The 72,089-nt window shown below is 39.4% G+C and overlaps 1 protein-coding gene and 1 pseudogene across 1 annotated transcript; both read left to right on the top strand.

The window, feature by feature from the left end:
- The first annotated feature begins 28,886 nt into the window (after positions 1 to 28,886).
- Positions 28,887 to 29,957, top strand: LOC149182021 (uncharacterized). The gene has a single exon (XM_089418459.1). It carries the CDS (start codon positions 28,996 to 28,998, stop codon positions 29,749 to 29,751), a length of 756 nt encoding a protein of 251 aa, XP_089274585.1. The 5' UTR covers positions 28,887 to 28,995; the 3' UTR covers positions 29,752 to 29,957.
- Positions 29,958 to 42,238: 12,281 nt separating this feature from the next.
- Positions 42,239 to 49,572, top strand: LOC149182022 (WD repeat-containing protein LWD1 pseudogene; annotated as a pseudogene).
- Positions 49,573 to 72,089: the final 22,517 nt, after the last annotated feature.

Below are 72,089 nucleotides of genomic sequence, written 5' to 3' on the forward strand. Positions count from 1 at the left end.
TTTTCACTATAACTATTTTTCTATGAAGTTTCAAAAGCTAAAACAAAAACCCATTTTAAAATAAATCTCGTTGAACCTCGGGTCTGAATTTCAGAGCTTTTTGTGCTATATTTTTGGAGATATGATCTACAGACATTAGGGTTTTTGCAATCTCCAGAATTTCATCTAAAACAGGTTATCGTGGAATTGTTGCTATAACTCTTTCGCTACAAAGTTTCAGAAGCTCAAAGAAAAAATCATTTGAGAAGAAATCAATCTAAACCTTGGCTCCAAATTTCAGATCTTCGCGCACTATAGTTTCAGAGATATAATTTGAAGAAGTTAGGGTTTTTGCAGACCCCCGAATTACATTCCAAATAGGTGACCGTAGAAAAATCATCATAACTTTCGCTCTGAGCATTAGATTGAATTTTCGTAAAAATTTATAGAAAGGAGATGGATTTCAGTTTTTAGGGTATCATTTTTAGAACCTAAGGTTGAAACAGGGACCCGCGGCACGTCGTACAAGTTTGTTCTACTGAACCAGTCTATACTCAAGTCATTGTGGGAGATTTCACATAACTCTTCATTGGAGAATCCAATATTGATCAGACTTGCGTGGTTGGAAAAATCACTCAGAGGGTTACCGCAAAAATAAATTTTAGAACTTAAAGATTCGAAAGTACAGAGTTACAGTCGTTTCAAGATCGAGCTCCTAAAATCAAGAAAAAGAGAGATGAGGAAGTTTGATGGCAAGGATCCGGTAAATTGGATACTATAGATGGAGAAATATTTCGATCTACATGGTGTACCACTATTACAAAAGGTATGTATTGCATATAATTATTTAGAACCGAATCATATTTTATGGTATAAAGGGCTTTGTTCTCGTAAACCACTTCTCACGTGGTCAATTTTCATGGAGGAAATGATAGCACATTATGAGGATACAAAGAGAAACACCTTCTTTAGCTAATTGATAAATCTCAAACAAAAGTGTTCAATGGACAAGCACATTGAGGACTTTCAAAAATTGAATATAAGGGAAAATGATATTCTAGAGAAGTAGAGGATTGATGTCTCCATAGGGACTTTAAAGGATAACATTCAACATGAGGTTCGTTTTTGGGAACCTGATTCATTGGAGAAGGCATTCAGGTTGGCAAGAAAAGTGGAAAGCAAAATTATGGAAACAAGGAATTCTACCCCTCACAACTATAAACATGGAAGTGTTGTTTCTCCTAGCCTTCCACAACCTACAAGAGTTACACCACAACAATTGGAAGAAAAAGGAGAAAAAGGACTTTGTTACAATTGTGATAAAAAATACATTAAAGGTCATAAGTGTGCTGAGAAGAAATTATTTTACATTGATTGTGAAGAGGAGGAAGAAAAGGATCAAGAAACATCAAAAGAAGAGGATATACACCAGGAACCAACCACAGAGAAAGAAGAAATGAATCCGACCATATCTTGTAAAGCATTGGCAAGAATTACCACTCCTCAAACTCTCACGATAGAAGGACATATCAACAAGAAAAAGGTTCAAGAAGTGAAAGATCACATCGATAAAGAAGAAATGGATCCAACCATATCTTGTAATGCATTGGCCGGAATTACCACGCCTCAAATTATCAAGATAGAAGGACATATCAAGAAGGAAAAAGTTCAAGAAGTGAAAGATCACATCGAACATCAAGAAATGAATTCGACCATATCTTGTAATGCATTGGAAGAAATTACCACTCCTCAAAATCTCAAGATAGAAGGACATATGAAGAAGAAAAATATTCAAGAAGTGAAAGATCACATCGAGCATCAACAACAAGTTCTCCAACTATTAAAGGATAGCACCACTTTGGTGCAGAATCAAATGAAACAATAGGCAAATCACAATTGCAGTGAAAGAAGTTTTGATGTAGGTGATTGGGTATTTTTACGGCTACATCTCAAGCAAGATATTTATGAGAAGGGAATGTTGGCAATACTACATGAACTTAAGAAATGGCGACCTTACCTAATGGGAAGACACTTCAAGGTAAAAATGGATCATGATAGTCTTAAATAATTTTTAGAACAAAGATTATCTTTAGAAGAACAGAAAAAATGGGTCACAAATATGTTGGGTTATGACTTTGAAATCATCTACAAAAAAGGGAAGAAAAATGTTGTTGCATATTCACTCTCAAGAAAGGATGACGATGTGGAAGCATTGTTTTGTGCTATTTATTTTATCCAACCAGATTGGATAAACGAAGCAAAGGATGAATGGAAGAAGGACAAAGAAGTGTGGCCACTCGTTCAAAAGTTGCAGAAGATACCAATTCAAACAATATTGCTAGAACTTGAAAAGGAAGGAAAAATCATATTGGAACCCAGAGTAGTCACAGAAACAAGAACTCGACAACTATGAAATCAATCAATTTCAAAGTATCTCATCAAGTGGAACAACTTACCCGCTGAAGATTTCACATGCAAGGACAAGAATTTTATACAGAAGCATCAAGAACTACTCAAGTGTTGAGGACAACACTTTTTGAAGGAGAGGGGCATGTTAGGCGCCTATTCTATTAGTGTAACCCCTTATTGTTATTAGTACAACCTCCATATTATATTGTTGTACCCATGTAGTCCCCATATTGTTATTATTGTGCCCTTACATTATTATTGTTATGTCAGCTTTGATTATATTATGACCCCTTAGACTCCTATATATAGAAAGGAGGACTTGTCATTTTTATCATCCAAGAATTGTTCATTTGTGTAATGTAAAGGAGGTTTCCCCCTCGAAGAGGCTAAATTCTAAGGCATTGATCTACCTTTTCTATCTTTCTGTGAGCTGGTTTCATAACAAAAAGTCATTATTACCTTGGGCTTGCAAATTACAACAAAATCTACCTCATTCTCTTCAATCTACTTCAAGTATTCCTTCCCTCCTAGTAAAGAAGTTTTTGGATCAATATTTTTTCCTGATGCATCTTCTTCTTGTAGAGGCAGCAACATATGATTGACACCATCCTTTCTAAACTTGTAGGTGTTTCTTTTCCCATCATGCATAGCTCCTCTGTCACATTGCCAAGGTCTTCCAAGCAATATGTGACACACATCCATTGGCATCACATCACATACAATTTTATCTTTATACTTGCCCAAATGAAACTCCACTTCACACTATTCATTCACTAACAGTTGATGTCCCTTTTGTAACCATGACACCTTATAAGGTGTTGGATGTTTCATTGTCTTTAGCTTCAATTTCTCCACCACTTTTGTAGAGACCAAACTATTGGTGTTGTCACTATCAATGATCATCTGACAGCATTTCCCTTGAACCTTACACACTGTTCTGAACAAGGTCTTTCTTTGTGATGGTTCAGCTATCTCCTTTGCTGGCTTGAGCAAGACTTTATTGATTACCAAAGATTCTCCTCTCTCTAGTATATTTTCTTCTTCTACCACTGCTGTTGCTGGTGCTTCTCCCTCAACTGGAGCAACAATTGCATTCCTCTGGCTTGTTCCTGCATTCTCTAGGCACTCAAAAGCTCTGTGTCCCAGCTTGTTACATCTGTAACATCTTATTTCTCTTCCTCTTCCTCTGCCTCCTCTTCCTCTAGAAAAACTCCCTCTGCCTCTTGCATCACCTCCTGTGGGTGCATGTTGGGTTGAGCTGTTGCTAGCTCCATCTTTAGGTGTTGTAGATCTTCCTCTACCACCTTGACTTCCCCTTCCTCGAAAAGTACCTCTCCCTCTGGCAGACTGCTTCCTCATGAGCTTTTCTTCAGCTTTCAGTGCCACCTGATAAGCTTCTTCTACTGTTTTAGGAGACAGTATACTTATCTCATCTTGAATGTCCATCCTAAGACCATTCACATATCTAGCCACCTTCTCATATGTATCTTGAGTTTCTCCAGCTCTTATGCTTACCTTATAGAATTCCTCTATGTATTCTTTCATTGTCATAGATCTCTGTCTAAGATTTTGCATCTGTCTGAACAAAGTTTGTTGATAATTACTTGGTAGAAACTTACCTCTTAGCTTTGCTACCATCCTGCTCCAATTCTTGATAGGTTGCTTGCCAAGTCTCTTTCTTTCTGCCTACACACCATCCCACCAAAGCGTTGCATGGCCTTTTAACTTGGTGACAACAAACTTTACTTTCTTCTCATCTTTTGTTTCTTCATAGTCGAAGAATTTCTCCATGCCATTAATCCAGTCTATCAATTCTTCTGGATTCAGTCCTCCTTCATATATTGAAACCTTGGTCTTTGGCCTAATTGTGGATCTCAACGTTGATTGGAAGAATCTCATCTCAGGAGTAACTGCTACAGGTTCCTCCTCTACAGCTTCAACCTCAGGCTCACTAACATCTCCATCATCTATATTTCTTTCTGTTGTTAATGCATCCAATCTAGCTTGCATCTGCTACACAACTTCCATTACTTCAGCATTTGCAATAGGCTATCCTCTTCCACCACATCCTCATCCTCTTCCAACTTTGAAAGCCATATTAACTTCCCTTCTCCTGGTTCTGAGATTCAATTTAGTGTGAATTGGTTGCTCTGATACCACTAATGGTGGCCTGGGTGCAGCTGATATTAATTTCTTCTAACTGTGGCTGAATTTCTCCTTTTGTTTCAACAGGTGTATCAATCATCTATTATTAGCCTGACTGCTTCATGAGTTTTTCCTCTAATCACCCCAACCCTTGTTATTGGCACAAATCATATCATAGGCCTGTTTTCCTCTGTCGGGACTATAATCCCATAGGAATTATAAAGATAGACTATCGTTGCTTTAAAACAAGGGAAAATGCGTTTAAAACACAATATACACAGGTGGAGGGCTTTCGTTCCAAAGGAACGAAAATACACTATCGGCGCTTTAAAACCACTATAGTGTTAATTCCAAAGAATTACACTATTAACGCTTTAATTTCAAGGAAAATACGTTATACGCAATTAACCCTATCGACGGTTTATAATCGGCCCTTCCTACGCTCCTTCCTCCGATGCAATAATACGTAGGATTATTAGAGATCGCAATCGGCGACTCCAATGTTCTAAAGGCTTGCTCCTCCGCTCTGATCTGGCGATGCAATAAACTCACAGACCCGATATGCTATCAAAGCCACCCTATAATATTTTGGGTCCGGTAGTGTCACGCTATCGGATTTCGATGCTCCAAAGGTTTTTCCTTAACCGCTCCAACTCAGCGATGCGATAAAGGTTTTGGACCCAATGGAAGTATAATTCAGAGGTGATAATATTTCAGGTTCGGAACTCTGGTCTGGCTAAGTATTTTCACGATTTCATGTGTAAAACAACGTTTTGCCCACAAAACTTTGTAAGGAAAATAAAGAAGCTAGACTCGCCAATATGAAGGAAACACTGTCTAAAAGCTTCAACTGCCGCGTTAATTGAAAACTTAAGGCCAAATCATTGGTATTCAGACTCAGAAGAAAGGAACCAAAACTGAAACACGCATAGAGAACCATCAATTCAAATGCATAGAGAGAGGTTTTTTTCAATATCACAATGTCTCTGGGCCACCCACACAGAGAGTCCCAGTATTTCCTTTTAAAACATAATAGATAAAGCTTATTCAGTCTTTATCTCTTACAAAAGCATGCCAATTACATAAAACGATTAAAGAAATTATCCATAAAGCTTATTACAACTTATCCATAAGTGATTATTACAACATGGTTTTATTCTTAAATTCTATCCTTATCTTAAACTAGAAAAGCATGGAAATTGATGGCTAAAGAACCCCATTCCTTTGCCTGTAGATTTTTTTGGATTTTTGGAATAAGTTTGAAGATTTTTCCCTCCAAGTCACATGCTCTTGCATCACTTTGGGAGACCTATAATTAAATCCATGGAAACATCCACCTAGACGGAAGTAGGGAGTGGAAATAGTTGTAATATTCCTACTAGCTTCATTTTTTTCCCCTTTGTTGCATTGGCATACATTGTATTCAGCTACAAAAGTAAGAATGTTGTTCTTCATGTCGGTCCAAAGGAAAAGTGGCATGCTTGTGCATAAGTCTTCTGAAACCTTGAATATCCTCCAATCAAGGAGGAGTGAAAGTCTTCCCAGATGTGGGTTTTGAGGGTGGAGGTCGGGGATACCACTACCTGATCCTTGTAGCAAAAAGCCTCATCCTTCCAAGAGTAGTCTTTTGAGGAATTATGATTTGCTCTTAAGTTATTAATGAGATGGGATAGAGAGTGGTGGGAGAGCCATTCATGGTGGGCCTTGTTAGCTTTGCTGTGCAAAAGCATAAAAAATGGATTCAAACACTCTCAATGGCTGCAAACACACTTATAATCATGCCAAAGGAACCATTGATGCTGTCGAAATCCTCAAATTTTGGCTAAAAGTCTTCCACCGATCAAAAAATTTGCAAGAGGAAAGCCCTTTGGAGGGCAGAAATACACTATCAGGAGGCAAAAATACCCCAAAAACCATGTAAAAATCAAATTACAGGCTTAAGGATCCGCATTAATCTCAGCCATTGGATCTGGCCGATCAACAGTCTAGATCGCGTCGGCATATCGCAAGTTGGGGGAGGCAGTGGCAGCGACAAAGGAGACCTTGCCGATGAGCGATCGCCGATATCGCATCGGCGTATCGTATCGACACTTTTAAAAGGAGGCATTGGAGATGGTGATCGGCGATTTTGTGTGGACCGTCGATCGCGTATCCGGATCAACGGTCGAGATCGCGTCGGCATTTCGCTATCGAGGTTGCCAAAGGGACAGGGCCTTACATATGATATGCTTCCGACCCGATAAGCCAAACCCGATGGCGTTATAAGTTGTTTCTGATAGATTATCGGGTCCGCAGCGATTGGGGCACAAGACATCACCAATGAGCGATCGCCGATGGGCCGGACCCGATGGCATTATTAATTCCTTTTGATAAGATGTTCGGGTCTGCAGGAATATCGGCAATATCAAAGAAATCGGGGCTTTTATCGCCAATGGGCCAGACCCGATGGCGTTATGAATGCTTTTTGATAGATTATCGGGTCCGCAGCAATATCGGCGCTTCACCAAAGATTGGGGCACAGGACATCGCCGATGAGCGATCGCCGATATCGCATCGGCGAGTTGCAATGGAGGACTTACCAAAGGGCTTTTATATTTCGCCGATGAGCGATCGCTGATATCGCATCGACGCTTTCAAAGGGGGCAGGACCTTTCGCACATATATGTTTGCGACCTGATGGGTTGGACCCGATCTTTTATGAATCGTTTCCTATAAAATTTCAAATCCACGCTTAAGCCATTTTCGATGGTTTGGGGTGCATTTTCTATGTATAAGGAAATATAAGCAAATATAAAGGAAGCTTGGGCAGGTGCCGATTGCGATGGGTTTTCGGATCCGAAAGGGTTCGAAAGTAAAATATATATATTGTTCAAGTCCGCCAAAGCCATTTTTCATGATTTTGCAGCAGTTTAAAGGAAAAGATAAAGAAATAGATGGCAAAAATGTACCTTTTCCATTGCTCAACAATGACACACAAAACCCTAACAACTAGTGGTCCCTTGCATAACATGGGTTAGCTACTTTATTTATTAACTATGGCCCATTTATCACTAATTGTGGTCCCTTTTATATAATACGAGTCAACCACTTACAATTATTATTAAAGAGGATAATTTCTTACGAACTTTATTGACTCAACTAACTAACTATGACTCTAACTAGGCCCCTTGCGCTTATTACATAAATAAAGGGGTTAGGGTTGGATCCTAACAATTTATTACGAAGCTCAACTACCTACAACCCATAAGGTGAAGATGGAGATCATCCTTTACCAAAATCTCATCAAAAGAACCAAGAACAAAAATTATTATGAGTACTTGGGAAAATGGAAGGGTCTTCGTGTAGAAGAAGAAATTTGGATGAACGAAGAAAAAATTCAGAAACATGGTAGCATTGTTGCAAACATCATGAATAGGAGTACATGAAATCTTCTATTCCAAGGGAGTTTGATGTAGGAGCATCACTTCGCCTTTTATTTTTAAGAAAAAATTCCATGAAAAAATTCCTTTTCTATTTCTATTCGTTTGCCTATGTGTCCCTTGAAGGACAACTACACCTGTATACTATTTTTATGTTTCTTTATGTGTCTCTTTGTTTGGACAGGTGGTTAGGTTGTTAGTAGAAATCTTCTAGAGAAGCCCAAATGTCATTTTTAGGGACGTTGGTATTAGCCAACATCTTTGTGTTCTGTTGAAAGATATTCCTTTTCTTATGTATAAATAGGTATGTTTGAAGACTTTGTGGTGGTGAAGGACGGGGAAAGAAGAACGAAGTACCTTTTTTATGCCTTGTATGGTTTCACTACATGTTATACTATTGTTCAAATTTGTGGTTAAAGATATCTTTTTTATTTTATTTCTTTGAGTTACAAAGCTCTGTACCTAAGGCAATTACTAGTGAAGCGAGTCCATGACAAAAAGCAAGTTCCTTATCAGTTGTTGAATTGATCTAGGTGGATATTGTAGCCACCTACATATTCCACCTAGACCTCTAGTTGGTTTCATATGTTTCCTTGTTTATTGCAACATTTACTATTTTTTAGCAGTTTTTCGAGTCCTGAACTTCTGTAGTAGTTTTGACCCCCTAAACGACGTTTTTTTGAGGTCTGCAACAGGCCTGTAGCTGTGGGCAGGGTCTTGTTGCAAAACCTGTAGTACTCGGAGAGATCTTTCCATCAAGGCATCGTATGTGCCAAACAAAGATAATATGACCAAGTTACAACCCTGGGAAGTTGGCTACCCAATTAACCCCAACAAGGCCCACAAACTCTTGCAATTCCATCTCCTAGGGTTAGGGTTTTGGTTTTTTACGGTTTTCGCTTATTATTCAATAATAAATAGGCCCTCGAACCTCATTGTAACACAATTCAGAGGCATGTAGCTACCACATCTCTTCTTAGAGATAAGCTAGCATCGCCTGAGCTAGTTTTATTTCCATTCTGTTTGTAAGTATATTTCAGTATTTGATATTAATGAAATGAAGTGTTATTTCTGTTGCATATCTCTATTTATGCTTATATCTGTAATTTTTTGCATTACTGTTTAAGTTTAGATCAATGGTATGAGAGAGTTCTTCTTTTTCTTTTTTTTCTTTGCATGTCCCCAACGAGGTCGGGATATAAGGAGTTAAGGCTTGAACTGGTCGAACTTTTGCAAGGCCAGTCTCACAAATCCCAATGAACTCCCATGGCGAAAGAAAATAAGGATGAGGGGGCAAGAGATGCTTTCAAAATCTTGCTCAAAGAAGCCCTCGAGTGATAGAGGAACACGATGATGGAAAACTTTGCCCATATTCTTCAGCGGCTACCCAAGGGCGAAGCATATTCTTCCAGTAGCTACTCTAGAAGTGCCACACCCTTTAAGGTACATGTTAACTTTTACATCCCCATTTTTGAAGGTTATATAGATGTGGACGTTGTAGATAAATGGTTAAATTTGCTAGAAGGATACTTTTCTTTTCATGATTTTTCCATCTAGGAAAATATTACTTTTGCACTTCTCAAAGTTTCCCCCCACGTAAAGGATTGGTGGCAGACCTACTGTGCGAAGAAGGATGAACGTACACCTTCACTATTTTCAGCTGCAGCATCTTGGAATTCATTCTAGGACACCATCAAGGAGCAGTACTACCCTCTTGAGATCTATGAGGATAAATACATAAGGTGGACCACGTTGCGGTAGGGAAGGGACCAAGACGTGCCAAATTTTACCAATGTTTTCCATACCCTTTGCACGAAGTTAGGTATCAAGGATTCTGAGAGACATTTGGCACTCAAGTACCATGACTACCTACATAGATACATCGAGGAGGAGATGTATTTCCTAGACATCTACTCACTCATCACGACGTACTGATACACTGTCAAGATTAAGAAGAATAAGTGATACTTTGGATCTATGAATATGAAGAAAGGGAAAGGTGCCCCCAAATTGCATAGAAAAGGAAAAAGCCAAGGCGGGGTGAGCCAGGAAAATCTGCCAAAGCCACAAACAAAGAAAAACACCATGAGACAAAGAAGGACACAAGAAAATGGTGTGCGTTCCCTAAGACCTCCACTCACAACACAAGTGAGTGTCGGGCCAAGCAATCACTGATGGTCGAGCTAAAGGCTTCCGAATCAGACACATCTTCTGACTCAGAGTCAGAACCCAACAAGGGGAATGATGAAGGGAAGTAGATCATTGATGTGGAGCACAATGCCACCATGGCCACCAACAATATCCAGAAGAATGATCTTGAAGATTTAGAGGAGGGGGAACGCCTCTTCCACTCACAAATGTGGGTGAAGGGTTCCCTGCTGAAGTTCATTGTCGATAGCAGGATACAAAATAACCTCATTTCAGTAAAGGTTGTGAAGCATCTAGGCCTACCGACTATAACACATCTGCAGCTGTACACAATCAGGTGGCTTCACCAAGGATGAGATCTCTGCGTCAGCTAGCAGTGTCGCCTTCCCTACAACAACAAGACCTTCATGGATGAGGTACTGTGTGACATTGTCTCTCTCGAAGTTTGTGATGTATTATTATGGCAACCATACTTGTGGAAGCGACATGTTGTATATGAGTCTAGACCTCTCACTGTGATTATTACCTTGGGCAATAAGTTGTACAAGATAGTGGAGGTAGCCCCGCCTATCACCATCTCTTTGATCACTTCAAAGTAATGGAGTAAGATCATTTCATAGACTAGGAAATTTGTTTTCGTTATGATTATCCCTCAGGGAAAGAAGACTATTGTGGCCATGTCTTCCAGACAATGTTCCTCCGCACATCAGTATCTAATGTACAAGGCCATGGAGGAGTATAGGTACATTTTCTCCTCGCCTATGGGGGTGCCTCTGCACTGTCAGGTCAAGCACACCATCGATCTGAACCTAGGCACACCGATACCCAATGGATCGATCTATCGATGTTCTGTGCTAGAGAACGATGAGATCAAGAGGCAGATTCATAAGTTGTTGCAGAAAGGGCACATTAGGCCAATCTCATCACCCTATGGGAACCCAATTGTATTGGTACAGAAGAAGGATGGGCCTAGAGACTTTGTATTGACTATAGGTCATTGAACAAGATCACTGTACGGAATAGGTACCCAATCCCACAGATTGATGACCTTCTCGACCAGCTCAAGGGGGGGGAATATTTTAGCAAGATTTATTTGATGTCTGGTTGTCACCATTTGCCCATTGAACCCTTTGATGTGTGGAATACTTCCTTCAAATCCAAGGAGGGCCTTTTCGAATGGGAGGTCATGCCTTTCAAGTTGATGAATTCCCCCACAACCTTCATGAGATTGATGAACGACATCTTGCGACCCTTTACCAATGCATTCATGGTGGTGTATTTAGATGACATCTTGATCTTCAACCGGAGTTGGGAAGAGAACCTCCATCATATTCGACAGGTCCTCCAAACCCTGTGAAAACACAAGTAGTGTCTCAGTTTTGAGAAATTCACTTTTAGCATGACCCAGGTTCAATATCTGGGGTACATCATTGATGAGAAGGGTGTGCATGTGGATCCAACCAAGGTACAAGTCATTTGGGATTGGCCAACCCCAACCACTTTAACAAAGCTCTGCAATTTTATGGGTCTTGCCAATTTGTACTGCAGGTTCTTGTTGGGGTTCTCTCATATCACTTAGCCTTTAAGTCAAGTCACCAAGGGAGAAGCGAAAGAAAAGTTATTTTAGTCTGAAACCCAACAGAAGGCATTTTTCGAGTTGAAGCATCGCCTCTTCTTTGCACCGGTTCTCATATTACCAAACCTGCAACAACCATTTGAGATTGAGACAGATGACTCTGACTATGCTATTGGTGTAGTTCTTACTCAGCAGGGGCATCCAATGGCTTACTACAGTGAGACACTTTTAGATATAGTCCAAAAGTGTCCCACCTATGACAAATAAATGTATTTTATTGTGCAAGTCTGCCATCAATGGAAGCATTACATTCTGGGGAAGGAAAAATTCATCCACACAGATCACCGACCCCTGCAGTTGATTCAAACACAAGGGAAGCTGTAGAATGATCACCATCAGAAATGGTCCACATACTTGCAATAGTTCCATTTGAACATTAATTACAAGAAAGGAATAACCAATAATGTTGAAGATTGCCTCTTTCGACCACCAGCCATGGCACTGATCACTGTTCTTGACTCCTGTGGGCATGAGACTTTTGGGTGGCTACATCTTTACAAGAGCGATTTAGAATTCGACAACACATACCACACACTCCTGGAAGGTACGCAAGTTCCAAATTTTCACCTCCACGATGCACTATTATGCCACCTTGGACACATCTGTGTTCCTTTAAGCAAACATGCCAAGATGATTTGGGAGGCGCACTTCAGTTGGGTCGCTAGACATTTCGGAGTAGAGAAAAAAGTGGCAATACTGTAGAAGTATTTTTATTAGCAAAATGTAACACCCTAACATAAAAAAGATTTATTTACTTACATAACAGTAACATCACATGAATATTTTAATGGCAAGTAAAATCGTGGTCGCAATATTTAACATACACGGCAATGCCATACCTAAGTTTTTTTATCCATAGTATCGTAAATACGTGAACAGGGCTGAATGTTAACATTTGGTGTAACCATGCTTTGAAACATTAATAATTCGGTTAATTATTGGGTTTATCCCACACAATGTCTCGAGAAGGATCCATTGGTTCGCTGGAATATGCTTACCCTTTTCGTTTGATTAAATGATTTGGATTTCATTTAATTCTCGTCCAGCGGTCATACAATTTGTCATTATGAATTCCGGCTATCAGTAGTGGTTAGATTGCGCCAACATTTTTCCGGCATATCTAAACTTATGATATCGTTGAAATGTTTGGCTCCAGCGAACGCTTTCTGATCACCGCTCCTTAACACAGCAATTCGTATGCTGCAAACGATGCCCACCTGGCATGGTGCAACATGAGAGCCAGCCAGCTGGCTTGAGCTGTGGCTTACAGGTCTGCTACCCCGTTCCCAACGCCGTAGGTGGTCATTGCGCCTCGTACATGGCACGTATGAGCCATGTGACAGTGGAGTCCGCGCCATTTCACCGACGGTGGGGATGGAGTTTCCCAAATCGACGGTCGATCATAGCCAGGTGTGAAATAAAAATCTTAAGAGTTTCCCTCGTTTGCATTTGGCAACTTACCGCTCATTTCCGCAGAGTTCTGATCCCTGGTGTTCTCGGCGTTTAGCCTTGGCACAGAGCTGGTCCCTGCATATTGTTCATGGTGGGAATGGAGGACCGCCAGCCAGCCTTGGCCACGGTAACCGCGCCTCCTAGCTCACAGCAACGTTTCCTTGAAATATTATATTTTTCTTTTCCTTTTACTTGATAAGAGTTGGATTCTCGTTCTTCGCTCATGGTTTTTCTGGTTTTCCTCCGTTTCAGGTACAGGAAGCAGGTGCTGTGACCAGCGCGTGGTGAAACACTGCCCTTCCATCCCCTTTCCACTTTCCGGGTAAGAGGAACAACGCCTTAATCTTGAATAAGGGAGTTTCTGAAAGGGTTTCATCCGCACTGAACATGCTGCCGAGACAACTCTCGAGCTACTGTATCCGTTATTGTTATTCTGAATTTCTTATCCTAAATGGTTAGTCGGGAACCCGTTCGGGTTTTCCCGTGGTGTTGTTTTTTTACCGCCCAAACCGCTACGGCGACAATGACTTGTCGGGCTGTGCCGCAACATGCATTTCTGTTATGATTGATTTGTAACGGAGCCGAGGGTTTAACCCTGTGGCGAACCTTCATATTAAAGAGGATTGAAGCTGTTGTAATTTAATTTTGGCTGATTAATGATTGTACATGTATATTTCAAAGTGGGTATTATTTTTTGTAATGATTTTCAAAGTTCTTGTTGGGTTATTACCGATAGCAAGACTGTAGCTATTCAATGGAATTTTGTTAAATTTATCCGCTTTACAGTACTCCTGTAAATCACTATTTCGAGTGAGATTATCATTTTCCAAATTTGCATGCTGTGTTTTAAGGTTAAATTCATGGTTGATATTTCCGTTTATATATGTATTTTTTGTTTTAGCGACGAACCGTCGGTTCTCTACCCCGTTCCCTTCCGGCTTCCACCGACCATTTCATAATGGTGCTTCTCTGTGAGGCAGGAGCATAGGCACGGGGTCAGGACTTGAATCGGGTCTGAACCCATTATGCATACTTCAAATTTTACTACTCTCTGTATTTAACGAGTCACTGTTTGGAAAAATTACCCTAATGGTGCACGGTTTATTTACTTCGTCGTTCTGTTATCAATTTCTTTGTTTACATGAGTTCGCTACATGAGTATATAACACAGGGTTCTGTAATATCATTGCTAAGTTTACATACTACGTTAATTGTTTTCCGGGAATAGATCTTTTTCGTTTACAGCTACCCAGAATTCTCTTTTTTCAAAAGAAAGTCAGTGATTAACTCTAGGTTCTGGGTTTTGTTCATTTTCTGTCTGCCTGCTCTTTCTTCTAGCCAACGAGCAGGGGTTTTCGTTCTTTCACAGAGATATGTTTTTAACCTAACTCGGGTTCTTTTACTTGCTTAATAGGAATTACTTTCTCTAATTCATTCGCAGTTTCTGCTCAGTCATAACTTTTACATAATTCGACAGCATACACAAATTACCGAATCATGGTCATACATACCTGTTCCGAGGCAAACCTCGTAATGTGCTTGTCAAACCTCCTGACCGTAGGAGGGTCCTTCTCGACCTTCCACCCCTAAGTAGCCTACAAGATTCTTGCTGTCTTTAGTCTTCTGGCACCGCCAGTGTTACGCTATCTGGTCCTTACCAGACATAGCAGTTTTGAGGGAGCTCTCTGCTTCCCCACATACGCTATCTGATCCTTACCAGACATAGCATTTTCTGCCCAATGGCACTTCTCACAAGCCTTGCTATCTGGTCCTTACCAGACGTAGCAACCTCTTTTCCTCTATGAGACTCAACCACCATCTGAAAGTAGTTAGGGTTTCTACCCTTTCTGACAGATGTCATATTTTGGTTCTAATACCCCTCTGAAGGGGAAACTCTATAATCATTAACAGTTGGTTTATTTCCAAGCCATACTCATTGGTACCAAGCAATTATAACTATATTTAATTAAAACAGTAACCACAACAGTAATTATCCAGTTTTACCAACATAACCATAAACAATAGTTAAATTTACTGTTTTTAATTTAAACACTAGCAATTAACTGGGGCGTTACATCTCCCCCTCCTGAAGCTCAACATCGTCCCGATGTTGTTCACCCATAAACAGTTCGGGGTAATTTACTTTCATGTTCTGTTCATCCTCCCAGGTGGCCTCTTCTGGCCCAAAGTGCTGCCATTGCACTTTAACCTGGGTGATGACTCGCTTCCGCAGCACGACCCTTCTCCGATCTAGTATGCTCACCGGCTCGACTAGAAATTCTCCTTCCGGTTCCACCTGTATGTCCTGCCAGCTAATTATGTGTTTAGGGTCGTAGACATATCTTTTTAAAACTGACACGTGGAATACATTATGGACCCGAATATGGCTGGGTAGGGCTAGCTGATAAGCTACCGGCCCTACTCGAGCTAAAATCTGAAAAGGCCCACAGAAACGGGGTGCCAATTTGGCACACCCATTCCATTGTAAAGCACTTCTCCTCGCTCGAATTCTAACATATACATGTTCCCCCACTTGGTATTCCTTAAAGGTCCTTTTACGATCTGCAAAACTCTTCTGTCTGTCTTGAGCCACTTTTAAGTTAACCCGCACTCTCTTAACCATTGCCTCCATCTCTTTTAACATTTCGGGACCCAACACGAGTCTGTCTTCCGGTCCACTCCAACTGGATGGCGTGCGGCATTTCCTGCCATACAGTACCTCAAAGGGGCTCATCTGTAAAGATGCATGATATCCATTATTATAAGCAAACTCCACTAGATGCAAATACTCTTCCCACCGAGTGGGTTGTTGCATCACATACGATCTCAACATGTCCTCCAACACTTGATTCACCCGTTCAGTTTGTCCATCAGTCTGCGGATGGTATGCGGTGCTAAAATTTAACTGAGTTCCCAGACCTTCAAACAGGGTCCTCCAAAACGCTGATGTAAATTTGACATCGCGATCGGATATTATAGTCTTTGGCAGCCCGTGGAGCTTAAATATGTTCTGCATAAAAACATTTGCGATTTGGGCTGCACGATACGTAGATTGTACCGGTATGAAGTGGGCTGTCTTGCTGAGTTTGTCCACTACAACCATAATAGAGTCATTGCCCTTCTTAGACTTCGGTAACCCTGTAATAAAATCCATGGTAATAACTTCCCATTTCCATTCTGGTATGGGTAATGGTTGTAACAAACCTGCGGGGTGTTGATGTTCAGCTTTAATTAGCTGACATTCTATGCATCGTGCCAGATATTCCGTTACGTCCCTTTTCATGCCTGGCCAATGATATTCCTTTCGAAGCGAAGTGATTAACTTTTGATATCCCGGGTGTCCCGCATAAGGACTTTTATGATTCTCATCCAGAATTTTCCTCTTAATATCACCCTGGTCGGGTACACATATTCTTTTCTTGTAACGTAAAAGGCCTGCCGCGTCCAACTCATAACCTTGTTGCATGATATGGGTGTTTGAATTCTGCACAAGCTGTTTCTTTTGCTGGAGGATTTGATCTTCCTTAGCCGCCTCTATAATTTCTTTGCTAAGGGTAGACCGTCCTTCACTAAAACCAATTTCATAAAGACAATGCGCTTTTCGGCTTAACGCATCTGCCACCCGGTTCTCTTTCCCTTTTAAGTGTTTGATTTCAAAATCAAAACTGCCCAAAAAGTCCACCCACCTAGCTTGTCTAGCATTCAAAGTTGGTTGACTTAAGTAGCTAGTTAAGCTGTGATGATCTGTCATCAATAAAAATTTCCTTCCCACCAAATAATGGCGCCACATTTTCAGCGCATGTACAACAGCAGTGAGTTCCAGATCATAGGCTGAATACTTCTGTTCATGTTCCTTCAATTTTCTGGATTCATACGCGATCACCCTCCCCTCTTGCATCAACACTCCCCCTACACCTTCTTTACTGGCATCCGTGCAGACTACATAATCTTTTTCCGGGTCTGCTATGCTCAGCACGGGTGCAGTAGTGAGCAAGTGTTTAAGTCGCTCAAAGCTCTGCTGACACTCCGCTGTCCACTTGAAGATTTTCCCTTTCTTTTGCAAGGAGGTGATGGGGTATGCAATCCTGGAAAAATTTTCCACGAACCGCCTATAATATCCAGCCAGCCCCATGAAAGACCTGATATCAGCCACGTCTTTTGGTGTTGGCCATTCCATTATGGTTTTAATCTTTTCAGGGTCTACAGCAATGCCTTCCTTGGTGATGATGTGCCCCAGATACTGGATCTGCTTTTTATAAAAGTCGCATTTGCTAAATTTCCCATATAACTGATGTTCCCGTAGAGTCTGCAGCACAAGTCTGAGATGCTCTTCATGCTCTTTTATATTCCAAGAGTATATCAGTATATCATTAATAAAAACTAAAATGAATTTATCCAAATACTGATGGAAAACACTATTCATCAGGCACATAAACGTTGCAGGTGCGTTGGTCAACCCGAAAGGTAGTACCACGAACTCATAGTGTCCATAACGGGTTCGAAAAGCAGTTTTGGCTACATCCTCTTCCTTAATTTTGATTTGATGATAACCAGATCTCAAATCGATCTTTGAAAATATCGTCGCCCCTTTCACCTGATCGAATAGTTCATCGATACGGGGTAATGGATATTTGTTTTTCACTGTCACTTTATTCAGCTGGCGATAATCTATGCACATACGGAGTGTTCCATCCTTCTTCCTAACAAACAGTACTGGGGCTCCCCAGGGACATACACTGGGACGGATGTATTTCTTGTCCAACAGCTCCTGCAGCTGCATCTTTAATTCGGTTAATTCCGGTACACTCATCCGGTATGGTGCTCGAGATACTGGGGCTGCCCCAGGCACCAGTTCTATAGTAAAATCCAAATCTCTTTCAGGGGGCAATCCTAGTATTTCCTCAGGAAACACATCTGTGAATTCCTGTACTACCGGTATGTTTTCCAGTGCATTATCTTTATCCTCAGATTTTGCATGACCCACTTGAACTGCATATACTTGACACTTTTTCCGGATGCATTTAGCCAGTTGTGAGGCAGTAATTGGTCGAATCTGAACTGGCTTCAGAATACCTTGAATTTCTTGTTCATTTACCATTTCATCCCGATAGAAGATTGTCTTGGTTTTGCAGTTTATTATGGACCACCGCCTTTCCAGCCAGTCCATTCCAATTAACACATCATAGGAGCCGAGAGGAAGTACATTTAATTCCGATGTCACTGTCTATCCAGCTATCTTTAATGGACAGTTGCTGACCTTGGCCATCACCCGTCTTTTGGCCCCGGTAGCTAACTGGACCAACCATGGACTCTTAAACTTAACAGATTGTAAATTATAGCTTTCCACTATTTTGGGGCTAACATAACTTAATGTTGCTCCTGGGTCTACTAAAACAAAAACAGTTTGATCAAAAATCTTACCTTCGAACTCTACCATCGTTGGCTGGTAATCAGCTTGACGGTCCTCGAGAGCAGCATTTATTCTTGGTATGGACCGAGCCACATCACCTATTCTAGAAGCTTCATAAACCTGGGACACCTGATCACTACCCTTTCGGTGAGGACAGTTCTTGATATAATGTGGCCCACCACAACCCCAACACTGTACTGGCGGTCTAACTGCCCCCTCATTATCACTTCTGCTCGGTTGCTCGCTATATTTGGGCTCATTAGGTGGTTTCATTCTAAGCTGATTTCTAGTCTGACTCCTACTGTTGGGCCCTTTTGAACCTCCTTTGCTGAAACTTCCACGAGTTCCCTTAATTCCCATGGTGGTTCTGCTGCCTTTTCTATCCACCCAACGCTTTCCAGAGCTATCTCCCCTTTGTTTATTCTGCTGATAGCATATTATAGCTTTCTGAATCGCCTCATCCATGGTCTTCGGGTTATCAAATTCAATCCTTTCCCGCATTGTTTGGGGTAAACTGCTAACAAACCGCTGCACTTTTGCCTTTTCCTCCCGAATATACGGTACGTAGCGGAGCAGGGATGTAAATTTGGTAATGAATTCGTCCATGGTCTACCGCCCGAGTCGCAGATCATGGAATTCCCATGCTTTTTCATCGTAAAAGCGTTCAGTCAAGTATTTCTCCTTGAAGTATTTCTGAAAAATTTCCCAAGTTATATCCTGTTCGCTCACTCCCCGCACCATCTTAACTTCCTCCCACCATAATGTAGCTTTGGCCTGTAGCTGGAAAATAGCCAGTCGTGCCTTAAGATGGTGGTCATATTCGTAAACTTGGAAATATTTGTTCATGTTTATTAGCCAGGCTTCCGTAGCCTCCTCGGACTCCCCATCAAAATGCGGCGGCTTAATCTTCCGAAACTCTCCTTGTAGTTCTATCCGCTGCCTTTTTGAAGTTTGATGCTCAGAAGCATTGTCAGATTTCTCACCTCGAGCCTCCGCCCTGCCCTCTGTTTCGTCCTGATCAGTATGGTACTCTGGTTCTTCTGATACATGCTTTTGCTCCGGACTGGGGTTAGGCTGGTGCTGGTTTTGTTTATCTGATAAACTTTTCAGAATCCTTTCCTGTTCCATGGTCAATCTGGTATTGTCCTCTCGTAAACGAGCCATCTCGTTCTTCAGTTCTTGAACTGTCTCCAGTATGGTCAAGTTGGTGTTGCGTGTCTCCTCCCCTAGCTGCACCCAAATCTCAGGATTTCCCTGAGGGTGGTTGACGCCACCTGGTCTGTCCACATTTCCATGAGGAGCACTGCTCGTTCTCCTCATTTTGCTGTCACCTGTTCAAAAGATTAGTTTTCTTTCCACAGATGTTACATGCAATATATCATGGGATAATCCTTACTTGCTCATTAATTCAATTAATCATATCAGTTTCTCAGTTATGGCTAGCCCGAGGTCACAGAGTTGCAACCTCGCTCTGATACCACTTGTAACACCCTAACATAAAAAAAATTTATTTACTTACATAACAGTAACATCACATGAATATTTTAATGGCAAGTAAAATCGTGGTCGCAATATTTAACATACACGGCAATGTCATACCTAAGTTTTATCCATAGTATCGTAAATACGTGAACAGGGTTGAATGTTAACATTTGGTGTAACCATGCTTTGAAACATTAATAATTCGGTTAATTATTGGGTTTATCCTACACAATGTCTCGAGAAGGATCCATTGGTTCGCTGGAATATGCTTACCCTTTTGGTTTGATTAAATGATTTGGATTTCATTTAATTCTCATCTTGCGGTCATACGATTTGTCATTATGAATTCCGGCTATCAGTAGTGGTTAGATTGCACCAACATTTTTCCGGCATATCTAAACTTATGATATCGTTGAAATGTTTGGCTCCGGCGAACGCTTTCTGATCACCGCTCCTTAACACAGCAATTCGTAGGCTGCAAACGATGCCCACCTGGCATGGTGCAACGTGAGAGCTGGCCAATTGGCTTGAGCTGTGGCTTACAGGTCTGCTACCCCGTTCCCAATGCCGTAGGTGGTCATTGCGCCTCGTACATGGCACGTATGAGCCATGTGACAGTGGAGTCCACGCCATTTCACCGACGGTGGGGATGGAGTTTCCCAAATCGACGGTCGATCATAGCCAGGTGTGAAATAAAAATATTAAGAGTTTCCCTCGTTTGCATTTGGCAACTTACCGCTCATTTCCGCAGAGTTCTGATCCCTGGTGTTCTCGGCGTTTAGCCTTGGCACAGAGCTGGTCCCTGCATATTGTTCATGGTGGGAATGGAGGACCGCCAGCCAGCCTTGGCCACGGTAACCGCGCCTCCTAGCTCACAACAACGTTTCCTTGAAATATTATCTTTTTCTTTTCCTTTTACTTGATAAGAGTTGGATTCTCGTTCTTCGCTCATGGTTTTTCTGGTTTTCCTCCGTTTCAGGTACAGGAAGCAGGTGTCGTGACCAGCGTGTGGTGAAACACTGCCCTTCCATCCCCTTTCCGCTTCCGGGTAAGAGGAACAATGCCTTAATCTTGAATAAGGGAGTTTCTGAAAGGGTTTCATCCGCACTGAACATGCTGCCGAGACAACTCTCGAGCTACTGTATCCATTATTGTTATTCTGAATTTATTATCCTAAATGGTTAGTTGGGAACCCGTTCGGGTTTTCCCATGGTGTTGTTTGTTTACCGCCCAAACCGCTACGGCGACAATGACTTGTCGGGCTGTGCCGCGACATGCATTTCTGTTATGATTGATTTGGAACAGAACCGAGGGTTTAACCCTGCGGCGAACCTTCATATTAAAGAGGATTGAAGCTGTTGTAATTTAATTTTGGCTGATTAACGATTGTACATGTATATTTCAAAGTGGGTATTATTTTTTGTAATGATTTTCAAAGTTCTTGCTGGGTTATTATCGATAGCAAGACTGTAGCTATTCAATGGAATTTTGTTAAATTTATCCGCTTTACAGTACTCCTGTAAATCACTGTTTCGAGTGAGATTATCATTTTCCAAATTTGCATGCTGTGTTTTAAGGTTAAATTCATGGTTGATATTTCCGTTTATATATGTATTTTTTGTTTTAGCGACGAACCGTCGGTTCTCTACCCCGTTCCCTTCCGGCTTCCGCCGACCATTTCATAATGGTGCTCCTCTGTGAGGCAGGAGCGTAGGCACGGGGTCAGGACTTGAATCGGGTCTGAACCCATTATGCATAGTTCAAATTTTACTACTCTCTGTATTTAACGAGTCACTGTTTGGAAAAATTACCCTAATGGTGCACGGTTTATTTACTTCGTCGTTCTGTTATCAATTTCTTTGTTTACATGAGTTCGCTGCATGAGTATATAACACAGGGTTCTGTAATATCATTGCTGAGTTTACATACTACGTTAATTGTTTTCCGGGAATAGATCTTTTCCGTTTACAGCTACCCAGAATTCTCTTTTTCAAAAGAAAGTCAGTGATTAACTCTAGGTTCTGGGTTCTGTTCATTTTTCTGTCTGCCTGCTCTTTCTTCTAGCCAATGAGAAGGGGTTTTCGTTCTTTCACAGAGATATGTTTTTAACCTAACTCAGGTTCTTTTACTTGCTTAATAGGAATTACTTTCTCTAATTCATTCGCAGTTTCTGCTTAGTCATAACTTTTACATAATTCGACAGCATACACAAATTACCAAATCATGGTCATACATACATGTTCCGAGGCAAACCTCGTAATGTGCTTTTCAAACCTCCCGACCGTAGGAGGGTCCTTCTCGACCTTCCACCCCCAAGCAGCCTACAAGATTCTTGCTGTCTTCAGTCTTCTGGCACCGCCAGTGTTACGCTATCTGGTCCTTACCAGACATAGCAGTTTTCAGGGAGCTCTCTGCTTCCCCACATACGCTATCTGATCCTTACCAGACATAGCGTTTTCTGCCCAATGGCACTTCTCACAAGCCTTGCTATCTGGTCCTTACCAGACGTAGCAACCTCTTTTCCTCTATGAGACTCAACCACCATTTGAAAGTAGTTAGGGTTTCTACCCTTTCTGACAGATGTCATATTTTGGTTCTAATACCCCTCTGAAGGGGAAACTCTATAATCATTAACAGTTGGTTTATTTCCAAGCCATACTCGTTGGTACCAAGCAATTATAACTATATTTAATTAAAACAGTAACCGCAACAATAATTATCCAGTTTTACCAACATAACCATAAACAATAGTTAAATTTATTGTTTTTAATTTAAACACTAGCAATTAACTGGGGCGTTACACCAAACCTTCGTCAGGATGTTGGGAAGTACATTTGATCCTGCACTTCCCGCGTCATTGCCAAATCAACCAGCAAGAAGAAATGCCTATATATTCCTCTGCCTACTCCTATTCAACCTTGAGAATCCATCTCCATGGATTACATGTCATGCTTCCCTTCCACTAAGCATGACAACGACTACATTTTCGTGGTCATGGCCATTATGGCAGCCTACAAGAAGAGTATCATAACACAGGCTACTGCTAAGCTCTTCTTTGAGAGTGTGGGTACACTTTGGGATCCCACAATCCATTATCTCAAATTGGGACAACATATTCCTAAGTGCATTTTGGTTAAGTCTTTAGTCAATGCTAGATACCAAACTTACTAAGTCCACGATTTTCCACCCTCAAACTAATAGCCAAATAGAGGTCGTCAACATGATGATCATGCACATTCTGCTCATGTACAACTCAAAGCATCCACGCACATGGGATGAAGGCCTCCCCTATGTCTAGCATAACTACAACAAAGCTCTTCATCACTCAACAGACCACAACCCTTTTCAGGTAGGGTTGGCATTTCATCCATTATGTCCCATTGATGTGGCCATACCATTTGCAACCACTCAGACAGATTCGACTCACATCTAGTTTGAAGTCGATAGGGCTAACAAATTGATTGAGTGTATTCAACACATCTACTAGTAAGTGCATGATATATTGGACAGAGCCAATGCTAAGTACAGGCAGTGCCATGATCAATATTGTTTGCCACAAAAGTTTTAGGTGGGTGGCAAATTTATGGCTACATTTACAGAAGGAGTGCCTCGTTAGACCCCACCACAAGCTTCACTCACTCAGATATGGACCATACACCATCACCAAGGTTGTAGGGGACAATTCCTTCGAGGTCAACATTCCACCCTTCCTTAGCCTGCACCCAATGTTCAATGTAGACCACCTTCTGCCATACTTTCCACCATCACTAGACACATCCGACATTGCAGAACAACTCACACCAACATAGTTAAACCTAGATTGCATGGAACATGCCACAACTGATCATATCATGGACACATAGATCAGGAACACTGTCCAATAGAGGATCCAGCTATATCAAGTTGTCAAAGAAGGCTAACTCCTTCACTAGGGCAACTGGTTCACTAGGGACCAAGTGCAACAAAATTTTCCTCACCCCATGGAGGCTCTGCACATAATGGGAAAATTTCTTCCTAAGGATAGCAGACTGATCCAGGTGGATATTGGTGGCCACCCACCTATTCCACCTAGACCTTTAGTTGATTTCAATTGTTTCCTTGTTTATTGTAGCATTTACTATTTTTAGCCCTTTTTCGAGTTCTGAGCTTCTGGAGCAGTGTTGACCCCCTAAATGATGCTTTTTAGGTTTGCAATAGCCTTGCCACAAATCCTGTAGTACTCAGAGAGATGTTTCCAATAAGACATCATACACGCCAAACGGAGATAATATGACCAAGTTACAACCCTCAGAAGTTAGCTGCCCAACTAACCCCCATGGGGCCCACGAACTCTTGGCATTCCATCTCATGGTGTCAGGGTTTTGGTTGTTTAGGGGTTTCCCTTATTGTTCAATAATAAATAGGTCATTGAGCCTCATTGTAACACAGTTCAGAGGCATGTAGCCACCGCATCTCTTCTCAGAGATAAGCTACCATCGCCCGAGCTAGTTTTATTTTCATTATGTTTGTAAGCATATTTCAATATTTTATATTAATGAAATGAAGTGTTGATTCTGCTGCATATCTGTATTTATTGTTATATCTGTAATTTTTTGCATTCCTATTTAAGTTCGATCACGAATTGTAGTTAGAAATCGAAGTAGTGGGCTAGTAGTTAGAGGTCGTAATTCAACCATCCAAACCTTTTTATTCCACGAACTCTCAAAATAGACGAGTTATGACCTCACACAAAAGCGTCCTGTCAGACAATCAGAGTCTGGTGTAATCGAGGCAACACTATATTTGGTGAATGTTAAAAGCTTTTGACCCTAGCTAACAAAAAAGTCTGATCCTGACTCTGTGTGAGCCTGCCAAGAGTAGTAGGCCTTGGCTCAAGGTGGAAATTGACTATGTTTCCTTTGGATGGTTGATTTAACTCTCGAATTACCTTTAGTGAATGAGAGAGGCACATAATTTAATATTGTTTTAATTGAAACAATTAAAGTGGAATAAGTAGGTTAGAGGAAAACCAAGGAAGAAGAAGGACTTATGCATGGAGGGAGATGAGAGAATAGGAAAAAAAACATTGAGGTAATTTATTTTATATATAGTTTGTGGGTTTCGAAAAGGGATTGCCACATTTTACACTATGTCAAAATTTAAATATGGTAACCCACAATCAATTGAATGCTAAGCATAAGCAACCATCATTAACCAAAGTTAACTAAAGTGAAACGTACTAAACCATGGTTATTTTTAACGAACCATGATCAACCATGGTTAAGCAACTTATTCCATAGGACATACAAAATCCATAGTAAAACATGATCGTCCATGGTCAAACATAACTAAACATGGTCAACCATAATCAACCATGGTAAACAATAGTAAAAGTTAGACAACCATGATCAACAATATTAATATATCATAAAAAATTCTATAATACTCATATGGATATTTAAATTCACAAATCTACCAATCCTCTCCACACACATTGGCCATCAACTAGAACAACCACAAAATTAAAAGTAATTGATATACATCAATTGACAACATTTGTGTTTAGGTAAAAAATTTAGAAGAGTTACTAGAATTGAAAATATTACTTCTTGAGATTGGGCAATTAAGGAACACCAATGATTTTCCATGGGGCCAAGTCTATTTATGCATTCAAAAATACAATTCAAGTAATGAAAATTTAAAATTTTATGTACAATTACATTAACATAAGTTCTAAAAATAGAATATTTAATTTTATTTAGCACTATTAATTACAAAAGGAATAAAATAGGCACCATTAATTACAAAAATACAAAATATTGCTAGTCAATATATATAGCTACCTCACTACCTTTGATTATACCAACATAGATCCATCTTAACCACATATCTATCAAGCTGTAAGAGGAACAAATCTCTTGAGGTGCAAATATATTTTAGAGTACAAAACTTGAAAAAATGTTTTCATCTAAGGAGATTCGAGCCCTCTAAATGGTTCATAGACCTTAGACTATACCAACATAGATCCATCTTAACCACATATTTATCACGCTGTAAGATGAACAAATCTCTTAAGGTGCAAATATATTTTAGAGTACAAAACTTGAAAAAAGGTTTTCACCTAAGGAGATTCGAGCCCTCTAGGCGGTTCATAGATCTCCAATTATACATATATACATACACATCATGTGCAATTTTTCATTGTTTAAATTGCATTTTTGAATAGATAAATAGATTCAATACCTTGAAAATCTTTTTAAACACTACCAAATCTTAAACTTACAACTCCAACAAATTTTTGGCGGATTTTTCATGGATTTTTTAAAATTTAAATATATTATCTTTATCTTAAACTTACAACTCAACAAATCTTCGGTAGATTCTCATAGATTTTTTATTTTATTTTAATTATTTTATCTTTATATTTATTTGAAGCTGATATAAAATTATGTTAAATAACATGGATATCAAAATGTTTTAATTATGGCTACAATGAAATATTTTTGCCACATTTCCTAGATACTAAGTTGTAGTATCAAAACCATAGTGAAAGTAAGATTATTAACATTTTATAGTATTTTTAACCAAAACTAATCAAATATGTATATTCATTTTTGTTTATTTTATTATAGGCAATATAATTTCTCTATTTAGAAAATATTTTAATTTTTATTTTTTAAAAAACACATGTCAATTTAAAATTAAATAAAAAAGAAATTACACATTTCCCTTAAATACACCTATCAACCTAATAATCATACTTAAATATTTTAATTCTAAATTTCATATAAAAATGTTTTCAAATAACATCATTCTTTGAATCAAAGTCACTCACAAAAACCAAGAAGATATGTGCCACGATACCATATGTTCAAGCCTTAGTCTAACTAAGGGGAGGAATTGCCCGGAAAGTTATGGAAATTTGGGTCATATTTAGAGAAAATCCTGCAAGGATTTTTGTAAATCCAACTTATAGTTGTTAAACTTCAAAATTTTAGGTGTCCTAGACGTTTTTGATGGTGTTGAATCCATTTCCACCATCAAAAACACGATTAAAACACTGCCTCTACAAGATTTTTTGATATTTTTTTGCCTGGATTCCGGCCACTTTTGGCTGTCCGGTCAAGCCACTTTGGCTTTCTGGGCAATTCCACCGCCTCTGTAGACGACTCCTATGTTCAATAGGTTTCTTCTCCCCTTTCTTTTTTGTCCTTCCTTTTTTATATACAAAACCAATGATCTCAAAGCCTCTCAATAGTAAGATCAATATTTATAAAACTATAACTCTATTAATACATTGGAGCTTTACATGCCATCCATTAGATTTAACCAAATACAAAATTAAATAAGTAATTTGCACTACCCAATACATTAATAAAACTATAACTCCACAGATATTAGTTACAATATTAGTGGCCATATCTAGATGCCTTCTACTCCTTCCATACCGTTTGATCAATAAAAGAAATTGACCCGTCACTTTGCAACCACTTGTTTTTGTTCATGCCAATTAACTTCCACCCACCAAGTTCCATCAGAGTCAGCGTCCTCAACTTGCCGGCCACCGTGTGACCTAGGGTAACTAGGGCAGCCGTTCCTTCATGTCATAATCGTAAATATGTCGTGGTCCCTCATCCCATTACTCGCGCGAAGTCCTTTCCATTGTTGGTCTTCATGGTCGGCCCAACGGCCTGTGACTGACTGTTGGGAGGGGATACCGACTAGGGATCCCATTTCTATTCTCTTTTCTAACTCGCCATCTCGTCCCGTGTGACCATGCAACCAACGCCAATCACATCTCTGAAACCCTCAATGCTGTGCCCTACAACGCTGAATTCCCTTAATATGATCCAGGATCAGTTATAAGCCAAAAATGCTTCTAATTCACAGTGCATTACACTGTGAATTGATATCGACTACGATGCAAGCGAATAACGGTGAGGCGATTTTATAAAAGAATCCATTGCCCACTTCGAGAATAAGGTCTGAACTAACTTTCTCCCCCCAAAAATTTGATTTTTCCTTATTTATGTATAAGAAATTTTAACTAGATAATCATTTAAAAAAATAGCTTATACTGAGATACGTTAAAGACTTAGAACTCATGATCCTTACGTTGGGGTTGTAATGATGATCCTCTTCATAGCTTTTACCACTTTTTAAAAAATAAACATCATCTACACATTTATAGGATGTTAATTTTTGGTGGTCCCCGTCATTCAGTCTCAACAAACACTTAATCATTAGTCAGCAGATGAACTGTCTTTTCTTCTCTGCAATAGCTACCAACTCAAAAGTCTCTCACTTCAAAGTTCAAGCATTTTCTTCCCGAAGTAGTTGACAGAACATAATGCTCCCTGAAAATTGCAGTGTGCATTAAATTTTACATTATTTGCATTTGTAAAGATATTCCTTTCATTTCTTTTTCTATCATCACAACTATTTAATTATATCTTTGGGCCAAAAAATTACATGAACAACTGGTCATACTTGCAGACAAAAGAGAATAGAATCTACCGTGAGAACCAAAAGATTACATGAACCACCGGTCATACTTGCAGACAAAAGAGAATTAAATCTGCGTTGAGAGCTGCAAATATAACGTTAAAAACACAGCTCAGATATCAGAATACCAAACACAAAAGTAACTAACAACTACTAGTACTTTTATCATTTTATCAACACAGCTCAGATATTAATAAACCAACATAAAGAGGACCCATCAACCACTATCACTTTTTATTAACAGAGGGCCCCGGTGTAACAAATTGCGGATCGAGAAAGACAGTAGCTCAGAGCAGGACATGCTATAAATAATTTTTTCTGCTGAAGCTTCAATTCATGCTCTCAGCGAACAGCCATAGATCGATTTGGGACGTTCAGCGGTGTGTTGAAGCTGCGGTTTTAGCCCTTCTGAAGCAGTTAGTTAAACTCTAATGGCGTCTCTTACAACAAGTATCATATGGTTTTCTCTGTTCACGTTGTGTTTGTTGATGAATCTTGACTGTGCAGTGGAAGCGAGAGAAATCCTGTATTTTAGTAGATTTGAAGGCAATGAGAATAGCCCTAATGGAGGAGAGAGTGGTGTTAAGAATTACAAAGATAACTATGGTGGTGATGGCGTTCGTGATGTAAATAATGGCTTCGGTTCAGAGTCCGGTGACGGTGTCGATGGTGGAGTTGGCTACGGTTCTGGCAGCGGGACTGCATATGAAGAACCCAACAATGCCTACTTTGCTGGCTCTGACGGCGCATACGGTACACAAAGGGTTCGGCAAGAAGGTATCGGTGCTAGCTATAGAGATGATTCGACCAACACCATGCCTAGCTTTCAAAATGCCGAGAATCAGGAAAATCAAGATGCCAGATTCGGGAATAGATACAGTTCACATTCCACGCCCTACCGTGGGGCCGGTGCTCGGGACGAGTCGGGTACATACTACGGATCTGCTTCTCGTTACGAGCAGAACGATGATTTCTCATCAGGGTATGGCGTTCGCTCGGGAAGCAACAACGGCTACGATTCAAGCTACAATGCGGATTCCGGTTACGATCGAAGCTTCGCTCGTAACAGTTACAACCCAGGCTCTCGTGAGTATGATCGTAATGCCTACAACTCAAACATGGGAGGCGGTGGAGGTTATGAACACACTGGATCTGGCCATGGAGAATATGTTCCTGGAAGAAATTAACGCTATGACAATCGAAGGCAAGCAGTTGTAATATTGTAACTGATAATGAAGGTTGTTTGATTATTCTAATTTTATTACCTGAATGTAATGGCTGTACTTGTTCTCCTCGTGGCATAAAATGGCTGCGGTGAACTTGTGGTAAATAATGTTTTGAGGTCATGACGTTGATAATTTGTGTGTAATAAAATTTCCAAATGTTTTGTCCATTGTTCATGTTGTTGTGATCCTTTCATTTTTGCTATGCTCTTTGGACGGATACAGTCTCTCGCTACTTTTACGGGTTAGAGAAAATTCTGGCTCTTATAAATGAGTTCAAAAAATTGGAAAAACTGACTCTCAAGCTACAGAATAGTGTCCAGAAATATATACTTCCACATTTCCATTATAAATTGAGACGAGCTTACAGTTAATGGCTTGAGCGTCTTATCGCAATCTAAAGTTCTAAACTCCAACTTGATTTGCATCCATTTTTCTGGACGGCCACATGGAGTCCATTTTATCCCCACTAGCTACAAGCATGGAAACGGCCAGGTTTAGAATTCATGAGTCTGTCAACGTAAAGGCCAGAATGGGTTTCAGCCAGCATGGCCACAAAGCGTAAGTGAAGGGCATTCTAACAATTACATTTGTTTCCCTGAAATTTGGTAATGAAATTTGGTAATAAAATTTGATCTAAATTATTTTATACTACAGGCATTTTTTATCTAAATTTTTTTATGCTACAGGCATTTGAACTTTGAATTTGGTTCTCCTTATTTACCCAGTTTGATCTAAATTATTTTATACTAAAAGCATTTGAACTTTGAATCTGATCCTCCTTTTTTTTCACTATTTTGAATCTTAAGGTTTACATAATAATTTTTCAGAGTTAAATTTTAAATTTTAGGGCTTACATAATATTTCAGTAATCAATTAAAGCATCTTTAAACATTTCACAAACACTTATTATAAAAAACCAAAATCATTTTTTTTTTTTTAACATTTTACTTTTCTTAACAAAATTTATTAATCAAATTTAATCTAAAATGTAATTTTTTTTTATACATTTTAATTTTTGTTCAAAATAAAATTTATACAATTTTATTATATAGAAAAAGTACTTATAGAGCCACCAAATTAAAGGTTCCAAAACCCATAACTAATGAGAGAAGCTTTTTATCTTCTTATAAATTAGGACAACCATATTAGTAAACGTAAACGTGGTTGATAAGGCAATTATGATTATGATTATTAATTAATATTATTATTATAATTGTTAATTAAATTTAATAACATTATTAACTAATAAATATTAATAATAATTAATTTTTTCATTAATATTTTATTCATTATAAATTAACTCATTAATATATTAAATAATAAATTAAATAATTAAATAATGGTTGACCATGGTTGGTTTTCATATTAAGACAATCATTGTCACAATGTGACATTCGACCATAGTTGGATATGATTGACAATAGTTAACCATGACTGATATTATAAATCCAATGGGAATAATAAACCCAAAGGATTGATATTGTAAACCCAAGGGAATAATAAACCCAAGAGATTAATACTAAAACACTAAGGGATTATGAACCCAAGAGAATAATATTATAAACCCAAGGCATATAAGCCCTAAGATAAATATTATAGACATGGTTGACTATAGTTGACCATGGTTCAGACAATCCTTGGACCATGGCTAACCATGCTTAACTATGGTTCAATTTCATGTCAACATAATCTTTGTGACAATGCGACGTTTGACAATGGTTGACCATGATTAACCATGGATGACCATGTTTGATTTTAGAAAACATGGTTGAGCATGGTTGACCATGAATGACCATTTTTGAGCATGGTTGATGATGATTATCATATTGAGATAATCTTTGTGATAATGCGACGACAAACCATGGTTGAGACAATGATTAATTTTCATATTGAGACAATCTTGGTTAGAATGTGAGGTTGGACCATGGTTGACCATTATTGAACAATATTAAACCCAATGTATATAAACCCTAAGATAAATATGATAAACACTAAAATAAACATGGTTGACCATGGTTTATTTTCATATTGAGGAAATCCTTTTCAAAATGTGACATTGGACCATCGTTAACTATGCTTGACCATGATAGATTTTCAAATCGACATAATATTTATCATAATTTGACATAGGACTATGGTTGACCATGGTTGATTCTCATATTCATACAATATTTGTCACAATGCGACGTCGGACTATTGTTGACCATGATTGAATTTATAAAACATGGTTGACTATCATCGATATTATTGTTGGCTTAGTGGGTCCTCACCCAGGTTCAAAGTTAGTTTTTCCAAACAAATCCCTACACCACTAGCCCTTTCGGCGTCAATCCACGGAGTGCAGACTGAAGTCTCACCCAAAGCAGTATGGAGGGGGATGTTGGAACCAAGTTTCCACACCCAGAGATTAGTGTAATGTCGTTTATGCCCTAAACCTGCCTTCTCACAGATCGATAAGCCTTTAATCAACTTCTATACCTCTGCGAATGTTCACGACTATCTTTGCGGACCTTAAACAGGTGAATCAACCACTTATACGCCTCAATGAATACTCCTAATCCCGTATTTTCCCAGATCGGCCTAAGTGTTGATAACTTTAATATGCAATAAGATATGCTTTGCGTAAACGGTTAATAATAAGTGCGTTCTTATAACAACATCAATTATATAAAGTCACGCATTAATACAATATTACTTCATAAACCCATCATTCATTACAACATAAAAGCGCATTCATTCATAACAAGAGTAAATGGACAAAACACAGAAATTTCTGGAATAATCTCTATATTAATACTTCAGCTCTACTTACAGACTTAAGACTTCCCTGCACACTGAGCTGCAAGGGTCCACGCACTCAGTTGCAGACTCTACTCTAGGCCTCTGTGCACACAGCTGCAGAGCCTCTCTTATACCCTAAGACTTCTTCGCTTTTTTCTCTACTGACCCATTACATTCATCTTCATCATCGATACTACTACCTTAGACATCCTAAGACACACCTTTTTATACAATCCTCTGGTCCTCCAACCCTGGGCAGACCTTCAAAAGCCGACTCAACTTACATAAAAGAAGGCTAAAACCATTTATGACACTTTACTATCTATGCGCTCTGCAATCACAAATTATAGAGACTTTACATTCTATACAACAAAACTTGGGCTTTTTTCCCCAAAACTGACCCTAGGGGACTCTGTCCCAACATGCCCCCAACACAAAGATCGTGACTTGTCCTCGAGTCACTCTGTTGGTGCGGAGATCTTACTGCGAAGACCTCCCAACTCTATTTGTGCCACTGCTACCTCAGCCACGCTCTGTGTGGCTTCCTGTTTGATCTACTCCACCAGCTGCTCTGTTGCTAGTCCCACATTGTCTTCCTTGATTTTTCGCTGCGTGCTCTGTAGGATAATGTAGGCCTCATCCAGCCAAGGCCCCAATCTGGCTTTAAGGACCACCTCTTTCCTCTACGCTTCTTCCCCCTGTTCATGTAGTTGTTTCGCCTTCTTCAGCTTGGCCAATAATTGTGCTATAATGATGGTGTGCGTTGTCGCTCTCACTTCATCATATTGCTGCTACAATTGACAAGCTTTTGTATTTAACCTCTGCAGGTTAGGATCTTCTTGCAGAGCTGTGACTACCTCCATGGATTTCTCGAAGAGCGCGGTGCAATCCACCACTGCGACATCCACTGCTGTGACTCCATCCTTTATAATGGCTTCGCACTGTTCTCTGACCTCTGGTGGAGTTGAAGGCTGTGACTTCAACTCTAACTCTGTGATTTTCAGATTTAGTTCAAACTGAACCTTGGCCACTTCTGTCTTGGCGTCACGCACACCTGCAGCCAACTTCCTGATCTTCGCCTCCAACGGTGCTTCCTCTAGGATATGTAGTTCTGGAACTATTTTGCATGCCTCGGCCACCACGACTGCAAGCTGGTCGGTCTGCACCTAAACTTTCTTCCGGGCCTCCAGCACTGCTCATTTCTCCATGAAACTCTATTCATTATTGACTCTATACTCGCTTATTAGGCTCAGCCTGTGCTACTCCCAGGCCTTAACCTCTGCTATCGCACCTGCTTGCACTGTGTGAAGAAACTCACTGGGGAGTGCGGCTAGGTTAAGGCCAATATTCTTCAAAGAGCTGACAATAGCCTTGTGAGCGGCTGCCTTTGCGCTCAAAGCTCCATCAGGTAGCGCGACTGCCCAAAGATCCAAGGATTGAACCATCTTTGCAGCTTGCATGGTTCCTGGTGCCAAACTTGTTAATGCAGTGTTGCTATGTCCTACACCTACCTGGATTCTATTCATCTAGATCTGTACTCGCACAAATCCTTCTGGATGGTGCTCAGTGCTTGCTTTTGCTGCTGTTGAAACTGTTGCACCAGTTCTGCAGTAGTATCCTTCACCTTGTCTCCAATTTCATCAAGGTCACCATCCGTCAAAGTAATCAGATCTAGCGAATCTTGGTGGCTTTTTTCTTCTTCCGCAATCCTTCCTTTTCCTTCTACTAGTACCGCTTCACTCGGAAGGGAGTGCTCTCCTGCTGCTCACCACCACCCTGCTCTGACCGTTCTTCCTCCTCCATTTGTGGTGAAAGAGACTTCTAACTTCTTTCGAAGCCATGTTCTTCATGATCTACCTGTTTCTTCACAGCGTACTCTACTTCTACCCAAGCCTTCTCATCGGCCTCTTTCTTGTGCTTTTTAGCCAACTATTGAACCTTCTTTTTGTCCGCGTCCTTCTTCATCTTCTCCATAGACTTCCTAGTCCCTGCGGGCATGTCGAGAGTAGAATTCCACGCTGTGGGCTAGCTCTTGATGACTTCTTCAATAGTGTCATATGTAGCAAGGTAGGGTAGGTCAAACCACTTGTTCTCAGGATCCTTTCGTGCTCAGATATATACATGGTGGAAGTCCACTTTGAACTCTATGTACCCTGAGAGTTGTTCAAACATGGTTGGCGACAACTGTGACTTCTGGTTGATGGTCGTGCGAATGTTCGCCTCCATTACTACCCAAAAGAATTTTCTCTTTGTGACCCGCACAACCTCTTTCGTGGCCTAGAGAGATGCAAATTTCGCGGCTTCCGGTAAATCTTTCTCCACTGGAGGAAACTGGCTGTCCTCTAGAAAATCCCACACGACGAGCACTATCAAGAGCAACAACCATGAATAGTGGAATGTCTTACTCTCGTCCCATGCCTCTCTACAGTTTGCGAGGAACTCACTACACAGGTAGCGTGCCCAATTGAACTATACACCCTCCGCACACTGCGCTGCCAACAAAACCACTGGTGTTGGCACCTCGTCCGCGTGGCACTTTCTCATAACCTTGCTAGCTAGAATTTGCATGGCAACCTTTACTGTGGGTTCAGTAATTGAAGTAATCAAGTACTCGCACAACTTATTCACAAGTTTCAACTTGTCTTTCATCTTCTCAGTGAGGTCGCGCTCATTTGTCCTTCTGCCAAATGCCTTAGTCGGGTTTAACTCGGAGTGTGGAAATAGTGTGATCCAATGGATCAGCATATCAGTGATGGGGTTTGACACGTTCAACCACAAGCACCTGTCATGCACCAGGCACAACAACTTCTTAATGATGGTTAGGTTTATATTTTGGCGATGATAGTGGGGTACCCACAACAGGTTCAACAACCTTGACTTGTTTACTCTGTGAATCCATTCCACAGGCTCCAACGTGGTGACACTAGACTCTTTGTAGAATACCCTCAGCATGAAAGTGTTGGTAGAAAGGTGGGGGAATCTCTCGTGGTCCGCCAAATCCAAATCTTCGTGCTTTAAGTGTGGGATCCATGCCAAGCGTGGACCTTCAAAGGTGATGTTCTTCGGTAACAGGGGTGTGTTGAGGAGGAATTGTCCTACATCTGGGTCCTTTGGGACCTTCACTTTTCCCTTGCACGAAGGGATACACTCCAGCAACCTAAATATAGGGTCCACCCCCTCAATGTCTATATCTTCTGCACCCTCCTCAGCCTCTAGATCGAGCACTTTCGCCTTCTCCTTCCCGCTTGACTTTTCTTTCCTCTAGGCTTATGTAGTGGCATGCTTGCTTGGTGAGTCGTGCACTGGCACATGATTCTTTTGTTTATCTTTATTTGGTTTTGGGACCTCCTTCACTAGCGCAGGCTTCGGCCTAGGTGACCTCAGTGGTATAGGCACTGCAATTGGAACCTCCATACTCAAAACCTCTGGAGCAGCTCCCTCGGAGGTGATAGCTTCCCCAGTACCAGCAGTCTCAGCTGCTCTGGACATTGTGCTAAGAATAAACCATTGAGTGTCTTCATATAACTTCTCAAACACAGAAGCAACGACCAAATCCACGTAAAACTGAGGATTCATAAACACTCGACATATCAACACATAAATTCTCAGGATGCAAAGTGTTTTTCGTTGGATGGCCACTCATAATTTATAGGCGAACTCGAATTCAAATTTGACCATTCCCCCCAAAATCCGTCCATAAATGCTAGATGGGCAGTAAATTTTTAAAGCTTTCACTCTTAAATTAAGGCTTAAATGTCACCCCACCGCTCCTCTTAACTGTCTCCTCACTGTCAAATCATGAACAGTGACGGTAATGGTCACTTTCTGGCTATGCTGCATGGTTTCCCCCCCCTATAACGCAACTTCCTTCATGCTTCTTCAGGCACTGTGACACCCTTATGTTTCACGCAAACCCCCTGTCATGCAGCTCTACAAATCAGGCAATGTAGTTTATAGTCCCGCGCCTCCTTGCAGCTTCCTGGAGTGGTAAGGCTATGGTACCATCACGTAGTCATTAGGTCGGATCCCTGCTGTATGGCTTCAATCAGCTTCCATATACCTTTCTAGGAAATGGATCTCCATTCAATTTCATGAGCTCAACTACTCCACCATCGATGATCTCTTTGATGAGATATGGCCCTAGCCAATGCATCTGAAATTTTCCTGGAAACTTATCAAACTTACTGTGATATAATAAAAATATATAATTTACCTTGAAGGTGCGTGGTTTGATGTGCTAATTGTGCCATGCCTTTTTGCGTTCCTTTTGAACTTGGTGATGGAATCTAGAAGAAAATCTATCTTCCTCGAGCTCTGCTTGTTGCTTGAGCCTTTCTTCTAAGGCTTCATGGTCCACCATTCCTGTAAAACCCGCTATGCGTAGACTAGGCACAATGTAATCCATAGGCATCATAGCCTCTATGCCATAGACCAACCTAAAAGGTGTCTGCCCAGTAAGCTTCTTACAAGTAGTTCTATAAATCCATAATAATGTTGGTACGTGCACGTCCAATCATTCCTCTGCGCATTGCAAACCTTTGTTAGTGCACCCTCCAATATTTTATTAAACGCCTCATCCATATTATTGGCCTGAGGATGATGTGATGTACTCTTCTGATGATAAACTTGGAATTCTTCTATCATCGTGCTGATTGTTTCATTAAGGAAATGTGTACTGCGATGAATCATCAAAATATTCAGCAAGCCAAACCTGGTTGATACATATTCAATTAAGAACTTCACTACAGTTGCCCCTATACAATCCTTCACAGGCTGTGCCTCCATCCATCTAGGCAAATACTTGGTCGCGGTGATGATATATTGTGCACCTATCTTCTTTCCTAGAGGTTGAATCAGTCCTACAAAATCAATTGCCCATTTCTCAAATGGCTGCAATGATATCCGTGGATTCAAAGGAAACTCATTCGTTCGCAATGTTCTGTCAATTCTCTGACATGCATCGCATGCCCTACAATATGCTTTGGAATCCTTGTGCAACGTCAGCCACCACAACCCAATGCGTAAAATCTTTTGCGATGTTACTTTTCCTGCATAATGGCCTCCCACACCCCCTACATAAGCTTCAGCTAGGACATTGTTTCATTCAAAATCAGGCACATAGCGTCACAGTATCTTGTCCGACCCCATCCTATACAAGTGGCCTGCAATAACAAAAAATCTTGCTGTTTGCACCACCAATTCCTTCTTCTATTAACTTTTGTATCCTTCTAGAGCCATTCTCGTAGTCAGGAAGTGGATAATGTCTGCAAAGTGATTATCTGTTACGCACACTGCAAAGAGCTGCTGGTCAGGCATCCCCTCCTCCAAATTGGTGGGCTCCTCTCCCGTTTCAATGCACGACAGATGGTCTAGCCCTGCATTCAATCATCCTGGCTTCACAATTAGCTTGAAATCATACTCCTAAAACAACAGTAACCGTCTGCATATTTCCCCCCCAAACAAAGGCTTATTGAGTAGGTACTTTAATGCAGAATGGTCTGTATACATCTTAAAGTGTTCGCCTAGCAGGTAATTTTTGAACTCCTCGACTGTGTACACCATAACCAACCCTTTGTGCTCTGTCGTCGAATAATTCTTTTCAGCCTTAGACAACTTCCTTCTTGCAAATTCTATAGGGTGATCCAATTCCCCTTCACCGGCCTGTGTCGGCACTGCTCCAAGCACAATACACATGCACATGAAATTCCTTCTTCCAATTCGGGAAGACTTTGATCGACGTGGTGACAATTTTCTCCTTCAATGCAACTAGACTCCACTAACATTCTTCATCCCAACACAATGTAACGTCCTTCTTTAGTAGCTTTTCCATTGGCGCGGTAATCTGGGCTTAACTCTTGATGAACTTCCGATAGTATCCAGTATGACCCACTATTGTGCATAGCTATTTAATGCTTCTTGGCACCTCCAAATTAATTATAACCGTGATCTTAGCAGGGTCCACCATTAATCCTTGTTTGCATACCACATGACCCAACAAGATTCTGAAAGGGACGCAAAATAAGAATTTCTTCAAGTTTTGCGCGATGTGGTACCTTCAGCATGTATCCAACATCAAGCGCAAACTAGCTACATGGTGCTTTACCAGTCCAAACACTGTCCAATCATCAAAATATACCTCCAAATTTTTTTGAATGAACTCTTCGAACTTCGTGATAACTATGCGCGAGAAGATCGCCGATGCATTTTTAAGCCCAAAATGCATTACCATATACTGAAAGAATCCCCACTCAATCGCAAAGGTTGTCTTACTCCTGCCTTGTGGCGCGATCTTTATCTGATGGTATCCATAGAACCCATCAGTGAATGAATAGGCCTCCTACCCGCCAACATTATCTAGTGCTTCATTTGTGAACAAAGTTGGAAAAGGATCATGAACGTAGGCATCGTTGAACTTCCTGAGATCTATGCAAATCCTGATTTCATCCTTTTGCTTCTTTTCCTGAACTACTATTAGACTCGCCTAATCAGATTCCTCCACCGGTTCAATAATACCTACTGCAAGCATCTTGTACAACTCTAGACGAACCTTTTCCTTGTATTTGGGATTAAGGTGATATGGCCTCTGCTTAACAGGTTTCACATCCAGTTTTAAAGTTATTTTCATCACTCCCAAATCATCAATGTTGCCTTTCAAGTCCGAAAATTTTATGGGAAACAAATCTTGATATTTGCAGAGCAACTCAGTGACCTTGTCCATCGTAGCATCATCCCAGTAGTCCCTTATCTTTGCAAACTTTGGTTCCGCCTCTGTGCCAACATTTACCTATTGGGTTTTCAATGGCACAGTGATATCTATATTCTCTATATGCGGCCCCTCAACTTTTTGGTGGCCTTCTGCCTCTGGGATGTTAATGTTCCTTAGATCCTCCTCTTCTTCTTTAACAGTCACATTATAGCACTCTAGCGCATGGCATAGCTGGGTGCTCCAATCTGGTTGAATCAAGTCCAAAGGATCTTGTGGTATTTTGAAGATTTCTGCCTTGACATCTTGTAGCACCTCGTCAATACATTTGAACCCATGTTCAAAGCTGAATGTCATCAATAATCCTTGTCTCAAAACGTCCCATTCTTTAGTGTTGCGGTGGAGCTTTGTTTCCAGGTACCAGTTCATTGGTATTACATCCAAAGTGTGACAGAATAAATGCACCCACTCAGGTTACAGCTTTGTTCTGTAAACCTCATTCCATTTTGCCAAATGATCACGTCAATCATTCCTTCCATCATATTTCTCTTTTAACTAAACTTTTGGGCAACCAAATTGCAATCTCATCATTTTTTTGTATTCACGCCATCCATCAAACTTGTCTTTATGTGTACCCCACCATCTTGCAGCTGTAGCGCGCAGTGCCAAATCTAGTGCTTGGAAGCGATGTTTCTCAGGAACTTCCCTTTCAAATGCATCCAAAAATTTATCTACGTCAGTTAGACCATCATAATAAGGAAAACTTCTTATCTCCAATGATACATAGTGCAACGATTTAGTCATCATGTTACAACACAGCGTAGATACTTCATGTAACCTATTCTGCTAGTACTCCAACTCTTCATCTGAATCTGATCTACAGGAACTTTTGCAGTCCCACGCAATGTGTCTATCATCTGTTGGATTAACCCAATCTTGGTCTCACACTGTTATTTTATATATCTAATCTAGATCATCGTCGTTTTCCGGTTCGGTATAGCACGGTCCTTCTGCTGGGTCCAAAGGTACTACTATGCGGAGCTATTTTCTTTCAAATGACATCATCTGCTTCTTCAGATTAATTACTCTATTCATTTCGATAACCCAATCAATCCCAAGGAGTGCGGGGTATGGATTGTTGTCATCCATGATCTCTATCACTTCAAATCAGCCAATGCACTTGTGCCTTCAATGTCTACTGTCACTCCCTGTAATCTTCCCATGGGGATAATATTCTATTGATTTTACATCCTCAATTGAATCGGAAACCACTACAACGTAGGACTCCCCATCCTCTCCCATGTTTGTTTTGAAAAACATTCACATCTGACCCAAGATCAAGAATAACTTGGTCCAATTCATATTCTCCTATTTGTGCGTTAAGCCTCATCTCATGCCCTGTTCTTGCCTTATTCTTACCATTTTTTTTTACTACGCGAGGTCCTTCAGGAAAATTATCCTTACCGAAACATTTATGTAACAACTCCTGTAATCCTTTCACTTCCTTGCTATCGCGTAGCAACTTAATACAGGTCTCCAAGAATGTAGCAAGCATGGATGGGTCCATTTCTTCAGACAACTTGTCCTGACTTCCTGAGGTAGAGGCCTCAACGAAGCTTTTCTTCGCTTCCATGAACGTTTCTTTCACATGCTCCAAATCAACCTCTTTTTCTGGAGCCTTGCGGACCCATTCATTTTCCTCATATTGTTTTCCTTTATCCTTTCCAGTTGCCATTCCACTTTGTAGCACGATATTGACATTAGGATCTTCTTCGTGGGGTTCAACCCTCATCATCTACAGGTTCTGGGTAGGTTGCACCCTTTTCTCCTGAATCTTAGAGATTGATACATAGAATTCTTCTATCATTTGATCAAACTGAGTACAGTATCAGAATGACAGGCGTGTCGGGCTCGTACACTCTCGTGCGGAGTGTCCTATCACTCCACAATTGTAACAAATGACTTGTCCCCGACCTTTGCCAAGTCCTCCTCATCCTCAGCCTCATTCACACCCCTGATATCCCCTACGTGCTCCCCTAGTTCCTTGATCTGGAGGCTAAGACTTTGTCTTCATTCGATATAGGGGCATTATTTCCATCATCAGCTCATAGCTACGATAGTTATGCTCATCGTGGCCCAACGATTTATAGAAGTTGTAGAAGAGTTATTGTGATGTCTGCACAAATTTCTGTAGCAAGGGACAATTGTTTGTTACATGTTTTCCAACTACCTGACAGATAGCACACTACATCACGGGCCCTGTACTTGGTCTTGCTTGAGCTTTCGGCCTCAGAGGCATTGGCTCACCTCCTGCAACATAATCTGTGAAGATAGGGCAGTGATCTTTATCATGCCCCTAAACCTTACATTTAAGACACCTTACTTCTTTACGCACCTCTAGCCGAGCTGCTCTATCCTTCTTCAGGATTTCAAACTCTAGGCAAAGATTATGCAATTTGAGGGAATATGTTGAACTCCCAAAGCAACGTCTTGAATCGTTGTCTCATGCAATCTCATTGCAATTTCCAGGGCTTCTGCTTGGGTCCCAATCTTTTGCTGCAATAAAGCAACCCGTAGATGGGGGGTAAAAGCGAAGCTACAAACCATTCGTGGCGCTACCCATCCATAAGATTCATGTTATCTTTGTGGATCTAACATTTCAATATTTGATCCAGTTCCTAGGGTGTTTTGCCAAGCCTCACCATTATTTCCTTGAATCCAATGACTGATTGCGATTTAGATTTGGGCCTACTGAATTCCTTATTCAGTGCAGTCTGAGTGTCCACTAACGAAGCCTTCAGGTTATCAGTGTAGTACTTAATATACCAGGTTAGCGCGTGATCTTGTAGAGTAGTAACCAACTGCGCTTTCTTCATATGATCGTCTGTAATATTATAGGTTGTCCATGTGGCCTTCGCAATGAACCAAAACTAGTTCGGGTCCTCATTTCCCAATCCCTTGAAAATGGGCAACTTCATTGTATTCAATATACTGAATGGTGGCAGAAGTGGTGGCGGTGTGGTGAAGGTGTATGCTGTGGAGGTGAAGGTGGAGGTGGTGTGGATGGATGAGGCATTAGCAGAAACCCTTGCCTTATTAACTGGACAACGCTCTACGGTGAAGCCTATGCTGCTCCTTCGTTGTCACTCAGAGGAGGCTCAATCATCGGGCTATATTTAGGGCCTGTTCTCTCTCTATCCCTGAATAACTTTCTACTTTGTGTAGCTCCAAACATCAAGGTAATGGCATAACCCTCTTTTCACACAAGAGAATCTTAATCCAAGTATTCAAAGATCTTAAATACTTACCTTGTTGTCCCTTGAAGAAGCGTCGCTCTGCTTCTCTGTAGCTAACTGAGGTATCGACTGTGAATTCTATCGCAAATCCTCCTATGACACGATCAAGCTAGTGATTGATAGTGTGCATGATCTTATCTTCAAAGGCTTCCAATATCGACACTAGCTTCGAGGTCCACAATATTGGACCATCAAGCCACCACCTTCCTTGGTCATCTACCTATTTATCGATCCACTCGTATAGTTCGATCGGGAAGGAACAAAAGAAAATTTTGTGTATCTCTGTATACATATATCTACCCAACCACTATTCTTTTGTTAGACGCAAATTTCTATTTTCTTGCGCCACGAATTCATGGATCTTTCTATTCAACCACTCCTCAATTTCCTTCTTAGTTGGATTCCAGTGATGCGACGTCACACATCTGTTTATGTAGATCTTGGTCACGGCAACAAAACCATTTGTTGGCTTAGTGGGTCCTGACCTAGGTTCAGAGTTAGTTTTTCCAAACAAATCCCTACACTAATGGCCTTTTTGGCATCAATATGTGGAGCAGAGACTGAAGTCTCACCCGAAGCAGTATGGGGGGATGCTGGAACCAAGTTTCCACACCTAGATATTAGTGTAATGTTGTTTATGCCCTAAACCTTCCTTCGTGGAGATCGATATAACTACCCTTAATCCACTTCTATACCTCCTCGAATATTCACAACTGTCTTTTGTAGACCTTAAACAGGCGAATCAACCACTTACACGCCTCGATGACTACTCCTAATCCCGTATTTTCCTAGATCAGCCTAAGTGTTGATGACTTTAACATGCAATAAGATATGCTTTGCGTAAAAATTAATATTAAGTGTGTTCATATAAAAATATCAATTATATAAAGTCGTGCATCAATACAGTGTTACTTCATAAACCCATTGTTCATTACAACATAAAAGCATATTCATTCATAACATAAGTAAATGGAAAAAATGAAGGAATTTATTCAGTAATATCTTTATTAATACTTCAGTTCTGCTTACAGACTCAAGACTTCCCTACGCACTGAGCTGCAGGGGTCTGCGCACTCAACTGCAGACTCTACTCTAGGTCTCTGCGCACACAGCTGCAGAGCCTCTTTTCTGCTATAAGACTTCTTTTTCACTTTTCTCTTCTGACCCATTACATTCATCTTCATCATCGATACTACTACCTTAGACATCCTAAGACACACCTTTTTATATAATCTCCTGGTCCACGGACAATGGGTAGATCTTCAAAAGCCAACTCAACATACATAAAAGAAGGGTAAAACCCTTTATGACACTTTACTATCTATACGGTCACAACTTGCGGAGACTTTACATTCTATATAACAAAAGTTGGGTTTTTTTCCCCACAACTTGGGATTTTGCCCCAAAACTGACTCTAGGGGATCTTGTCCCAACAATTATAAATCGAAGGAAATAAAAAAGAGTAGGGATTAATACTTGTGGTAGTGTTTTTGTTGCAATGGTGTATGAAAAGACACCTCCTTAAGAGTTGATTGTTCCCTGCAAAGGATCACATATAGAATTGGTGTTGTCAGTGGAAAAAATAAAATAAACACAACATTGTAAATAGTGGAAACAATGCATACATAAACATAAACTAAAACAAAGCGGTAAATACATAAACAATGCTTAATGGAGAAAACAAGTCAATAAAATAATAGGAAAATTTCCATTTATTGATTGTTAGCAGTAGAAGTTGAATACAATAGATGAATCTTAGACAGTTGAAGAGAATTATATGGGCTATGGTGCTAAAAAATCCTTAGCAAGGGGGTGATTTTCCTCAATCTCCTTACAAGTTTCTCCTCTCTCTCAAAGAAGTATGAAGACTCTCTAATGGTGGATTCCTCTTTTCTCACTAAGATGATGGATTGCTTAGAAGAAATATGGTCAACATGCAAGTGTTATTCCCTTCTTTGGCTTCAACAATGGAATGGTGGTTTTCTCTGATAGCAATTTGGCCAACATGAGAATGTCTCATATTTTGGCTCTCCCATTGCCTATTTATATAGAATTTTTGAATCCATATCCCCCCTCTTAATTCATGCATGATAATGACACATGAGTTAGATAAGATGTTTCCATTCAGGGTTGTATATCTTCACGGTGACTCAAATTTGGTTGTCCTGAAGTGAGTTCATGTCAGAGAATTGGCTCCAAGTATGTGGAATGGTCTTGAATCATTGAGTCATCAATTTCTGCAACTGTGTGACTTTTGAAGTATATTCCACGTGAGAGGCTATCGAAGAAATAGTCACAGCGACATCAATTTTTTTATCTTTGTAAACTTTGGACCTCACGAGAAATTAAATTTTTTAAACGTCATGATGTATTCAGTTGGAAAATTTTTACCTGTGCATTTTGTTGGATGCCTTTTAGCGTCTTCTAGATTGTGCAAACATGTGTATGATTTTATCATATTAACAATACTAAAACCCCTATGGATTATAATCCTAAGGAAATAATATTAAACCTTAGGAATATGAACCCTTAGACTAATAAACCCAAAGGATTCATATTATATAGCCATGATCTAAATGGAAATTCACCCATGGTAATTTAACTAAAAGTTATAAATAACTCGTCGTGGTATTATCCACCCATGGTATTTTCCCACTCATGGTATTTACCCATGGTAATATAACAAAAAAAAAGGTTATAAATAACGATCCTCTTTTTGTAAGAGGGAAGTGTTGTAACTTTTTCTGACACCTTTAAAAGTTACAATTTTTTTTTCTAAATTTTCCAATACTCACCACACATTCCTTCAATCTTATCCTTTCCTTGGAAAATGCCTTCCTTTAAATATCATTCCATTTAACCCTTTCCATTGCTAAAGGATGAATTGCATCTGAGGTTTTTATAAATGTTTCTGAGTTATTTTTAATAGTTTTTATATTTTAAATACTTAATTTTATTAAAAAAAATATAATTATATATTTTTTAAGATTATTTATTTAAAATATTGAATTTACGTTAAAAATATCGAGTCAGCCCAAGCACTAAATATTGGAACCACATGTTTTACCATGTATTACAGATGATCAAAATTCAAAGTCAATGAGTCAAATCAAACCTATGTCGCCACTCCACGTTTCACACATTAAAATGCCATTATATAAATTAGTTCGAGATGTGTGAAGTAAAAAATCTATTGTTTACGAGGGGGGGCTACCTATCCATCCTTTAACCTATCACCCTGCCCTCCGCAAAGTTGTTTCACTTTTAATGCCTTTTACATGTCTTATCATTTCATACATTGGGGACCCCCTACCTAAACCATTTACCATCATATTTTTCTGAAATGAGATTACATGTGAATGATTGAAGTGTAGGGAAGGAGATAATGGAGAGAATACTTTTATAGTCATATTTTTCTGAAATGAGCTTACCTGTGAATGATTGAAGGAAGAGGAGGCTAGGTCAACAATTGAAATATACCCTCACGGACGTAAAAATGAAGATACATATTTCAGAAGTACATTTAAAAAATAAATTATTCCAATGTTAGAAGGAGATGTTTCCTCCTTGTGGAATAATTTTATACTATGGATATAAAAATGAAAATAATTATAAAGAGGAAAATGCAGAAAATTTGGATAAATTCTTATCCAAAGACTTTACAGAATTAAAAAGGGATATTAAAAGATATTTGATCAATCATGGCAAAACAAGACATGGTTTTAAAAACCATGGGAAATAAATCAATCGATAGTTTTATGAAATATGTTTATGAATCTTATTTATTCATAAATATATAAATTTGAAAAAAAAAAGATGTGGATTTCAAAACGAGACATGGATTTCAAACAATGGATGGTTTTATAGGATAAAATCATTTGGGGAAATATTCACGATTTGATTTATGAAATTCATAAGGAAAGGAACAGTAAAACAAGACATGGTTTTATATTGAAGACATGGTTTTTCAAAACCATAGGAAGGAATTATTTTTATGGAAATATGGAAATATGATTTTATAGATTTTTGGGAAATATTTTTATCAAAATATCTTATTCCCAAAAATTTAAGATTTATGTTTTTGAAAATTAAAGAGTGACAAAAAATGAATGATTTCCAAATAACTTTCAAGTTTCTCGGCAATGATTAAGCACATGAAGGATAATTAAGATAATTGAATTATCAAAGAATTTTATCAAAGGACAAGGGATTAATCAATTCTATAAAAATGGATCAGTCAACTAGATTATGGGCATATTAACTATGTTTTAGGGAGAAATTAACAACCTATATATTCTAGGTAAAAGATAAACATGAATAGATTAAAGAAGATTTGTGACAAAAAATGGGCAACTAGGTTGAAGAATAAAGGCAATCAATCAACAATTAGTGAGCCAATTTCCAGATTTGAGGGAACAAAATCCGCAGTCAGGGAATCATTTCCAAATTTATAAGAAGGAATCATAAACAAATCTATATTTAAACAAAAGGATCAATCCCAAATTTAAAGGCAATAGACATTATACCATTTTCAGGATTTCTGCAGAATATTGTACTTTTAGTTTATTTAATAGGATTTGTTTCCAATAGAATAGTGACAGTTTGAGGAGCATGTTTTCCTATATATTGTTTCATTTTCATTGTAAAAGGGTTGGATTTTGATGCGAGAACCTTGCCATTTTTGTAAAGACTTTTATTACAGGAATTTAATTAAAGTATTATGGCTTTAGTTTCATGACATAAATTGTTTTTCATGTATGTCTTTACCTGTTATTCCATAATCTGTTTTTGCATATGTTCAAGGTAACATAGGAGTTAGGGAAAGGCTAGGTTTAAGTATCAACCTCCCTGATAACCCACTGCAAAGTTATCATCTACACTGAGATTAGTTAATTGAACAGTCTATTTAAATTAGCTCCTTTGCATCACCTAATTGTTGGCTTATGTCATCTCTTGAATCTCTATCTGTTTGGCTGTAGAATTCTTCTACACAAATCTACTATATTTGATTGATTAAGTATTAAGAATGAATACTTAATTATCTGATTTATGTTTTATTCCTCTACCAAACTATTTAAGCTATGTTTTCTTTCAGAAGTAGACATTGGAACTTTGATTAAGTTTCAACAAGAAATGGATTTATTTCTGAGCAAATATTGGATAATCGTCAGCATCCACCTATAACAAATAATAGATCTATCCATTGTGCTTCAAAGGCTGTTGTCTAGTGATAGTGAACAATGCTAAAAAATCCTCGTAACACTTGAGGGAGGTCCCTCTGATTCGAGGGTCAGCTTGAACCTAAAGTTTGGTCCAGTTGGTTTGTCGACATAGTTTTGCAGCCAAGAACTGCCTTCGAGAAACAAATACAATAGGAAGATTGTCTAGAAAAATGTAGTTGGAATGGTCATTTTCTGATCTAATGAAAAGTTAATTCCTGATTTATTTTCTGGTTTTGTTTACTTTTGTGCTTTTACTGATGTGACAATTACTCATATCATGGGGCCCTGCAAGACCCGGATCAGTGGTTTTAGAGAAGGTTATGACTCTATGGGAATCATGGTTTTAAGGGTTTACAACATATGTAACCAATATTTTATTGTGAGATAATCAAGCTCGTGCAGAGTTGTGACATCTTATTTTGTTTATTTTATTTTAATGATGGCATATGCATCTATGCCATTTGGAGAGTGCCAGATAGTAGGGGGCTAGGTTTTGTGTGATTTGAAGTCGCATTTCAGTCATCATATTTTTGTATTTTTTGTTCTACAGTGATGAACAATTCAGAGGAATCTAATTATTTGAGGCTCACCCTCTCTCCGTGGGGGTAGTTCCGCTCCTAAAAGTCTAGAAAAGATCATTTTATTTCTTCCCCACACACTCGAATCACCATCAATGGTCCATTGTGGCGGTGAACCATGATTTCACAAAGCGTGCATGAAGGGTCTCTTGGAAATCTTGCCTAGAGTGAAACACATATGTAGATCTGTATACACAAAAAAACACTATTGAGGAATGCGTACAAAATCATTATGATACTTAGCCATGATAATGCAACTAGAAAGTGAAAAATATTAGGTTGGAGCAGTGGAAGAGTTCGAATATCTACACATATGAGGCACCATGACACATATACGGCATGAACTAGAGTGTTTGCAAATACAAGAAGTATCGGCTGGGTATAGTGAGTCTGGTGGATAACTATAGCAATAGATTGGAGATAATTTAGTTGGACAATGAGAGGGGCGACACTAAGGCTGACCCCACGCATTCGTTCGAACATCCGTACCCGCCCACTAAGATGATGTTCATACACAACAAAGTATGCCAAAAACTAGACCTATTGGCCAACTCAGTCAACTCTCTCCACATATGGCACATTTATAATGGTTGCATCAAGGAAAAGAGCCTCTTGAATAATAACAAGACCAGTGAGTTATGCAGCCCTCTCACTTACTTCGATTCAAACCAACATGAACCCAGGAGGATTGACACTTCCAACATCGACACCACCTACACCATTTGGGACATCGACAAGAAGGTCATCGATAACGAGTTGATTACCCATGACAAGGAGGTATACGACATTTTGTGGGGGGTACCTATGTTTTTGCCTATGTCAACACATATGGGTTTGTGAGGGTTTTCTTATTTATGGAGAAGGAGAACCCTACAATTATCTATGAGATCTCTCAGCCTAATACTCCCCTAGTCAGATTAGGTTGGAAAAAGTAAGACCCCATATACATGAATACCATCATCATGGAAATCCCTAAGGTTGTAGTCTTAGACATCATATATCCAATACTCATTGTCATAGAGCTCCAGAGGCACTAGGCCAGTGTCAATGCCATTACTTGGGCACCCCATAGCTCTTGCTACATATGCACTGTTGGAGACAACTCACAATCCATCATGTGGGATCTCTCCTCAATGAGAAAACATTTAGATGGAAACCTCGATTATATTCTTGCTTACATTTTTGGGGTCGAGATCGAGTAGTTGTAGTGGTCCTCCACTTACCCTAATTGGGGCGACATAAACATCTCCAGAAAGTTTCATATCTTGAGGGTTTGAAAGGACATGTCACACCAGACCGATATTTATTGGAAGGAGACAAAGGAACTTGATTTTCAGTTGAACTTTCTCCCGCTGAGCTTCTATTTCCTGAGCAACGAGTACACCATGCAAAACTAAGCACTCGATATGTGGAAGTATACCTCCTAGAAAGATGATGATGATCAACTGAATCTGGTGAAGATGAAGCTCTTGGTCATCAAAGTCCCAACGTCAGATATCATGACATAAATTGAGTGGCTGTTTTTTTTCTTAGCTGGAATACGCAACAGAGGAAGACGTCATGTTGAGCGGGCAATCTATATCGGCCATGCACAAGCTTAGACTACTTCCCACGTTCACTCATGTCATGGTGAAGAAGTTTTTGCATGTGGAATTCCTGGACCGAGGAATAGTATCTGTTTTAAAGAATTGGCTAGAACCCCTCCCTAACCAATCTATGCCAAATGGGACGTTCCACACAAGTTTTCTCAACATCCTCACACATTATTCTATTGATACTGACAATTATGAAAGGTGAGAGAAGCTTAAAAATAGTAGTCTGGGGAGAGTGGTAATGTTCCTATCAAAATCAAATGAAGAAAATGTTGGCAATATAACTCAACAAATAGAATTAATTTTCATCTTGTCACAGAAATTGGAATGCAATGCTTTTTTTATGCTTTCTTACCCAGGGATTCTACATTTATTCTTTCCCAAGAACAATTTTTACATCTTTGTTGGCAATGGTTGGAGTTTTTTAACCTTTTTTTAAGTAGGAGGAAATGATTCCAAGGATCAAAGGATTTTAAATTTCTTGGTTCATTCTCCATGGACACTATTAATCTTATAGATCAAATCCAACAACATATTTTATTCGTATCTAGAAGAGATGGCCACCTTCACACATGTTAAGGCTATATGAAAAAGCTAAAATAAATTTGGCATGCTTGTTTGAATAATTAAAAATAGGTATATGGATGCTTGCTATGGAGGGAATTGAGATTAGAAAAAAGACAACATTTCTTGGTGAAAGAGCTTCCAAATTGTGAACAAAATAAAGAAATTTCAATAGATGGTTGGGAAAATGAGTTGGGAAACCAATGAAATATTGTAAAATTGGAAAGCTTATATCATCTTGATACATCACTGGGTTTTATAATTCTTCTTAGATATAAATTTATGTTCTTGATTTTATGTATTCTAAATTCAATGGCATAACATGACTTTCTTGTTTTCCAAAAGTTTTCCCTATCTTCTCTGGATATCATTCTCTTATCAATTCATAAAAATGGGAATCAGAAATGTGACAATTGAGTGTTTGGAGGAAGTATTTACAACACCTCATTAGATGATGAGAATATGCTAGATCTCTACCACATATATCAACAAACGATCTCGAGGTTCATTACAGGGGATTTCTATCCTCAAACCCTTGTTCAACATGGTTATGGGTCACCCACACAAAACCATTTTCCAACAGTTGTTGCTAAATCTTGCACCAATAGCACAAGTGCAGCAGGAGGCAAGGAAAACTCCCTAGAGACAACCTCTGGGTTTATTGTAGACCAGTGCCTAGGACATCTTAAATAGAGGAGTGCTTTTGAGGTTATATTGTAGGGGGTTACAACACTCCAATTGTCACGTAAAAAGAAAAGGAAATAGAAGGGGATTGGTTCAATAAGCTTTCAAAGAGGAAGATTCAGGTCAACTCATGGATCCAAACGCTGGGGGGTATTTGGGTAATATCAAAGAGGAATGACTTCTCCTTATGGTGGCTGACACATGAAAATGAGACAGCTAAAACTGAAGTTGTATTGATGGTGGAGAGGAGGAAAGTAGAGAGAGAAATAGATGCATAGGGCTGTAACAAACATAATCCTAGGCAACAATGTTCCAACAAAGAGTGGAATTCAATGGATAGGGTTGTAAGCAAGACAGAACCCTAAACCATGGTTTTCCCATAAGATGATATAAATAGAGGAGCAAGAGAAGGTTTCAGATCAAACATAACATGGGTATCGTTCTCTGCCAAAGAAGCTAAGATAAATCCATATATTGAAGAGGAACCACCTATATTCATTACACTATTTGAAAGAAAGGAAAACATAGGTGAAATGAGATTACCAAGAGGAACTTGCTCCACATTAATCATGCTTGGAATCAACATGGAAACGACATTTATCCCAAAGGGCCCAAAAACTAGTCCATAAACTCAGCCATGATATCAGTGAAGTCCCATAAAAACATATTGAGCCCAAATGGCAACACAGAGTTGAGCCCTTGCGGGTCTGAGAATCTGGAACCTTTGTATTATGTTTCATCCCCCTATTTATAAGAAGAGGGCGAGAGATTTGAATTACAATTAAAATATCTGAGCCTGAGCCCTAGATGTCATGCTAGACTAGCTGTCTCATCTCTGTCACGCTATGTTATCACCTACCTAAGATTACAACAGGGATCGAATCCCTTTCTTCAAAAAATACATAAATAAATGCTCAGAAAAATAAAGTCGATAGAGGAAGGAGTGGGTGTCCCCTTGCTACTTCAGTGGAGGCCTTGGATGGGCCATGTCCCTACTGTTGTCATGCTTCTCTCTCTTGTTGAGGTGGTTTACTGCTGCATTAGCCGGCTTCTGTCAATTCTTCCTTAACTGCTTGAGTGAACTGTTCTGTGGAGAAGTGATGGAGTGTTTCTAGGTAGTGCTGCACTGTCCAAAGGAGCGAGAATCCATGCTAAGGCATTAAGTATTCGTACAGGCCTTCCATACTCTCATTTATGCATTCCCCCCCCTGCTTCATTCAATACCAGAGCTACTGACCCATACGTCCTTTGAAACCACTGCAGGACACTATCAAAGCACCACAATCATGGCTCCTTAATGTTTAAAACAAATGAATAGGTGGGCTCTTTTTATTTCCCCTTTAGCCCCCATGCTTTCAACCCCTTTGTGATTTTCTTATCATATGACCCGGGGCTATGACTAGGGGCTTAGCCCTCAGGTGTGAAGGTCTTCAGGCTCCTGTCCACTGGCTTCTTTCCTTTGTTATTATGAAATCCCTCACGCCAGCGTGTTATTGTGTTTTGCTTGTGGTGCTTCCCTTTATCCTTGCTATCGTTGATCTGTGGGGTCGGGCCCGCCAAAATAAATCACAGTCGCAACCATGGAGGGGGGGGGGGGACTCTTTACCTTTTACTTTGGAGTGGGCCAACAGTCTATACGCGAGATAATTATAGACCTTTCCGTAATAATTTATTGCATCCGGGGGCTTCTCCTTATCACAATTGTGGCCGGGGAGGTGTTCCACATATCGTAATCGTTGGTTGCATAGTTTTTAGATTTTCCCCTTAATTATTGTGATAGATGATCTGTGGGGTGATGCCATCACTACCACATGTCACCCTATGAGTGGTGACACGTGGTAGCAGGAAATGGCCCCATCTCACCCCTAAAAAAGCTGAAAGTGGGTGACATGTGTCCCCCATACGACCACGTCACCCTTCGTACTGCCACATCATTGATGATTTTAGCTTCCATGCCTACTATGAGGACCAATCATAGGATGCCACATGGCCCACTGGACGAGAGAGAAAAAGGCTTCCTCGACCCTATTTTCGTATACATTTCCTTCGCAAATGACTTTTTGGCCTCCTTGGCGATGCACCACTCTATTGCAAGATTGACAATTTACAGGTCTTTTAATTTTCAGAACCCCACCGACCTGCCAATGGTTGATATCACAGGACTGCAATATCGGCCTTCGTCACCAAGAACCATCGAGAACCATAGTTCTATCCCCCAAGGATCCTGTCGATGGACGATATGTGATATATGATGCACCCATACCCGCTGACTATCGATATGTGATATCGGTGATCAGTGGATCGCTATTACTCTTTTCACCGATGTTATTTACATCTCGGACCCTGTCGATACTGATATGTGATTGCGATGAACTATCCCATGTCCCGATTGTGATTTTTGTTCAACAAAACCATTTTTTGGGTTTTCTGAGCTTTCTAAAGGGATTCTTCAGCCGGTTTGAACTTATGATCCAGGAACCCTTTTTCTGGACTTCTATATACCACCACAAATCTCTTTCCGAGAAATACGCATTGGAGAGGGTCCCATCTAGCTCTATGGCTCAAGATTTGGCATCAAACATCACTGCTATTTGGCTTTTGAAGCAATTAATGACCTCTTAAGGAGTGAGTGACAACATTGGCTCCTATTGGGGACAGTGCCTTGCTTGAAAGGTGCTAAGAACCTACAGACTAACCTCCTTCACCATTGGGCATGGATTTAGTAATAAATTCATCTTTGTAATCAACAAAATCTCCATGAGACTTTCCTCCTCAAACTAGAATGCAGAAATAAAAATTCTAACAACTGAAAAGTAAATGCTCAGCCGATGAGCTTATTTATTTACAATCTTACTTATGCACAGTACTTAATTCAGCTAAGTATGTTCAATTTTCCAATATAACCAAGCCAACATAAGAGTATTGGACCAAATGCCTTCATACTGCTGAAAAATAAAAATTAAAACAGGCATGCAACATGAAAATTTTGCAAATATGGAACCCAATACATGCTCTTGAAATGACCTCTATTGCTAGCTTATGAATAGGTTCATGTATTCAGTCACAGGGTCATGAAATAGAAAAGGAACGTTTTGTGCTAGCCTCTTCTTCACATATAGGTCGTTTGTTGATTTATTTTTGGTTATGGTAGCTACAAACACCCTTCAGACCCTCAACTTTAGTCTTTCTAAGAAAAAATAACTGTTGCTCTTTAACTACACATTTTTCAATGGGACTGTTGTCTTGGAAATATGCAACAGACTCTTCACTGTCAGAACTATAAGAGTCATAAATTGGAGGGTCTGTTGAGAAAACTTTGTTGAAATATTTCTGGAGTAATTCATCTTTGGGCTCTTCTTGAAAAAATTGATGTTGGAAGCTTTCTCCCCACCAGCTGGTAAACAACTCCTTCTACACTTTCATGACCATTTCCTCCTCCTTTGAATAGTATGCATCATAAATGGGACGAGATTCTTGATCTTTTTCTCCATGTGAAAGATGTGTATTGTGGGTGGGAGCCTCTCTACTGGCCTACTCTTCTTGTGCAACTCCCCATAATAGGGATTGTGGAGGCTCTGTGTCACTTGACTCTTTATCAGATTCATGTTCATCAAAGGAAGGGGAAACATTAAACTTGGCCAAATTATACCCTTAAGGGTTTATTGACAGCTCATTGATATCTCCTTCTTCACTTTCTCACTCATTGGGTGATGCTTCCTGATGCAAGTAGATGTTTTCTTGGAGAGGAGTTTCACCAACATCTTCACCGGGGTTTTCGACCTCTGGAAAGTATTCATCATTGAAATGTGCTCAACAATCTTCAAATAGAGAATTCAATGGATATAGTCTTCTTCACTAGTGGTTGAATGCTATATGAAAACTTTTTAGGGAAGATATGTTGCCTTGAGGTAGTGTTTTAAACCAAACCCTAGCACTTTTAAGACATCTTTTTAAGACAAAAGAAATCTGTTGCCTTAAAAAATCACTTTTTTATTTTAGTTATTTTACATTAAAATTTAATATCAATTGAATTGTCTTAAATATAAACTTTAAGACAAAAACAACTTGAGAAAAAAATATTTTAAGATGAAACTTTATATCTAAGTGTTGATGCCCCGAAAATCATTGTATCAACATTGGGGGATAACCACCCGGTTCAGACCTTAATACAGCTCCTTTTCCGTTTGGAATGGTGGCTCCGACTGGGGATAATGGGACCAGTTTCCCAGTAATGAATAAACGGGATGGATGAATGATTGATTGACTAATCTAATGATATGCGAATAACTTAATCTATCAGCAAAATAAAAGAACTATTACTAATCCCGGGAACTATTGTACTTTTGAAGTGTAGCGCTTGATGATCTATGTTTATTAACAGGCATATAGATGACTCCACCTAATAAACATGGACATTTATTCATTCAAGGATTACTTTGCTTAAATACTTAAACAAGGTGATTAACGCAATATTGCTACACTCATCATTTATATCATCAATACATATATGATAAAAAGAAAAGCATTACCATAAACATACAATAGCGGAAGAAATAAAGAAATGCTGTTAAAACACATACATATATTCGATAATAGCAAAGGCGACCAAACGACAATTCATATGAAAGGAATGAATTTAGACATAGATAATAGTACCATATGAGCTGCTATTCACTCCCGATATCAATCGCGATTTGAGATTCTTCTTCCAATGTAGAAATACTTTCAAACAAAGACAGTAGTGCACATTTGCATAAAAGCTGCCTTGCCAAAATTAGAATAATTGGTCCAGTTTTATAAAAGAATATGCTTGAAGTACAGTAGTGCAACTTCAGGCTTTAAGTCAAAAATAAACTTTACGACCCTTTCCAAAACAATGAAAGGGTCTATAAATATTGAATTAAACTAACTATCTATGAAACTGAAATCCTACTTAATTGGTATCAAATGATCTTGAATATCTCCTTCTTAGCAACCTGGCAGTCAGCAGCATGAATCATCAAGTAGGTTGTTTGCCTTTAAACCTGAGCTGACTTATCGCAAGCATTGGCTCCACTTCGGGCGGTCTGTTGAGGCGAGAGTTAAGCTGGGCAGCATAGGTGGCATCCTGAATATCGGGAATAATATACCCGATTGCATCTGTAAGGCATTTGAGGGCAGCTCTTTGACTGTGCAGTTTTACCAAGAAGAACCAATAGGCGTCCCATGTTAAACTGTTAATTCCAGCAATTAATCTCCCATTTTTCTCTAGATCTGGATAACATGACTGCTCCAATGTTTTTGCCGCTGTCAATTTACCTGGAGTGCATTGGGAAATCATGTTAGACAAGTAGAGAGTATTATTAACCAATTCAACCAAATTACTTGTGGTTGATTTGCATCTTGAAATTTCCCTCTCTGCTTTCATTAACTGGGACTACCATTTTGTAAATAATATTTCTTTATGTGATTCTAAAATCCTTGGTAAATTTGCCGCTTGTCCCTGATCGGTATCTTGCCAGTCAAGAAATTCAGTTAATGTTTCTTCAGCTTGATCCAAGTCTGTTCTAGCCTTTTCTGTTTTTTTACTTATTGATGCCGTCAAATCGCATAATGGTTCCGCCTAGGTGATTTGTTGACATAGAAGCTTGATTTGTGTGAGTAATGCCATATTTATCTGTAATGCTTCTGATTTGAATTCGGCTATCTGTGGAAGATCCTTTGTCTTCTCAAGCTGTGCTGATAGTTGAGCAATCTGCTCATCTTTTGACTTTAGCATTTCTTCATTTGCTGCCCTCAGTTGTGCCAAGGCCTCAGACAACTCTTTCTGCTTCTGGACTGCATTGTGATCAATCCTCTGTTTCTCTTCCCGCAATTGTTGAGTTAATTGATTATTTATTTCTTGTTGTGTTAACAATTGATGTTCTGCCTGCTCCGCTTTCTGCTGTGCTTCTGTTCGCTGTGCTTGCAATAAAAAGATTTCCTGTTCTTTTGTTTTTAATAAAAGACCCACCTATGATGCCTTGTCTATTGTTGTTGCCGAATAGGCTCTAGCATATTGTGATAGTTTTGTTAGGTCATCAGAGGGGTCGAATTCCTCCTTCCAAACCACATTGCCCGTGACCGTCTGTTCTGGGAAAAGGGAAGGTTGATCAGTCCTTCTCCTCTTCCTCTGTCGTTTTACCACAGCTTTGTGTCTTGGGCTATAGAAGACATCCAAAGGAGGAATTTCTTCTATCTGCAAAATAATTTGATCGGAGGGATCCTTTGGGATTATTTCTACTTCCTTTGAACTGGGTAGGCCGCTGGTTCCACTTGGAACCTGTTTTGAAGTGGTCTCCTGTGTATCTGCCACTTTTGAAGTTTCGGTGTCTTTTGAGCACTCAAGATTACTGATAATTGAATCAAATTGCTGCCATTCCTGGAGCAATTTGGGATCAATTTGAGTATCCACATTTACCTCTATGTTGCTCTGTTCCTACTCTTTAGTCTGGGTTTCCTCTTGCACTTTCTCCTGTTCTTCTGTTGTAACCGGAGGTTCCTTAGGATGTTGCTGTTCAGGCTCGCTTGGTCTTGTTGCTGGGGTTGTCGCTAACAGATCTAGAGGCAGAGTTTGCAAACTCTATTCTCTAAGTCTGTTGAATTCAACTAACCCTTCATCCTTGTATTCCATTATGGCCAGCGATCTAACTTGATACATTGATTCAGCTGAGGAGAACAGGTCATCAAACTTATCTTCTATATGATCAAACTTTGTCAATTTGGCCTGTTCAAGTGCATTATAGGCGACTTTGTTGGGATCAAATCGCCTGTTTGGGAGAGTCGCTAGAGTTAATGATTTCATCTTCGTAGCTTCTTTTTCTGCATGTTTGAAATCATGCAAAGTGTAGACACCACATCTCAGAGGAAAGGAGGGCCAGACCTGCTTCTTATTTTTCTTCAGAGTTTGTGTAACTCCTTCGGCAATAATCTGATAGGCTATCTCCCTTGCCAGCAGTTTATCAGGTATGTACAAAGGAAGGACATGAGGTTCGGCTTGGCTACCGAAAATTCTTATATAAGTAAATTTCTCCTCTCCGAACCATCTTCCTATTGATGTCAAATCAATCCCTGCTTGGTAAGAAATTTTGGGAGCAGGTTTATTAAAAATAGAATAATGAATGGGTAACATGAAGCCATTGCAGACTTGGTATAAATGGTGCTTATAGGAGGTCTTCCACAATTTCTGATGGTATATGTGAATAGGCGTGGGGTCTTGTGCAGTCCACCTCCAGCCGAGTACAGGAAACTCAGAATTAAAACACAGGGTATCTAGTATATAAGCACTGTAGTAGAATGGGGGAATAAGCCTTTTTGAGACGGAAGTTTTAGTTCTAAAACTAAGAACTGCTATCGCTAGCTTATCTGATAGTATGGTTTCCCAATCCATTATCTCACTATTACACACCGCTTCCATCAAGGGAACCATTTCTATAGTGAAATTAGCGGAATCGTGCAACCCCCACAATCTACACATCATTATCCCAGCATAACAATACGGAGAACATAGAGAATCAACAGAGTACTTACCGGAAGTTTCATGCTTGTGTTTCGCCGGATTTTGCCTCCATTCCTGAATGGGTTCAGATTCAGTTTCGTTCTCACTTCGGAATTTCTCCAGAAATGCCTTGTTTTACTTCTTCTTTGGCTTAGGCAAATGATACATTTGCCTCAATTCAATAGCCTTGAATGAACCGAAGATTCTCCCATCTCTGGTGCAGAAAGTTCTGTCTGTGATTGGGATTTCCTCAATTTCCCACCTCACCACATCTGTATATGGGAGAATTTGTTCCCGAGCCGCTATCCGATGAAGGAAAGATTCGGCCAAGTCTTTCAAAGTACCATCAGATTTTCTATTGGAACCTGCTTTAGCTTGTACTGTCGTCACCTTTGGTTCTTCGACTTCGATCAAATTATAGTTACTTTGCCAAGTGGTCTTGCCAAGTCCTGAACATGTAGTATCAGATATCAATCCTTTCTTTTTAGTTGCTGGATCAGCGACGGCTTGTCCTGTGGTTGGTGCAGTGGAAGTGATTGCGGTTTTCTTAGACTTCTTCCCAATTCTGTTTGAATCTATTACTTCGGAAGAATTATGCACAGTAGTGGAAATAAGCATAACACAGAGAATTGGTAGCGAAAACCAAATACGAGTGAGATATATTGATCAATTCATGATGAAGAATTAAGTTAAAGTGGCCGCGGATACAATCTATGAGAAGATTTTTTAAGCTTACTATTTCATTGCCAATCCTTTAAATACCCATCATATCACTTATCGGCCGAATGATTTGTTTAAGCGTGCCTTGGATGTTTTGGCGGTTGAGCGCAGGTGAATCACTGTTTGAAAGATAAGGCCTTTAATACGAATTAATCGTAATATCCCTGCTTTAACAGTTTTTTTTTTGAAGTTTGCGCTTTCGGCTTTATCACAATCGAGCGTCGGGGGAAAACTTAAATCTTTATATTGACACCTTTTGGAATTCCCGATCGCCGATAGCGATATTGCATCGCATCGCATCGGGACTATTAACTGGGGCATTTTAGAAAGCATGCATGGTATATCCCCGATCGCCGATAGCGATATCGCATCGCATCGGGGCGAAAGGGACGTGATCGCATTGCATCGGAGCAAAAAGCATTTGATCGCATCGCATCGGAGCGAAAAGCATTTGATCGCATCGCATCGGAGCAGGAGGCACTTTTGTTATGGGAACTTATTATTGCCGATATCCGATAGCCTATTGCATGTCATCGCGTTGGAGAAAACCAATGGGCCTTTAAGTTATGCCTCCTTTGTCATTGCGATATGCGATCTTGCGATCGCTTTATCGCAATGATAAAAGATTAATCATTTATATTATAAGACCAAATAATTGGTTTGTCAAAAAGGTTTTTTGTAATGTTTTCATTTTGTTTTCGGACCTTTTTGAATAATACAAAGTTGATACCAATTAAAAATAAAAAGGGACCCATTTCATATTATAGTTTTGTGAATAAAATTGTATGAAATGGGGGGTTGTTGTAGAGCACAACAATTGGCGATTCGCTGGAAGAAACAGTTATCTCTGAAAAGTATGGAAATACTTAAACTTTTTCAAAATAGAGTTCTCATCAAAGGGGAAAATTCTAATATAACTAGGTATATATGCATTCCAAATAAAATGAAACTATCTTTGCTAATTTCCTCTCTTGTTTAAAATTAGATACATTCTAAGTTTTAAATTGGCCTTTTATGGTTGATAGTGATAAAATAGAAAACCTTTCCAAATCAGCTTTTAGAATTGACTCCTTTGTCATAGGTAGAGCCTCTGCTACCAGCAAACGTTCATAGTTTCGACAGGGATACCTTTTTAACCATGCTATTGTCCATTGTCCTGCTCATTTCAGAGTATGATTATCAGAATGAATTCAAAACATGCTTTTCATATTTTGCATTTCTTTTCCACTTTTCTGCTATTTTGTAAGATAAAAAGCCATTGTCCTGGTTTGGTGACCAGCTTAGTGACAATGCCATTCACTGGTAGTAATTTAACCGAACAAGCTGGCTCGTGATGAGACCCCTTGTCTTATAATTCTAAGCCATTACCCTGTTTTGGTATGCAGTATTGGTAATGTCGGTTAAACTATTTCCCTATGATCATGGTAAGCAGGCTTGTAATAAGACCCCTTATCTTTTATATCAAATATTTTAGAATTACACTCTAAGTAATCATAAGCTTTGGTGAGTGGGATGGACAATCTTCTCCTTAAGAGTAAATGGATGACAAGGTAAGAGTGAAAGATGCTGAAGTTGGATTAGTTTCTATTTTGATATTGATAACCTTTTTCTGACCAATTTAAAAACATAAAATGATTTACAATATTTCTAAACTTTGAGAAGCGTTCACAAAAATTGAAATGTAGTTTTCAGAATGCAATTACACCTAATTTCCCAGAAATTATCCCTTTTGTTTAAGATCTCTATTATTTTAAAAGTAAATATCAACCCTACTTTTTTTTGAGCAACTTTCAAGTACAACAAAGGTCAATGGTAGATATCTCACAACTTTATTTTCTAATGATCCTACAAACTACAAAATTCTAAAAAAGGGGAGAAGGGGTTACCTTCTCAATTGAAGAATTTCTTTAAGATAAGGCCATTAATAGGGAGAGAATCTCTCAAACCTGATAAATCTTGTAATATGAAGGTCGAATGGCCTATTTTCTCACAGATCTGAAATGGCGCAAGCCACATCTTCTGGAACTTGGTGTGTTTTCCCTTGTCCTCATGGGCTTTGTCCCATTTCAGAACCAAATCACCGACTTGAAATTGTTTTGAACCGGATGAGACTAAATCAAAGGATGACTTGATGATTTGCTGATGTTTCGCATGAATAACCTTGGCTTTTTCTCTTTCCTCTTCTAATTTTAAAATTTGGTCATGTCTAAGTTGAATAGAAGAAGAAGGGCTTTCCTCAATAAACTGCACTAAGGCTAGAGAAGGAAGGACAAGATTTGTTGGTAGCACTGCTTCTTTTCCATACACAAGCTTGAACGGAGAAGAACCTATGGAAGCCTTTTGCGTTATCCTATCAGCCCATAGTGCAAATATTAAGGATTTGTGCCGTTTTTTATGATTCTGTTCAATGGTTCGCTTAATAATTTTAATCAGATTTTTATTTGTAGACTCTGCTAAACCATTACCTTGGGGATAGTAATTAGCAAAATATTTTAATTTAAATACTCTTTTAATAGCGAAATCCAACATAGCATTGCCTTAGAAGTAAGATGCATTATAAAAAACAAGAGCATTTGGGACACCAAACCTGGTAATGATGAATTGATCTATGAATTCAATGATTGTCTCAGAATTTGTTGTCTTCAAAGGAATTGCTTCAACCCATTTAGTAAAATAATCAGTAGCGGTAAGGATATACTTATGCTGTTTGGAAGAATGTGGAGTAATTTCCCCAATGATATCCAATCCCCATTGCTCAAATGGTTGTTCAATGTTGACTGGTTGTAAAGGGAAAGCTGGTTTTCTTTGTCTTCCACTAGAAGTTTGACAATTTTGGCATTTTCTTACATATTCATGAGCATCTCTAAACAGAGTGGGCCAGTAATATCCAGCATGAATGATTTTGTGGGCTATTGTATCAGCTCCAAAATGTCCTCCTGCTGGTCCATCATGTAATTCCTGCAAGACGTTTTGTGCTTCAAGTTTTTCTAGGCATCTTAATAAGATTGAATCATAATTTTGCCTAAAAAGCACATCATCAATAATTGTGAAATTTTTTGCTTTTAATCTAATGGCCCTTTTGTTTTTGTAAGACAGGTTAGGAGGTGCATATCCATTTTTCAAATAAAAGATTAAGTCTGCATATTGTGATTCAGAATCAATAATACTTATCTGGTTGATTTCTTCGATTTGATTTGTATCACCTGATTCTGGAATGTTGGGTGCTCCTGCCAATAACCTGCAAAAACCTTGGCCTCTAACAATCTTTGCTGATTTAATTTCTAAATCATATTCTTGAAGTGATGTGACCCAATTTGCCCTTTTTTCACCTAGTTCTCTTTGGATTAATAGTTGCCTTACTGCAGGGAAAGGAACTATAACTTTTGTATGGGCTTTTAAAAGGAAGGGTCTGTAATGTTTGACAGCTTTATATACAGCAACGGCTTGTTTTTCTACTTCGGAGTAATTCAATCCATCACCCTGAAGATTTGAACTATAGAACAAAATGGGTGCTTCCGAATTGTGATCGTTGATCTATGTGAGTACCGCTGCATAAGATAAATCGGATGTGATAGTATACAATGTGAAATGATTAGAAAAATTAGGGGTATTTAAGGCGGGGGCATTAATTATTGATTGTTTGATTAAATCAAACGCTTCATTTCTGTTGATCCCCACTTAAAGACTGAATTTTTCTTAATCATAGTTTGAAGTGGCAAAATGATTTGAGAAAAGTCTGGAACAAATCTTTTGACAAAATTGATTTGGCCTAAAAATGGCTGCATGGATTTTTTATTATGAGGGAAAGGGATTTCAGAGATTTCTTTGATCCTATCGGGATCAATATAAATGCCATCTTTAGAAACAATAAAGCCTAAGAGCTTTCCTTGGTCAAGAGCGAAGAAAGATTTTTTAGGGTTAAGTGAAATACCATACCTTTTGCAGCGTTGAAAGATTTGATTTAAATCATGCAAATGATTGGATTTCTCTTTAGAAAATACAGTAATATCGTCTAAGTAGACGACTACTGTTCTGTTAATCAACCCTTTAAAAGCTATATCCATCGCTCTTTGGAACGTGGCTCCTGCATTAATAAGTCCAAAAGGCATTTTCTGATACGCATATGTTCCCCATTTTGTTCTGAATGTGGTTTTGAGTTGGTCATCAGGATGGACCAAAACTTGGTTATATCCTGAGAAACCGTCTAGAAAGGACATTAACTCAGAGCCTGCTACTGATTGGAGTATCTGCTCCATAGTAGGTAATGGGAAATTATCTTTTAGGCTTGCCTTGTTCAAATTTCTGAAATCTATACAAATCCTAATGTCGCCATTTTTCTTTCTGACTGGCACCATATTGGAGACCCAGTTTGAGTGCCGAACGGGAAAAATAATCTTAGCTTTCAAGAGTTTATTAAGTTTAGATTTTATTTGACTCTCTAAGTTCGGATGTATTTTTCTCAACTTCTGCTGAATTGGTTTCTGTTCGGGAAGCATTGGAATGGTATGCTAGATGATGGATGTATCATATGTCTTTAAATCATCATATTTCCAAGCAAAAACATGTTTATTCTTCCGTAGCAGTCTAATGAATGCTTCCTTTTCTTCCAAGGAAAGTCCTAATCCTAAATTAATGTTTTGAGGATTTTGCTTAGTGCCAAGGTTTATCAATTCAAACCTTAAGGTAGAACTTTGGAGCTTTGTATTGGTCATAGGTTTAAACCTGTCTTTAATATCGTAAAGATCCTCAAGCTTCACCACAGGCTTAGGGATTGAATTCTCCTCGAGTTTACCTCTCATTTGAAGGTCATGCTCGTTTTCTTCAATGATTTGATCATCATAGGACTTTTTGGAAGTTAAAAACTATAAAATGTCTTCATCGTGGTTGAATACTCTCCAATTAGTGACATTGTCAGGAATTGATGGCCTAAAAAGTAATTCTACTGAAAATCTATCTGGGCTATAGTCTTCGGAAGGTAGGAGCTTGGAAGCAATATTTGCTAGCAGGTCGGCTGCCAAATTTTGAGACCTGGGAATGGAAGAAATATTGAATGCCGAAAAGTGGGAGGTGAGTTCCTGTACCAACGATTGATAATGTTTGAGATGGGTGGAAAGACAATGAATTGTATTCCTTACCTGTTTGATGATAATTTCAGAATCTCCAAACACTTTCAAACATTGAACCTTGAGGTCAATAGCTTTATATAGTCCTTGGACTAAGGCTTCGTATTCTGCTGTATTATTCGTGCATTCAAACTCTAACCTACAGGACAACATTGTTTTTTCTCCTTGCGGACTAATCAAAATACATCCTGCTCCTGAGCCCTCACTAGATTTGGACCCATCGAAATATAATGACCAAAATAAAGAAGTATTAACAATTTTATTTACAGTTTCCTCAGTATCATTGAAACATCTTGACCTATCTGTTTGTGAATAATTTTCGATCTGAGATGTAAAATGGTTTACTGAGAAAGGAGATGGTTGGGCAGCGAAGTTGCCAAAGAATGACTCTGATGAATAATTCCCCAAAATGTTGTTATTAAATGCTATTGGTTGGTTTTCTTGTTCAAATTTAGTAACTGTATGGGTCATATGCTTTTCACGATCGATTCTTATTTGATTTGGCTTACCCTTATAGGGAAGCCACATATGTTACCAATAAGTAGATATATACCCATGTAGTTTTTCAGACCAATCCCTACTCAAGATCAAACCATAAAATTCAGGTATATCTGCGATCAAGATATCAATACTTTGTACTATTCTGGGATCAGCAGATAACCTGATAGTTACGCTGTTGATCTCCCCCAAAACTGTTGGAAATAATACTGAGAGGGGGGGTGAATTAGTATTATCAGATTAATCAAACTTTTCAAATGCTCAGAAACATATACGCTACTTCAGTTAAGTGAATCAGCGTGTACATGCTACTGTGACGAAGTAAAACAGCGTATAAGAAGAAAACTCACAATTTAGTTAGCTTATTCTTCAATTAAGTGCATCAGGACATTATTCACCACATTAACAGTAAACATGTGCAGTATAACAGAACAGATAAAAAGCCACACACATGAACACCAAGATATAAGGTGGAAACCCAATGTGGGTGAAAACCACCTGCTGCAAGTTGTCTCTATCTTTCTTTAATATGAAACTTCAGTTTACAATCTTTTGTACTGGTGCAGCCTTATACCAGTACGCAGGCTACAACCTGCAGAAGGCTACAACCTTCTCTCGTTCTCCAAATTTCCTTGGAAGGGAGCTCCAACCCCCTTTGCTCTTGTACTAGCCAAGATACTAGTACGTAGGTGCTGACCTACAATCTTCCTTCTTTCAGGTATCACTTTTCATACATTTTCAGACTTGGATATTCCTGAAGCACAACATTACAATCTGAAGACCACAATTCATTCAATTTCCACAACAGATCATTGAAGCATAAAACAACCAAACTTTGAATCACTGAACCACTGAACCCTGTCAATCACCAGTTACCGGAACACAGAGCAGACTACAAAACTCTGCAATAACAGTCAGACCCCACTGTAAACCCAAAATCAAGCTTCAAAAGATATACGCTACTTCAATGAGCAAAACCCGCGTATACATGCGCTTTTACCGAAGCCAACCTGCGTACAGATCTAAAAATAAACTTTCTCAATTTGCAGCTGTACCAGACATTAGTTAGACCCAGAACGTAACATTGCGACAATATGCAGATCTAGAAATACGCATAATCAACCATATCATGATAGTGCATTTCAAACCATTAGATCCCGATCTATCCTTAGATCTAGTCTTCCATCAACCGATGTGATCTCTCCTTGGCTTAGATCAAGCAACTCAGAACCTGCATATCAGATCTCTTTCTCTCTTAGATATTCAAGCCTTGTCGAAAGATGATTTTGCCTAATGATCTTCTTCTCCTTATATAGTCTTAGGCCTAGCTCAATACCAAGAGCCAAAACCATAGTAACACAATACCATCAACTTCAAAACTAGGGATCGACACGCCCGTCGAGACACAATGGTCCGAAATCATAGGCACAACTTCCAAGGACTAACCACCATGGACCAAAGATACTTTTCCACATACACGCGCTTTTTCTGAAGCCAACTTGCGTGTACACGCGACTTGGGCTTAACGAACATGCGTATATGAACTTCCTTGGCATGCTGTACTAAGATCTGTCTTCTGATTAAGTTGCCATCACCTGTACCAACCTCTGAGCACCTGTACCATCCTCTGAGTGAGTTGCCATCAAGGACAACACTTGAATCATAATGCCAACAATCTCCCCCTTTGGACTTGATGGCAACCACCACACCAAGTCACTCTCCCCCTTTGACATCAAGGGCAAAGGGCTGTGCTCCCCCTGAGGGCATGCTGATACCTCTGCTTGGCTGTGCTGACTCGTGCTCCCCCTGACAGTAGGCCAGATCTGCAAAAGATGTTCTTCAACAAGAACCAAGACTTATACACCATAAGGGACCTTCCTATCACCAAAAGACTCAATACATACATCCATACTCCCTACCAAGAGGGGACATATCAGAAACAACCAATTATATTACAGCATTCATCCCAGGCATAGTGGGGAAACCAACATAGGCCGTTACATGACCTTGACACCATAAAAGAGATATGACAAGAGAGATACATGACATAGAGACAACAGATCTAGACCAAGACTTAGGAAAGGCACCAACAGCATCTGATAAACATCTTGTTAGATCAGCAACCAGAATTTCTTTCTGAGCTCCTTCTCCTGAAACCAACAACCAAAACATCTGAATGCCAACAATGCTTTATGAGACTTTTAAGCTGCTCCCCCTGAACCTGTGCCTGTTGCACTCCCTGAAACTGTGCCTGAAGAATTCTGACATTCCCATTGCTGTTCAGCACTTCAGAGTTTTCCCTTGCTGTTCAGAACTTCATATACGCGATTTATCCTGTATAAAACAGCGTATGTACGCGGATATTCTTTCTGCAACAAGCGTCCAGTATACACACGACTTACCCAGCATGAATCCGCGTATATACGCGCATATCCCTTCCGTAACCTGCGTATACCAACTTTTTGTAGAACAAACAAACTTCAACAACAGGATGAAGCATCAACTACTCCCAGCTTTTGTCTGAGATATTCAAAAGTTTCCCTGGGCAGTGGCTTTGTGAGAATATCGGCAACTTGCTCCTTAGAAGGAACATACTCCAACTTGACCTTCTGCTCAAGCACTTGTTCCCGAAGAAAATGGTACTTGATTGGTATGTGCTTGGTCTTTGAGTGCATGACTGGATTCTTTGAAATGCTGATTGCACTTGTATTATCACATAAGATAGAGACAGGTGGAGTGCAAGTGATTTGAAAGTCCTGCAAGGTCTGCATCATCCAAAGAAGTTGTGTGCAACAAGATGCTGCAGCCACATATTCTGCTTCAGCTGTAGATAAGGCAATCGAACTTTGTTTCTTGCTGAACCAAGATACTAATCTGGAACCCATGAAGAAAGCACCTCCACTTGTGCTTTTCCTATCATCCACACTTCCAGCCCAATCTGCATCTGTGTAAGCATGAAGAGTGAGATCTGTATTTCTAGGATACCATAAGCCATAGTTTTGGGTCCCTTGAAGATATTTGAAGATTCTTTTGACTGCCTGAAGATGAGTTTCCTTTGGGTTGGCTTGAAATCTTCCAACCATTCCTACTGCATGTGTAATATCTGGTCGAGTACCTGTCAAATAAAGCAAACTCCCAATCATGGATCTATAAGTGGGTTGGTGGACTGCTGCTGATTCATCATTTGCACTGAGGCTGCATCCTGTAACCATGGGTGTACATACTGGCTTTGACTCTTCCATGCCATACTTCTTCAAGATCTGCTTGAGGTATTTGGTTTGAGACAAGAAGATACCTCCTTCATTTTGTTGGATTTGCAATCCAAGAAAATATGTCAATTCTCCAAGAAGTGACATTTCGAATTCTTTCTGCATAACCAAGGCAAAGTTTTGACTCATAGTCTCTTCATTGCTGCCAAAAATAATATCATCTACATAAACAACAAGAATTAGCAATTTGTTATTTTCAACTTTTATATAGAGATTGCTATCTGCTGATCCTTTTGAAAAGCCTTGTTGGTGAAGATATTTGTCCAACCGATAGTACCAAGCCCTTGGAGCTTGTTTGAGCCCATAGAGTGCCTTTTTCAATCTGCATACAAGGTTTGGATCATTCCCAAGAATGAACCCATCTGGCTGCTCAATATATACTTCTTCTTCTAAGTCTCCATTCAGGAAGGCTGATTTCACGTCCATTTGAAATACCTTGAAGTTTTGAAAGCTTGAGAGAGCAAGGAACATTCGGATGGCCTCTAGTCTTGCCACAGGAGCAAAGGTCTCTTCAAAATCTATTCCTTCTTGCTGTGCATACCCTTTACAAACAAGTCTGGCCTTGTTTCTAATTACTTCTCCATTTTCATTTAACTTATTCTTGAAGACCCATTTTGTTCCTATTACATTCTTATCTTTTGGTCTAGGAACTAATTCCCAAGTGTTGTTCCTTTCGATTTGCTCAAGTTCTTCATCCATTGCTTTGACCCAACATTCATCTTTGCATGCTTCTTTCACATTTTGTGGTTCAATGGAGGAGAGTAGAGCCAAGTAGCTTGAAGCTTCTGCAAGTGTCCTTCTTGTTTGTACTCCTGCTTCTTTCTGCCCCACAATCTGAGTTTCTGGATGATTCTTTTGGACATATCTGGATGGAGTCTTCTCTTCTATTCTTGTCTGCTCCTCTGGTTCTTCTTGAGATTCTTCTTCTTCTTGAGGTTCTTCTTCTTCATCATTTCGCCTTTGAGAGTAACCTTCATCTTCTTCAATGTCTTCATGATGAACTTGCCTAGGAATATATCCCTTCTCATCAACCACTATATCAATACTGTCAACAATTCTGCCAAGTCTTTTATTGTAGCACTTGTATGCTTTGCTATGTGGAGAATAACCAAGAAGAATGCCCTCATCTGCTCTAGGTTCAAGTTTGCCAAGTTGCTCATCAGTATTCTTAATATAACATTTGCTCCCAAAGATTTTGAAATGCTTCACGGAAGGAGTTTTACCACTCCAAAGCTCATGAGGTGTTTGAGTGCTGTTTACTCGGACATTTGTTTTGTTAAGAATGATAACAGCAGCATGTGCAGCTTCACCCCAGAAGGTTGCAGGAGTACCTGATTCATCGAGCATAGCACGAGCCATTTGTTGGATAGTTCTGTTCATTCTTTCCACAACCCCATTTTGCTGAGGAGTTCTAGCTGTAGAGAATTCTCTTCTTATCCCATGTTCATCGCAGAAATCAAAAAATTCATTTGATGTGAACTCCCCACCTCTGTCAGATCTGAGGCACTTAATTTTGTGTCCTGATTCATTTTCAGCCAATGCTTTGAAGGATTTGAATTTTTCGAATGCTTCATCTTTGTGCTTCATAAGCCCTAACCAAACAAACCTTGAGAAATCATCAATGAATAATATCAGATATTCTTCTCCTCGAGGTGTCCTTTTCCTAAATGGACCACATACATCTGTATGGACTAGCTCAAGAGGCAAGCTAGCTGATCCTTCCTTCTCTGGAAAGTTAGTTCTGGTTTGCTTTCCAAACTGACAAGATTTGCATATGGTGTTGTCTGGAATTTTGATATCTGGAAGATCGCGAACTGCCTGATATTTGCATGCTTTCCTTATTTGTGAGAAGCTTAGATGTCCCAACCTTCGATGCCATAACCAGTGCTCTTCATCCTTGCTAAGATAGCATTGTTGTTGTCCTTCTTCAAATATGTACAGATTATTTGGAGTTCTTTTGCCTTTGAGAACTGTTTTACCTGTATCAAGATCACGAACAAGACATCCATTCGATCTGAAAATAACCTCGGTTTTTTGATCACACATCTGGCTGACACTTAGAAGATTATGCTTCAATCCATCAACATACAAAACATTTCCAGCCTTGACCTTTTCTTTCAAAGGAGCAATACCTTTTCCTTTTATAGTTGCAGGAGTATCATTTCCAAAAGAAACTTTCTTTCCCTTTTCTAAAGTAGAATAAGATTCAAGTTTTTCTTTATCACCTGTCATATGTTTTGAACATCCACTGTCAATGTACCATAGATTTTCCTGTCCTTTTGCATAAAACGCTATCCCACATCTTTCTGTCTGAGGTTCTTTTATTCTCCATTTTTTGGTGCTCGTGGCTTGTTCCTTTTTCTCCTGAAACCTGCTCCTGCATTCAGATTCTTTATGACCAAAATTATTGCAAATAGAACATTCAACTTCATTTTCAAGAACCGAAAAGTTGTTATAGGTCCTCTTTGTAATCCCTGTCATACTTCTTTGTTTTTGAGCTTCCCTAGTCATGATTGTTTTATATGCAACACATTGAGCTGCTTTGTGACCAAAGTTATGGCAAGAGAAGCATTGTCCATTGAAGAAGCTTCTGCGGTTATTGAATCTACCAGCCAACTGATTGTAATTTCTATTTTCATCTATTCTTGTGCCAAACTGAGAAGATTTTACCTGTGGTTGGTTGTAGCTTTTGTTCACCCTTAAGAAGGATTGTCCCTGATAGTTTCTGTTTGTAATTCGTCCCTGCTTTACCTGATTATCTTCATTGTTCTTCTGCTCATTTCTTCTTGCTGCATCAAGATAACTTTTTGAGGTGGATGCTTGAGAGGTTTCTCCATTATAGCCCAAACCTGTCTTGTTTAGAGGAGACCGCTGCACATTGATAATCTCATCCAAAGTTTCAGATCCTTTGACAAACTTAAGATTAATAGCTTTTGTTTTCTCAATTTCTTTTCTGAGACCAACAATTTCACCTTCTAGTTTTTCAAGATGTTTTTCCTTTTCATCAATTTGAAATTGCAAAGTATCAATGATCACACTCTTTTCTTCTATGCATCTCTTGAGTCTAGTAATTTCATTATAGAGATTATCCACATCTACAGCATCCTCATAATCATCATCTTCAAATGCCATTAATAGCTTATATTTATTACCTTGTTCATCTTCATCACTGTTTGATAAGCCATCACTATCTTCATGGGTGTAGTAGCTTTTCTTATTTGCACTTTGTTTCTTATTCCATCTAGCAGGTTCTTTTCCTTTATCCTTATTAGGACATTTTGCAGCATAATGACCTACTCTTCCACAAGCAAAGCATTTGAAAGGTAGCTTACCTCTGAACCTTCCAGCACCCCTTTGAAGATTTCTGACAAAATTTGATTCTTCTTCCTCTTCTTCTGGAACATGGCTTGCTTCATAGTAATCTTCTTTTCTTGATGCCTTAAAAGCAGCTTCCCTTCTGTCTGATGGACCTCCCTTTCTCATTTCATAAGCAGTTAGAATTCCATGTAGCTGAGACATAGTGAGAACTTTGAGATTTTCCTTTTCTTCTATTGCAGATACTTTAGATTCAAACTTGGGGGATAATGATCTTAGAATCTTTTGAACTACTATAGTCTCTTTTATTTCTTCACCCAAATTTTTCATACAATTAACAATCTCATCTACCCGAAGAAAATAATTAGCCACACTTTCATCATTATACATCTTGAGGGTCTCATATTGAATCTTGAGAGTTTGAAGTTTAGCTTGCTT

The sequence above is a fragment of the Pinus tabuliformis genome, chromosome 3_2 (genome assembly GCF_031772625.1).
Source record: "Pinus tabuliformis cultivar Carrire ecotype Pingquan chromosome 3_2, CPIR1, whole genome shotgun sequence".
Classification (NCBI taxonomy): Eukaryota; Viridiplantae; Streptophyta; class Pinopsida; order Pinales; family Pinaceae; genus Pinus; species Pinus tabuliformis.

Excerpts from the sequence above, each read along its gene's own strand:
- LOC149182021 (XM_089418459.1), top strand. The coding sequence starts at position 28,996 with ATGGCGTCTCTTACAACAAGTATCATATGGTTTTCTCTGTTCACGTTG.